At 41.4% G+C, this 55,007-nt stretch overlaps 3 protein-coding genes across 3 annotated transcripts; 2 read left to right on the top strand and 1 right to left on the bottom strand.

The window, feature by feature from the left end:
* Nucleotides 1–8,774: 8,774 nt before the first annotated feature.
* On the top strand, nt 8,775–19,898 carry CLUL1 (clusterin like 1; the record flags this gene model as incomplete). Its single annotated transcript, XM_082317256.1, has 7 exons — nt 8,775–8,877; nt 10,196–10,344; nt 12,936–13,103; nt 15,057–15,501; nt 16,754–16,891; nt 18,389–18,603; nt 19,731–19,898. The coding sequence occupies 7 exons, from the start codon at nt 8,775–8,777 to the stop codon at nt 19,896–19,898; spliced, it is 1,386 nt and encodes a 461-aa protein (XP_082173382.1).
* Nucleotides 19,899–23,451: 3,553 nt separating this feature from the next.
* On the top strand, nt 23,452–31,929 carry TYMS (thymidylate synthetase; the record flags this gene model as incomplete). The annotated part of the gene is made up of 7 exons (XM_082311350.1): nt 23,452–23,623; nt 24,345–24,418; nt 25,598–25,772; nt 27,624–27,725; nt 28,944–29,119; nt 30,563–30,634; nt 31,540–31,929. The coding sequence occupies 7 exons, from the start codon at nt 23,452–23,454 to the stop codon at nt 31,675–31,677; spliced, it is 909 nt and encodes a 302-aa protein (XP_082167476.1). The 3' UTR covers nt 31,678–31,929.
* Nucleotides 31,930–35,492: 3,563 nt separating this feature from the next.
* Nucleotides 35,493–47,436, bottom strand: ENOSF1 (enolase superfamily member 1; the record flags this gene model as incomplete). Its single annotated transcript, XM_082329005.1, is given in 12 exon segments — nt 35,493–35,720; nt 39,627–39,717; nt 39,719–39,771; nt 40,880–40,967; nt 41,074–41,126; nt 42,487–42,500; nt 42,503–42,568; nt 42,654–42,697; nt 43,017–43,047; nt 43,261–43,348; nt 46,903–46,980; nt 47,368–47,436. Coding segments are annotated over 12 exon segments (903 nt in total).
* Between the last annotated feature and the right edge of the window lie 7,571 nt (nt 47,437–55,007).

A 55,007-nucleotide genomic window follows, 5' to 3' on the forward strand; every position in this document is an offset into this window, starting at 1 on the left:
ATGTTGATGCAATTGCTGAGTCAGACAAGCAAAGCCATGAAAAAAACCTGTACCACTGAAAAACAGTGAAGTATCTCGCTTTAGCATTTTTATGAGAAAACAAATGCCTCCCAGGTAAATGCATAAATAAGAGCCTACCCCAAATATCCTTCTAGCAGGTAGAAGTTCACGGACTTCTTGATCTGGAGACAGCATTTTCTCTATTGTGCTAAATAACCACAATGAGCCTATCTTCCAAGATTTTTTTTTACATCCTTTATCTGTAGGAACAAAATAAAAACATCAGCATCAGGAATCCCTACAAGCTACTGTCCAGAGAGTAAGATGTGTGATACTGATGCTAATTTTAATGTAGCTAACCTGAAACCTAAGTGAAAATCTAGCAAGACTTTCGAATGTTAGAGTCTAATCCTAAGTAAATTATTGTGCTATATGGTGTTCTGTAGGAGTTTGCCTTCATCTTTTATGAGTTTAACATTTTGATTCAAGTTTTCAGAAAAATGATGATTTATATGCGGTAGCTGCCGTCTTGGCTGACTGCAGATTGTGCTAGGAAATGGTAGACAGGATTTTGTAAAGCTTGAAATAATTTCTAACTTGGTTGTGCTTTAAATGTGAATGCTCAGAATCTGTCAACTTCCATGTATGACAGACGTTGCAGATATCCATATTTAGCAGGCTATCTATGCATCCCATTTTGGCCTGTATCATATACATCATAGAACCATAGAATCACAGAATGGTTTGGGTTGGAAGGGACCTTCAAAGATCATCTAATCCAACTCCCCTGCCATGGGCAGGGGCATCTTCCACTAGGTCAGCTCAAAGCCCCATCCAACCTGACTTTGAACACTTCCAATAATGAGGCATCCACAACTTCTCCAGGCAACCTTTTCCAGTGTCTCACCACCCTCATCAGAAAAAAATTCTTCCTTATATCCAGTCTAAATCTACCCTCTCAGTTTAAAACAGTTATCCCTTGTTGTGTCACTACAGGCCCTGGTAAAAAGTCTCTCTCCATCTCCCTTAAAGCCCCCTTTAAGTATTGAAAGGCCACAATAATGTCTCCCCAGAGCCTTCTCTTCTCCGGGCTGAACAACCCCACATCTCTCAGCCTGTCCTCATAGGACAGGTGTTCCAGCCCTTTGACCATTTTTGTGGCCCTCCTCTGCACCTGCTCTAACACATCCATGTTTTTTTTGAACTGGGAGCCCCAGAGCTGAATAAACATGGAAATCACAGAACTGTTGTAGTTGGCAAAGACTTCTTAAGATCATCTAGTCAAAACCCCCTGCTCAAGCAGGGCCACCCAGAGCTGGTTGGCCAGGACCATGTCCAGTCAAGTTTTGAATACCTCCACAGATGGAGACTCCACAACCTCTCTGGTCAACCTGTTCCAGTGTCTGACCATCCTCACAGTAAAAAAGTGTCTTCTTGTGTTCAGATGGAATCTGAATGTTATACTTTGTGCCCATTGCCTCTTGTCCTGTTACTGGGCACCACTGAAAAGAGCCTGGCTACCTTGCCTTCATTCCTTCCCATCAGGTATATATACACATTGATAAGAGATCTCTCAGCCTTCTCTTCTCCAGGCTAAAGAGTCCCAGCTCTTTTGGCCTTTCGTCATATGAAAGATGCTCCAGTCCCTTAATTATCTTTATAGCCCTGCACTGGACTTGCTCCAGTGTGTCCATGTCTCTTTTACTGGGGAACCCAGAACTGGACCCAGCACTCCAGGTGCGGCCTCACCAGTGCTGAGTAGAAAGAAAGGATCACTTCGCTTGACCTGATGGCAATCTTCTTCTTAATGCAGCTCAGGATGCTGCTGGCAAACACAAACAAGCCAAGTCATACTGAAACTGCATGTCACCTCAATGAGATTCATTTGTCCCAGTTTTAGAGATCTACATTTAGGTTATTCTGCTGTGTTCACTTACTAGTCAGGGGAGAAAAACCGTGCCTTCCAAAGTGCAACTCATCTAACTCTGAGGTCAAGGTCTACAGTAGGTTGGTTAAATTGCAGCTTAGCCTAGACCTCTTCTTTGGCTACGAAGAAAACCTAGATCACTCACTAGCTGAGGTGCATACGCTGTGCACACTCAAAGCTGGACTGATAAATCCCATAATTCTTTTCTTAAGGCTTAGTATTTCACAGTGCCTGCAAACATATTAAGCAACTTGAAGTGTGGGCAAATCCCCCAGTCTTTGCCAGAATGGTTTCGTACCAGAGCAGAAGGAAACAGGAGGAATGAGAAAGGACTTCAAGGGTTATATAGTTGTTCTGTTCTGCCACATGTGCATCTTCATGGGCTTCCTACACTTCTGTTGTTTGCAAGAACTAATAAGCTGTTCGTAGAGGATAGAGAAGTGTATTTTACTTCATATACTTCCAATTGGAGAGACTATTCTCATCAGTGTCTCCCCTGACATTTTGGTACTTTGTGGTCTTTCCTATCTCACCTTCATTTCCCTTTTCTGCCTTTTTTGTCTCATTTCTAATTCTCATTTGCTCTGAACTCAGTTTTTCTTTTTTATTCTCCTCCCATTTGTCAGGTCTCCGTGATTAATGTTGTTTTTTCACAATGCTTTAAAAGCGTTGAGTACTGAGGCAGATGCATGGGGCAGTGTACTAGTTATATAAAAGGACAGCTGTAAAAACATGTGCGACAGCAATTAAGCAAGAACTCTAAGAAGCATGAAGTCATTAATTCTAATTGCAGTAAGGCTCTTCTTAGAAATTGTCCCTAATATTTGAAATGAAGAAAAAGTCAGCTTCAGGCAGCATTCCAGCTTTATTTCCTCCACTTATGTGCTACTGCAAGAAAGGGGACTGCATGTGTCTTATTATCGGCTGTATTGAGGAAGCTTTATCTTCAGACATCCCTCCTTGGGCTTGCTGTCCCACAGGCACTGGAGCAGGTTCCATTTAAATGCAGCAGAAGCAAGATGCCAAGTTACTAGCCAGAGGATTATTCCTCACCAAAGCAATTTCCAGTTTCTTCATCGAATATTATCAAGGCCCTATCCTGAATGCCTTCAATTACATTTCAAGAAAGCAGCAGATTAGGACAGTTAGCAGCATCTCCGAGTTGTTCAGCACCTCACAGACTGATAATTCAGTCATCTTAATTTCATTAAACTCCAGAGTTGTTTCCAATAAGCAGCCACTCTTTTAACTAGCTGATACAGAGCTGAATGACGAAGATATGCTTAAGCAAAGCAGATGAAAACACACAAGGAACCCTGTTCCTTTCAGTTGCAGGCTGAAAGCTGATATATTACATGTCTGCATGCAATAAAACTTTTTGTTTTAATGTTCCTAGGGAAGCTTGAAACTAAATCCTTGCAAAACATCTGGTTCGAACCTTCAGCATTTTAATATTAAATGCTTCCTGAAATCTGTTTGTGTAACTGTACCATGCAGGTTTGCTTCATAGCTTTACAATAAATTGTTTCTAACTCATTTTGTTATCCTTGCACTGACTTTGATATCTCCTGCTGATAACACAACATCAGTAATAGTGCTACTCCAAGTTCAATAGTTAGCTGATATCCCAAGCACAAATTCTGAAGACAACTGCATAATTTTTAGGTTTCAGCTTCGTATTGTCTTACATTCAACTTTAAGGTTTTAATTCTCTGTTCCTTAAAATTAATTATATTCTTTTACATTGTAGATTTGTCTTCCCAAATACAGTGTTCAGTGTCACTTACAGGCACAGTAAGTCCCTTCTGCAACGTCTCTGGATAAGGCATGAAGAAACTTTGCATGCCCCTGTGAACGGCAGTTGTCACGTTACTGCTGAGACTGGTATTTAGAACTTCGTGTCAAAGCCCTGGAGGGCTTGGAAAAAAATTCAGCAGTGAGGTGGAAGATTTTTTTCCACACTTAATAGTCATTCTGAGTGTCCATGGATAGACAAGCAAAAGCAAATCAGAAAAGGCTCATATATTTTAAAGCACGCTAAACCTTGTGAACATGGTCTTGCTGACCTCAAAAGCTATGCCTTCATAGTTCTAAATAAAGCCACGTTAAATCTTAGCGTGATGCTCTAAGTTATGCAGGCTGATTTCATGCCTTCAGCTGATTTCATGTTTGTGCTGAGCACAGTGCAGAGGCCTGACCTGGCATTGCCTGACCCTCCTCCAGACAGGGTAATTGTGTCGGCCTGACTCTGAGCTGCAGGGCTCGTGAACTTTGGGATCCTGTCATGCTAACGCAGCTGTGCTACTTTTGGGGCCTGAGCTGGTATTTTTGCAAGATGTGTAGCTTAGACTAACTCTAGCTGTCTAACTCAGGGTAGCCTCAGCTCCTTCGTCTGAGGCCTTCCAGCATGATTGAGAGCATCGCAGGAGCTTGCCTTTCTCTCTGGGCTAAAGAAGGAGCCTTCGTTCCTAACTTTGGCTGCTCAGATAGAGCTCAAAGACAGACTGAATACAAACTGAAGGAGGGTTACAAAACAAAACAAAAGCTTCACACAACAAAAGTTCAATTCTATAGCCTTAAAACCCATACTGACAGTTAGCAAAGCTTTGTGCATGCTTTATATTAGCCATGTAATTACACCATAAACCCCTGCTAGGATTTAATTTCAATGGAAAGCAGTGGAACGACTGGTGTGCTTACAAATAAAGCTAATTAAGATTTTGTAGAACTGGGGACTATTTCATAAAAGTATCAAGAGATTTAGCGTCAATATGTAGCACGTTGCATGACTCATAGAGTCTATAAACATGTACAGGTATTTTCAGCCTGACCATTATATGACTGGCCTAGCACAGAAAGAAATATGAAAATACATAGTAGGAAACAACTCTTCCAAACAGCAAATAATTGTGTAAATATATAACTGGCACAAAATCCTACAGCTGATGTATAACACAGGAAATTCCATTTCAACATATTTCTTGATGCTTAATCCTGCCAGGTGGAATGGATCAACAAAAAGGGAGAAGTCACAGTACATTGTGAAAAAATGTTATACATTTGTGGAGGTCATCCAACAGGACAGAAGGTAATGCCACAAAGCAGCTACAACTCTCATTGCTCAAGTTCAGCTAGGTTCAAGCTCAATGTCTATCATCTGTATCGTTACAATTATTTGTTTCAATTTATCAGTATCTTCCAAAAAGCCTGTTTTTACTGAAATCCTTTTCAAGCTATTTCCTTATTTTTTTCTGATATATACATATTAATTTCAATTAAAATATAGCAGTACTGGAATAACAGTTGGGGTGGGGAAAAAGACACTTTCTCAAACTTGCTCACAAGACCTTCTTCAGACTGTCTTCAGTGTGATTCAATATTAGAAGAGTACCTCTAAATTTGCAACAGCAACAGTGAGCACTGAATCATCTGCTTGTATTAGACGGTGAAAAAATGAACATGTCAGTACAATGTCATGACATGGCATACTATGGCTGATCGAAGCACTCAAATTCAGAGGAAACTGTTGAACATGGCAGCTGAGATAAGAATTGGAGCTCTCCACAACAGGTCACTGCAAATCAGATTTGGAATGTTAAAAGAAAAGAGAGTGGATATTTGATATGAAACCTGAAGGTACAATTGGTGAGATTTTTGTTTAATTAAATTCAAAACGGAAATGAGAGAGGAAAAGATTTCCAGAGTGAGCATGACTAATAACTGCCTTTCAAGAACAGAGTGTTGGGTTCCTAAGTGCACTTCAAAGGTTAAATTTAAGCCCAAGATTAACTCTAACAGGCATACTAGCTCTCGACAATTTTGTCCTCAGGTTCCTTAGACCTCCTCTTTCAGACATTAGATATATATGAAATAACATGAGAGCAAAGAACTAGGATTTGGTGGTTTTTGTAAAAAGAAATATATATATATATATATATATATAAAATAATGCCTATTTCCATGTGGTTACATAGTGGTTATAATAAAGTGTAAGGAATAACATCTAAGATAATGCAACACACTTTGCAATGCTCAAAATCAACTGAATTGAGAAAAGGAGCCCGACACCCACCAGGACTCCATGTCTCAGCATTAGCATCGGTACAGATTTCCCTTAAGGACTGACTTTGCAAGGTGCAAGAGTGTGTTTGACCGGAGACCCACAGAGACCTTCAGAAGATGGGCAATTCTGAAAATAAGTCGTGGGATCTGTACCAGAGGCAGCCTCCAGCCTCCCCACCCTGCAGCAGGGGTGCTGCTCTCCCTCCTTGCAGGGCTGAGACCGCCTGCTTTCTTGCAAATTCATGTGAACTATGTGTGATGTGTTGAAACTGCCCTTTTTACTCTGGATCAAGTAAAGCTTTCTCTATATCAAGTCAGGTCCAGAAAGGCCAGCAGCAACTTTTGCTAGTAAATTAATATTAGCAAAGATAAATGCCAAAAATGAGGGGGCAAACCCTTGCAGTGAAAGATTAAAGTCTTTGCTAGGATTCATTACACATGTAGGCTAATAACATGCATTTCACAAGTGTCTGTAATAATTACAGACTGACTTCCTTTGTGCAAATGTATTTTCCATTTACTCTCTATCCTGAGCCAAGCATGAAGCCCAGAGAGACAGACTGCCCCTATTACTTCAGCCCAAGCCCCAGGAGTGCTTAACAAACAGTCTGGCCAGGGGACTGTGAAGTCTGCAAGGGTGCCTTGCTTGGTATTGCCAAAAAAGAGAACTCAAAGGTTTTTGTGTAGTGATGAGTCTTGGTCAAGGAGTTAGCAGCATTTCAGTGAGCCAGCAATTCATATATATTAAACCAAAAAACACATTCCTCTCCCCTCCATCATTTTCAGAAAATGAGAGTGAAGCTATCTTAATTTGTAATGCAAATTGAGGACTTGCAGTTCTCATTAGAGCTAACGGGTTCTCCACTCTTCCTGATAACATGTTTAAAAATAAAACCCTCAAATCTCTTGCCTAAGCAGCATTAATCATGCTAGATCTTAACCATCAATCATCAATTGGCTTTTATGAACTATGAGGTAAACAAAAAAGAATGGGACGTTTTAAAAGTGTTGTTACAGACCATGAGCTACAGACATCTACTTTCCCCATCTCCTTTTTGACTTCAAGGGAGCATTATTGCTGAACATCACAAGGTGGGATATGACTTGCTAACAATACTTGTCCATATTTTATATCAAGCATCTGTTAGTATTTAAATACATCATTTCAAAGTATCCAAAACTTCATGCAGGTCAGATCCCAGACACATTTCGCACACATGGATTACCTGAAGAAAATCATTAAGACGGCAAACACCCAAAACATTAGCAAGTATAATGATGTCTAAAATGCCAAAATTCACTTATCTGAGAATCTACTCAGATGCCAGCCTGCATCTGGATTCCTGAATTTTTTTCGATTTCTGCATCTTCAGAAGATGTACGAAGAAGGCCATTACGTAATCCAGTGGTTTTTATAGCAAACTAAAACTACACTGAAGAGATTAAATGTTCGAAGCTATTTTTAGCCAAACAATTGTTACAGTTAGGTAACAATTTCACGAAGAACCTAACCTGCAGATGTCTCCTAAGGTAAAAAGCAAGATGATGGAAGAGCTAGTAAGACGAAAGGCTACCGACTACAGAAAAATAGCGGATCCAAATTACATCAAATTATGCAATTCTGCCCAACGCTCCCCCTAGTGGTTTTGCCCACAGAGATGAGCATGAAGTCCCATACACGCAAAATCCTCCAGCCTAATGACAAAACGTCCCGTTAATAGGATTAAGTACCTTCTCATCGGATAAGTAGAACACAGCAAAATCCCTGACACTCCCAGCAATTAGATCAGAACACAGCCCGACCCCTTCCTGACGCAGGGAGCAATTTTGCAGAGGAGGTGTTTCAGTATTAATGGTAAATATGTTGGGGGTTTTTTACTTTTCTTTGGTAATGGGTTTGTATTTCTTTGCGAAGTTAATTGGTCTTTTGCTATAAACGTAGAGGTACAATATGCAAGTAACTATAGAAGTAAATCCAGGCTATAAATAAATCCAGGCTCTTAATTTACATACGCACTTGCAGCTGATAACTGCATCTCCAAGAAGGTTATACTGGCTAACAAGAAGGCACTTAAATACTGTGTTTACTTAATCAGATGAGAACTATAAAGTGTAGCTGCATAGTTTCTAAAAAATAAACCTTTCTCCTCTAACCACTCTTGGGAGGGAAATAAAGCAAATGGCATCTTTCCCTTATTTTGTAGGAATTTCTTTCAATTGCTGATGTGTTTGTTTACAAAACTGATCTAATTGCCAATTTCTTGGCACACTTATTATTGTGTCTGCTATATTAAGCATTATTCTGAAGGACAATGAAAGGAATTGGATGTTTGGAGACAAGGAAGGGGACAACATTCTAGAAATTTCCCTTTTCAAATTTGGCAGTAATGTTTAGCATGGATGCATTTATAATATGAACTAAGAACATATAGTGTGAGATGATAGGTAATTACTGTGTTTCACAAGGTAGAAAAGGGACAGACTTAGCTGCATAAGCTTTCGGTTTTATATATATATGTCCTGATTCTGTTATACCACTGTGCAAACTCAGTGGAATTCATCTAGTTAGTCTGAATAGATAATTACAAATGAGGTCAAGCTCCTTACTCATGTGTTTTCACTAACAATAGCATTTAGGTGCATGTTATAGATCTCAGAAACCATAGTTAAAGTCAAAATTAATAGGAACTTCTATAATACTTAGTAAACATTATGCCTAGGCATTTGAGCATCATGAAGATGCTTACATTTAACTGCACCGACCTGCTTCTTTAACAGAAAGAACATGAAGTCCTCTTGGTTATTTATAATATATGTGCTATGGCTGAACGGTCATCAGTGTGCACCAACAAGGCAGGAAGAAATGAATCTCCAGGAAAACCTGAAGCGTATGTATGCTTTTCTTACCAGGGGTGTGCTGGAAGCCCCTGGGCCCAGGTCTCCAGTGTCCTGGCACATTTTGACTTCCACACTCACTGGCGTCAAGAGGATCCACTTTCATGTATGGCACTTAGAACGCATCATACAGCTGACCACATGCACCCCCCCACACACACAATGGGGAGATAAGAACAACCAGGATGAGAAAGTAAAGGGGGAGATAAGCATCCCCTTACAAAAAAGTATTTACAGCATTTTCATAGGTTATTTGGTCCCTCATAGATCATTAGAATATAAACTGAACCCAAAATTCAATTCGACAGACTTTGAATTATTTTGTTTGTTTAGATAATCTTTGAAAATGTTTATTCTACAGTTATATACTTTGCTGGAAAAGATGGTTATTACAAATAATTGACATAAAATGACTTAATTTAGAAAAAAGAAGCTGTTCTGCATATATTCACCTTTAAGCATGGCTTTATTTTGTGGATAGGAATCCCAAGAGGATCAGCAATGAAATATTCCTTTGCTTCAGTCTACGTTAATAACATTTCTGCAACAAATAAAAAGTTAGGGGAGGGAAAGAAACATATAAAGGAAGAAATGACTGACATGTGCTTTTGGTAGTCTCAGGGTGATGTGTTCTTTACTTGGTTTGTATAGCTCCAGTGATATTCAGGGTATTTCTGCAAAGGGAACAAATACAGCTAAAGGATAGGCAATCATGCAGAGCTTCAAGGTGCAACGTGTGGGCCAACCCAGGCTTTCACCAAAACTCTGTGGTCATTACTTCACAGGAAGTCTAGAGATTGTATTGTTATGAAAGCAGGTTGAAGGCACCTGTAATCTACATTTTCAAAATGGGGAAGGGGAAGATGTCACAGGTTTCTTTCAGATCAAAGATAAATATATAGGTTATGTCATTAGAAAACTGATGAGTAATCTTTGGAGATATCCAAAACCCAGGATGAGGTCCTGAGCAACCTGCTCTAGTTGACCCTGCTTTCAGCAGGGGAGTTGGACTCAGTGATCTCCAGAGCTGCCTTCCAGCCTCAACTGTTATGGGCTTCAGTGATTAGCAGTGGAACAGAAGAGTATATAGCTTGAGTTACACACAGCTGATCACCGGCAAAGGCTCTGGGCTAGATTCTTATCTGATGGAAATCGTCTTGGCTCTGTGTTATTCAGCATTCGCTATCTCAAGATTTGGCTCTGCAACTGTAGGGAAACAGAGCTGTTTCATTCTCCTTCGCCATCAGTGCATGACAATTTGTGATAGTGTTAAAATCTGATTAAGTCACTGTATAATTTGGCTTTTTTTAGTATTATCTGAAGTTGGAGAGAAGTATGTAGATGAAGAGGTAAAGAAAGCTTTGACTGGTATTAAGCAGATGAAAATTATGATGGAAAGAAATGAAGATAAGCACGTAGATCTGATGAAAACCTTGAAGAAGAGCAGTGAAGAAAAACAGGTAACTGAAGTGCATCTGGGTTTTTTTGTTTGTATTTTTGTTAAGTTGTGGCAATTTTTAATCAAAGATGAGGCAGGTGGTACATGGATTTAGCCTACCTCCTGGAAGTAGTACAGCATGCCATGGTGCTCAGGCCAATAAGCAACCCAGAAGGGATCCTTTGGTGTTTCCCCTTTTTTGGGAAGAATGTAAACCACATATTTTAAGTACACTCTAAGCAGCATACATCTCTTTATGTGGTCACCGGATTGATAGCAAATCTGCTTCTGCCCCTTTCTCTCACTAGTGGGAGAAACTCTCATGGCACCTCTACAGAAGTTCTCACTGCCTGTCTCCTGGAAGCAGAAGTTGGGCCAATAAATATCCTTTTCTAGCCTATCAGGAACCTGGATGTTCACATTTCAGAAGAAGTTAAAACATTAGTTTATATTTGCCAATTGCTTAAGAAAGAGCTTGCCTGCTGGCAGGACCCTGGCAGACTGAGGCTTCAACCCTGAGGGAAGCTTTCAGACCGTGCTGGAATAAAGCACTGAACAAAAGCACCGCCTGCCTCACTGGTGCCTCTTCCAGATTGCACAGTTCTTTTGAAAGCTAGAGGTGAAGAGTTTCCGTCTTTCCTCAGAAATACAGCTTCCTTACTGAGTGGCATACTGTTATTTTTGTCCTGCGGCTGAATGCCTAAGCTATTCTAAAATGAAACGGAAAGAGAGAGCACTAGACAAAATACAGCTGAGTTACCACTAGTTAGCAAGTTACCTTCTCTCAGCCCATCCTGGTTGCAAGGTAAAACATGTTATCTGACACAACCTTCCTTGAGATTTGAGCGCTCTCATTTTATTCCGCAGCTGGGAGGTAACCAGCAGCAGCCTAGGCGTAGTCGAGCTGATGGTGACCACCATGTGGAGATACAGAAGTTCTGCAGTAAAGGAGACATTAAATGCTGTATGTGGACTCAAACATTACTTTGGAGAGAGAAGCTGAGTTTTTTAACATCCAGAAGCTAGAGCTGCTGCAACAGCAATGTGTTGAATAAAGTATCGCATTTACTGCTTATTTCTAGAAATCCCCTGCTTCACTGAATTCACACCAAGGCAACTTGCAACCAACTGTATAAAGCTGTTTTGTGTGGAAGGTCCAGCAGCTCTGCCCTGCATGTCTTTACACACCTCAGGCCACAAGATGTTGCCCAGCTTTCTTTGCAAACTTCAGACCTTTGGAAAAATATCAAAGCGACAAATGATAATGTGCTCTAGAGAAAGTACGGGGTTCCGGGGAATTTCCAATGTCCTAGTGCAATGCCTAGGCTCAGAGCCATGTGCTCAGATGATCCTGAGAAATAGAGATTACTGTATATTTAAAAAAAAATACAAAGATCCTAACTATTGCTTGCAATGGAGTTGAAGGAAAATTCCCTCTTGGCTCAACATCTGGTAGTTAGTTTAAACTATTTGTATTAGCAAGCCAAAAAGTACCTGAAAGCTTTCTAACATCTTCAGGAACACCAGTACACTCCCATGGTCTACGCTGTTGTTAGCTCTTACTGGATGATTTCATTGACACAGAACTTTTACATCCACAGTGAGAGTTCATAAAACACTGAATAAATGTATTAGAAAGATCAGAAAATAAACATAGACTATGAAGACCACAGTTCCTGTCTCCGCCAACCACATTGTGACAGAGGTTTTCTTTTCTGTGAGCCTCTTCCCTATTGAAATGCTGCCAGAAAGGAATAAGACTGACCAATTAAAAGGTTTCTGTCATACTTAGGAACAACTTGGAATGTTGTCTGGAAACCTAAAGTATCAAAATATCTTGTACTTGCAGGAAGAAATTCATGATGTGCAACCTACTTCAATAGGAAGAACTCTTCTGTCTTTCCATTGCCAAGTCTATTCTAAAATGCTGCTTCTGATCTGCTCAGCTTTGTGCTCTACCTGATGAAGAATGATCCAGTAAACAGAGGCAGCATTGTAAAATGCATCGTTTCCCCTCAGCATGGAGGAAGTGCCTCACTTCCACAAGAGCAGGAAGAAACCCCCTCACTACAGTCTTTTGACTAGTAGAATTCCAAACAGAGGAAATGCTAGACTTTTTTACGTATTTCTGCATCAAAGAACGAATTATGTATGGCAAGGACCTAGCCTCATGAAATATCAGTCCCTTAAAGAATAGAGCAAAGCAACAAAAAAAGGGCTCTTTGTGGAACAGATGAATACTGCAGATATGATATGGAGAAAAAACTATACGAGTTGAGCACATGACCCTGTGAGACGCTGAATGCTTCGTGCACAGAAAGACATGTGGTTTTATTCATAACCTCAAAGATCCAGGTAGACTGTAGAGATCCATTTGGTTTTGTAGGCTGTTCTCTCTGAGAGAACGGCATCAGAAAAACCCTATAAGGAAAAGCTTTTCAATTTTCAGTTCCCTCCACATGTGACCGCACCTGAGAAGACAACCTACCCTAATGGTTAGGGATTAGCAAAAAAAGAAACAATAAATAGCCAAAATGAGTGGTCAACACTGGGATAAGTATTTAGAATATTAATCTGAAAACTGTCTTCAACTGAATCTTTTTTCTTACTTAGCAAGCCTTGCGACTTATGGATGAAGTAAAGGAAAGATTAGAAGAAGAAGAAAGACAATGTCAAGTATCCTTGAAAAATTTATGGGATGAATGTGAATCTTGTTTAGAAAGTACCTGCATGAGATATTACACAACTTGCAAACATGGTTTGCCAACATTTAGAAGAAAGGTAGGAAGAAATTTTATATCTGGGAAATACTCCTGAGTTCACCTAACAGTTAGAGAGAGCACATCTTATTTTCTCAATACCCAGATCTGCCAGTTATATCAAGTTACTAAAATTAATTTGATTTGGAGGGCCTGGAAATGTGAAATTATATGGCAGAGATTACATGCAATTATGTTCATTGAACACTGAGCCAAAATGAGTTCGGTTGCACCCTGGCGTGACTCCATGGACACTGATTATTCCCCTGACTCCAACAGTCACTCCAGATATACGGTGTTGTCTCTTACAGTAGGACTTGCATTAAGATGCTCAATAACTGCTTGTGAAAAATACCACATGGGTTCTTTATGGTCCATCTGAAAATCAGCAGAGTTAAAAGTGTAGATATAGTTAGCAAAATTCCATAGGAAAAAATCACCTACTTATACAATATCATTCTTTCCTATATTTATTTTATTTTAAATCTGCTCTTTAAGTAACAAAATAGCTTTAAAATGCTTAATTGTTTTTTAACAAAGGAAACTATCAGTAAAGAAGATTCCTCTAATTCTACCGGAAAGAAAATATGCTTTCCTGGCTGGCACGTTATTATTATTCTAAGATTTAACAAAATTGTAATCACATTTTTTATTTGGGCATATGCTTTAAGTGCAGCTTAACAACCAAAACTGTGCAATTACCAGTACTGAAATTTTAGCCAGATTACCTAGTTTTCACATTCTCAGGCACTGAAAAATAGGATAACTTAAAAATTAAATGCGGTGTGTTTCAGAAGCAACAAGCTTTAGAGCAAAGGTGTTTAACATTTCTGCATATTCTTATTCAGGTAAAAATGTGGGAGATATTAAATTTAAGACTATTGGTGATACTTTTGGCTTTTTAGATACCTCTCATGGATACCTCAAATGTATCTCTTTCAAGACTTTCAAGACTCTGTGGATGTCAGGTTGAAATTATTGCAGTAAAAGTTAAATACTGCACTGTCACTGTCTTTGACCCTCTTGGTAACTTCCTCAGTGAGCTATATGGTTTATATGAAGCATTCAAAGTAAGAAATGTGCTGTGACCTAAATAGTTTTAAAAAAAAAGAGGACAAAGACGATATCTGTGGCTGATGACACACAGGCAGCAGGGGCAATGCTGGCTTAGGCTGTTCCTGCAGTGCCGTTTCACAATTCACCCTCCCTCTGAGCTGCACTAGCGGTCAGATCAAGCAGCTGATCTGATTTTAAAAGAAAAAGGTATAGATATAGGTATAGGTATAGGCATAGGCATAGGCATAGGTATAGGTATGTGTTCAGCAGGGTGTTTCTTAGCCCTTACCAGTTTTCTAATGCCATGAAGTGCAGCTCCACAAAACATTGCATCTGCTCGGGTGGAAGGTAGTGCGTTCAAGCACGGAGGAGGGAACCAGTGGCTGAGACCCAGGGACTGGGAAATCCGCAAAGCAGAGCTGACACGCAGTCTCTTCCATCATCAAACCATGGACTCTGGGCCACTGCTTCATTGATTTTAATGGGTTTCAGTTTGCACAAGCACGTGAGGACCTGGCCATTGGTGAAAGAGGGTAGGGTGTTTACAGATCACAGCGAGAACAATTGCCTTCTGTTCCCTACACTGCACATAAGTACCACAGAAACGTTTCCAAGATAAAGTCCAAATTGTTTGTTGGAAGAAACCCAAACGCCAGTACTAACTTTGAGCCTCCACAGATTAAAGGCCAACTGGCAAACCTTTTACTCCAGATCTGATCTGGAGCTAATGATTGAGACTGAATGTACTTTCACTCCTTAGAGTCTACTTAAATTACTTCGGAAAATATGCTGTGTTTGCAGTTATTAAGAGGGCATTGTTTCTATGGGTACTTGAAAGAGAAAAATTAGAGCCACTTCCTTGAGAGATGAAAAACTGGTAACTCATCAGGCAGCTGACCTATCTCCTTCTTACACACAGGTTGAAGATTTTTTGAGGAAAATACCTCCACTCATTTTTACTTTTCACGAGGATCAAGGAAAAGACATCCAGTTTAATGAAAAGCCTGAGAAAGAGGATACTCAGCTAGTAAAAATGGAAGATTTATTTAGCCAACTATTATCAGACATGGGCTCAATATTTGACAGAAGTTTCATTTTTTTCAAGCAGATGCAAAAAGAATTTGACCAGTCTTTTCAGACGTATTTCATGTCTGATCTGGACATGAATGAGTCCCCCAGCATGCCAGCTTTACCTGAGGACATCACCAGGAACGACGGCTTACAGAAAGGCTGGGGTATACCTGGCTTCTTACAGATAGTTTTTGATTTCAGTAAGACGGTGTTTGAAGGTGTCAGTGAGGTGATTACCGAAGTATTTGATGAATACAGAGATAATAGAAGAGATGTGCCAGAACAAGCCAAAGGCAAGTGTTAGAAAATGAAAATCAACCGCACTGTCAATGATATCAAACCCCCCTGGGATTTCTAAACTATGGTTAATGATTCCGTTTGAGGTATGTTAGTGTGAGATACGGTGTGGAAGCTCTGGAGGCTTTCTTGGTTAAACACGCATGGCTCAAGGATAACTTCATCAGTTAAATTGAAAGGTACAAATCAGCTAGAAATCTCAACGAAATATCCCAGGGGAACTTATGGGTCCTACACAGCCTGATTTTCATGGCAATTCTCGAAGCATTTGCAGGAGTTCCTCAGGAGCACTTGAATTCCTGACGGATCCGGGTTTTCATAAGGCTGACTGACAGGTCTGAGCTCAGCATTTGTCAGGATATGATACGCATCATATCATATTGACATGTCACCAATTCTAAAAAAATCAGAGTAATTCTATGACATGTCAAGGCATATCCCTGCCCTTGTCAAAAGACATTAAGCTCACCCAGACAGCTGCAAGCCCTGTTCTAGGCTTCCACAGCAATGCAGTATGCCAATCAAACACAGACCAGCCATCAGGTTTTCCAGGGACCAGAAAAATTCTGGGCATAACGTTGGTTTCAGGTGATAAGTCTCAACAGAGGAAACAACCCTTGGTCTACTTTTAGAATACAAATAAGCCTTCTCCTTCGTATCTTACTAATGCAAGTAGAAAAACATTCAAATACATGCTGGTGCCTATTTATAAGGAGATCACAGTAAGCACATGCTGTAACTCTGAGTGGTAGGTGACATAACCACTATATGGTCATCACGAAATACAAAGTTAAGTGATTCTACAACAGTGTTTTTTAATTTTTCCTGTATCATGACCTCAGAAATAAGCTTTGGTACTGTGCTCTCATCTAGCTGTACATGATTATGAAACATCTTGACTTCTAAGGGTCAAAAAGATCTTACCAGAACTCACATGTTTTAGAAATAATGTGTAATAATATTAGCAATTGTTTGGCTATTAGTGGGGAATACACTACTGTGCCTTTATAAGGGAATATAGTATAGTGGCATGAATTCCTTGAAAGAAAACATGATTTGTATCTTCTCCTGACTTCTACTTTTTAATATTTTATTCCTTTTTTCGGAGGGGGGAGGGAGGGATTTATGCCGGATATTTTGGATTAAGGGCAAGAAATTATATTCTAGCACACAGAGTAGGTAACAAATGTATATTTATCAAGACCTTAAGCTTAATGGCAGTCTAAAAATACTGTGACTTCATTCTAGATCCTGACAGAAGTGGCATGTTCTCAAAAATTGTGCCAGGGCGCCGGAGGCCTCTGTGCAGGGAGCTTCGGGAGAACTCCTCTGGATGCCCCCAGTTTCATGAGAGATGTCAGAAATGCCAAGGCAATCTTTTGCACGGTAAATAGCTATTTTTTTCTGTAATGCGTTGATCACTGGTTTGTACATTTTGAGGCTGTCATTTTCTACTGTGCTGTTCCCATATTTTTGAAATTAACATTCCATCACTGAGTTTTTACCTGTAACCACGGATACAAACACTGTTCCTCATTCCAGATGATTTCAATTACCTTTCCCCACTGTCTCCACAGAGTGTCAGTATAACTCAGTTGTTAACATACCGCTGGGGGTCCAAAGAGAAGTTCTACGCTCCATAACAAAATACCTGTGTATTTTGTTAGAGTTGCCATCCTGCAGAGAATCAAGAGGTCAGGCAGTAATCGATCCTGCCTGGGTGCAGAAGGGCTGAGCAGAAAGCGAGGATAAGCTCAAACTCCTGACACTCGCTTCTCCTGCAGACAACCAGACGTAACATCAGGTAGCATTCAGCTCCTCACAAGGAAAGCAAGCGCTGAAGAGCCTGCAATTACTCTTCGTCAAACCACGTCAGGAAACAGGGCTGACATGAAGGACGCAAAGGGGACTGCTTGTCAGTACGGAAGGAGATGGCAAAGCTGTGCCATGCACTCTCCATGGGCACCTGGAAAAAATTCAGACTGCATCACCTAGAACTGCTCTCAGGACTCCTGCTGCAGAATAACACATCTGTGTTTCCAGAATTATTTAGGTCTTAAAAGCCACAGAATATGCTTAAACCCATATGTCTTCAGAATATCTCCAGTGCGGCAAATATTAATGATCCAATGACACATTTTGAAAAGAATATTGGGCCACTTCCATCTCACTAAAAATATCTTTTTGTCTACAACTGTGTACTACAGATACCAATTTGTATCTGTGGTTACTGTACTATCAGCCTGAAGGTGTCCCTTGACAGTCCTATTTGACAGAGAATAAATTTAATTTTTCCATAGTAATTTTTGTATAGGTTTAATATAATGTTTAAAATCCATATTTTAGTAAAGAAAACACCAGCAATCTTCAGTTCTGAATTCATGGCAGATGATACTAGTCAGATAATGTCTAGCTATTGTTAGATAAATATTAGGCCTTAGCACTCAACAGGAATACTAACATACATTACAGGCTTTCTCTTAATAACCTATATACTTGGAAGGCTTGATAATGGAATATGAGCAATTAAAACAAAAGATAATGTATAAGGAGATTATGAAGTTGCTATATGTAAAATCTACCAGTTCTTATTTAGCATAACAGAAAATCTATTGCCATGAAATAAACCTTAAAGTACTTGGTAAGTCATTGTAATACAGCAAATGGGATAATTAATCCATTTAGTCATTATGAGCCTAAACTAAATCTATCAAAATAGGTCAGCAAGAATTACTCTTTTTTTTCCAGCATTATTTAAGCACCAACCCAAAACACGCCCCCTTGCTAAACTTTTTTACAGTTTTCTGTACTTCAGATAGAAAAGACGAAGTAGAAAGCATACTACTTTCCTATAGGCTTCATGCTGGCTGTCTTTTCCAACAGATTGCCCAAATGTTCCTGAACTGCACATCAAGTTTGATGAAGCCTTTAAGCTGGTTAATCTCTCAGGGGAGCAGTATGAGCAGATTCTCCAGGTGGTTCAGCGTCATACAGAAGACACTTCCTACTTGTTGAACAAAATGAAAGAAAGATTTGGGTGGGTGTCTGAATTATCCAATATGACCATCGGACCAGAAAACATTTTCAATATAGTTAAGGTAAGGGTTATCTTCCAAAGGCAACTACTGCACAGTGCTGTCTTTGACCTACGCTTTGCTCATAACTTATGCTCTTGGGGATTGTGGATGTTTGTACACGTGTAATGTTTGGTTTTTACAACACAAAGTTCCTACTCATCTTAAATTTATGCATGCTTGATAATCCCTCAATGAGCTGAAACTCCAGAGATTAGAAATCCTAAATCCTTTTAGTCTGATGGATGGCTGACAGGCTAACCTGAATCACTGTCTGATAAGAGTAAATTGACACTAGCAGCTTTAACTGGCCTCAGATTACCTTCCCAGATAAATTTCACTGTACCAGTCAGTAACACATCCTTACTGGACCACTGAATATCTAGCTATATGTCTATGTCTGTACCTATATATCCCAAAGCTCAAAGAAGGCAAATGTTATGCAGGTTATTGCATTGGAAGCTGCGTATCTTTAAGAGTAACTGTCAATATTCCAATAAATACATCACGATTGACAGTATCTCGCACGCAAGAATATATCCAAGGTAAATTCAACCCATTTTCCTGGGTGAAGGACAAATCCTATTCTCCCTTCCAACTCAGAAATCCAATGTACTACTATTACTACAAAACTTTATATGAAATGATTATGCAATCCACCAAAAATCACAAAATCAGGAACGAGGGGACAGGCAATATTTAAGCACGCTTTCCCAACCTAGTCTGAGCTATCTGCTCTAGAAAAATAAAGCTACAGAACTAAGTCTGGCTTAGAAAAACATATAGGAATTCATAACTTCAATCACACAACTTTTGTCTTGAAATTAGTGGGACGACTCACACACAAGTTTTCATCAGGGGATCAGAAACCCGTTATAGATATAGTACATGGTATAAATATTAATATGCTGTTCTTTAATATGGTCCTGTAGTGCCATGTCAGCTCTTCCTACCGCCTACAATAAGCTTTGGCATAAATTCAGACACCCACTGTCTTTTCAGAAGAAAACAATTCAAAGAAAGTAGACAAGTCTAAAACATTCCTCTATTTAATTTCCCCCTATTAAAGACAGTAGGCACAGTAGGTATAAACAAAACTGAAAGTACGCAGTAGTTTGTAGTGTCTAAAGTACTGATTTGTTCTCTTCTAGGTGGTACCTGGGGATCCCTCTGGCAAAAATGAAACCATGGTAGACGTGAATATTCTGACTTCACCTACTTTCACCATTAAAGTTCCTCCCAACTTAGACCCAAAGAGTGCTGAATTCATTGAATACATAGCTGGGAAAGCACTGCAACTATACAAGCAGAATTTTTAAGCGGTAAGTTTGTTCTTTCTCCTTCCGTACAGAACGCAATTCTTTATAAGAGGTGTTTACACTGCAATAACTTTAGCTGGAACAGGATTCAGCCATGGTATATTCAAGACCGTCTCCTCAGAAATGACACATTGATTGAGAGACAAACACAAGCATTACGGAAAACAAAAACAAATGATCAGTGTTCTAGCCTGCAAAACACAGACATGATGATATTAAGACTTGACTTACTTAACTGTGAAACCCTCAATCTTTAAGTAACATCTGGGATGAGGTAATGTGATGATAAATGTTCCTTCAGAAAAGAATTGCCTCACAACCATAGTCTAGAGCCTTGGCATTGGAAACCATGTGTTTGTGTTCATTAATCACGAATGAACTGGAATTACCACTATTCATTACGTTTTTTATTTTAGGTGGTGTTTAAGAGCATGCTCCTTACTATTTTTTATGATAAAGGAGTGCAAAGTTAGAATCAGCACCAAGACTTGAAAGAGCTGTCTTACGGTAAATTTTCCCATTAGCAGCACTCTGCTCAGATTAAATGTTAACAGTGTCTGCAGTTTGACTCGTAGGAACGTGCACAAAAAGATCCTTCTCATGGACTTGTAACCATTTTTGTGGAGAGGGCTCACAGAGGCCTCTCTCCATGCTGGAACTCTCCGAGATTTCCAGATGGGGAGGGAAGAACCAGGCGGAGAGGCAGGGGAAAATGATGCTTCATATTCTCTAACCCCATGGGGAATCTTCAGGAAAGATGGGGTGGTTTCAGGTGGCATCATGCTGCTGTGGGGCTAGCCAGCCATCCAGGGAAACCCAAGGGGCTCCGGGGTGCACAGCTCTGGTGGCCTCTGACGCTCACAGCTGGCCCTCCCAGGGGCCAGAGCCACAAGAGGCGCAAGCCCTACGGGCAAATCACCGCAGCGTCCCCCCCGTCTTCTGAGGAGGCACTACGTTTGGACACGGCTCCTCTTTAGGTCGTGGGTGCCCGGTACCTCAGCAAATAGAGCGTGACCTGAATGCACACAGAAAGTCTCAGGAGGCACGTAAAAGGATTCAACATTAACAAAGCAGATGAAGAAAAGAAAATTTCAGCGTTTTATATTGACTATGGTTATTCTTTTCAGGTCAGACTCACGGTTTTTAAAAAGATGAAAGAAATCACTTCCACGAGAGAGGCTGAGAATTTAGACAGAATATAATAAGCCTCACCATGAACTTTAATTAGATAAATATTGGTGAAATTATGTGTATATTATATTTAAAACAGAAACTCTTAAAAAGTATTTATAAACTTGTAAAATAATATGTTCAGCACAGTTTCTCTACAGTTTTCCTTCAAAATTCTCTGTAATTTATATGCAGTTATTGATGATATATACTATTTCAGATCATGTAAGACTAATCTTCCAGGCCTAACGTGACAATATTAATTTCCTTAGTCTGATTATGATTTTTAGCCTGAATCTTAGTCAGATTCTTCTGTTCAACATATCTTGTGCAGCCATTTCATACCCAAGACAAGTAAGTGGCATTAATTTCCAAATCACAATACCATTTTATGTTCAGTTTGCACAACAGATTCAGGGTACATGAAAGTGTGACAAAAGCAAAGAGTTAAAACTCGGAAAGATTTACAAGAAGGGAAAAAGAGAAAAAAACATGATATGTGTATGCTTCTACAGCAGGGCGCTGATACATTGCCCACACACTTATTTTTCTAACATCTTTTTCTCAGTCCAAAACCAAAATGTTTAATCAGTTTTTTTTTTTTTCTCCTAGGAAAGAAGATGAGTGAAATCCTTCTTCCTGAAATCCAGTAGATACTCCTTAGGTGAAATACCTCTAAGCTCAACATACAGCTAACTGTTAAATGACTACGGTTAAAATATTTGCATATAAATAAAATTTTGCTTAGTAAATACTGTGACATATGACCTAGCAACTGAAGACTGTAGAAATCTTTTAATTCAAAACCAAATTCAAATCCATCTTAATATTCATTTATTTAAAGAAAATGATATTTATGTTGTAAATTAGGTAATCTTTGATAACCAGCTATGGCCCTGGTTATGCAAAGATTTAAGGAAATAATCAGCTGTAAGCACACAAATAATTCCTATTTGCATACTTAAATTCAAGCACATTCTTAAGCCTTTTAAAGATTGGTCCCTACAGATGTTGCACATTCAGCTAAGTCTGAATCAACCAGATTTCCATATGCATGTAGCATATTATTTTCCAATGAAAATGTTCCATTTCTTCTTCTAGTTGCTTTTGATGTTTATCATGTACATTAAATGACTTGTCTGAATATGCAGTAATGAGTAAGTCTTCTGCCTTTGGCATTTCTTGCTTGTAGTTCGCCTCTGGAGTCATAATTAACAGGGAATCCTTTCTCAGAAAATATGTTTGTTTTTTCCTAAATTATACCCATTAGCTTGCAATGGTATTTGCAAATTATAATAAAGGTTAAGAACTGATATATCTCTCAGTTAGAAGCAGAGCTCTAGGTGATTTGGTTCCATGTGCCGTGGCTGGCATTTCTAAGCATTTTTTGCACACTGTTACATTCGCCATTTCCAACTGTATCTCTGCTACAGACATTGCACTCATTTCAAAGTGTACAAAACCATCTATATCAGATATGAGTATAGAAAAACAACTGTACCCTAATTAAACCATACCTTTTCCTTCTATACATGCAAGTAAGTATACACATTTATAGAAGAAAAAGGCCATTTCATTGTTTTAATTAGTGGGAAAGATAGGTTTTGCTGCCTGCTGTAAGAAGTAGCATTTTCTAGTCCAGTCTTCTGTTCCATTCAGCCTCCATTATATATGCCTGTCCTACAGGCTCCTAACGGTGAGAGATGAGCAGCCCTAACTCCTGTAGTCACACCAGCTGTCAGAAAGTTGGGCTTTATCTGACAGATAAGTGACTGTTACAAAATGCTTGACTAATAAGATATGGTAACGAAGAAACAGTCAGAGAAGAGTCTGTTTTGACTAACAGGGAGAGTATACCTAGAAAATTCTCAGAGGACACCAGGCTGGGAGCAGAGTGAGGAAAGCCAGGCGTGGTTTGGCGCTGAGAGGTGGGGTCGGTGCTCGGGCCAGCCCTCCCTCCCGGGGAGAAGCCCTGCGGGGCCGGGGCGGGCGGCTGTGGAGGACTCCCAGCCGAAGGCCAGGGCGTTTACAGCGGACCGAGGCCGCCCGCCTCAGCGCGGCCGCGGGCCCTTCTGGCGCCCGCTGACCCCTCCAGCTCCCCTCCCCGCGACGGAGGCAGGAGGCGGCGGCGCTGAGGGACCCCCGGGGGAGGGGAGAGCGGTGGCCGGGCGGGGAGGGAAAAGGAAGGGGAAGGGGAAGGGGAAGGAAGGAAGGGAGGGAGGAGGCGGTGGCGCCCCGCTCCGCCCGCCCCTCGACGCCGCTTGGCGGGAAAGGCCGGGTTTTGGCGGGCTCGGAGGAGAGGCAGCCGGCGGGAGGGGGACAGCCGGGCAGCCGCAGCCCACCCCGGCCCGCAGAGAGCCGGCCCGGGCGCCTCTCGCCCGCCATGCCCGCCGAGGGGGAGCTGCCGAGCGCGGCGGCCGCCGGCCCGGAGTCCGGCGAGCCGCAGTATCTGTGGCAGGTCCGGCACATCCTGCAGCACGGCCACCGAAAGGAGGATCGCACCGGCACCGGCACCATCTCCGTCTTCGGCATGCAGGCGCGGTACAGCCTGAGAGGTCGGCACCACCGCGGCCCCCGCCCCGGCCCCCTGCCCCTGCCCCTGCCCGCCGCGGCTCCAGCGGTCGCCGCCCTGCGCCGGGGGGGAGGGACGCCATTTCTTCCCCGGCGCTGTCCCGCTGCCGCCCGCTGAGAGGGAGGCCTCCCCCCGCTCAGGGCCGCGGCTCGGGCCCGCTGCGGGGGCCTGTGGAGGCGTTTCGGTCTGTGCTGTCGGCTCCTTCGCCCTCTCCCTGCCTGCGGCGGCTCGGAGCCCTCCTCTCCCTCGGCCCAACGGCCAGGCCTGGCCCGCCCCCATGGCTGTCACCTGGTGAAAAAACGGATAAGATCTTGAGATAGCCCGTCTTGGTCCTTCCTACCGTTCACGCATAGTAGGAAGGATGGTTTGTGAAATAGTTTTGCCAAGAATTTTATCTTAAGCCTCCACTTTCTGTTGCGAATGCCTGCACATACATCCGTATGCTGCACCGCGGCGTCCTCGTGGCGGAGTTTGTCAGAGTCCCCACAGATAATTCACCTTCCCCCTCTGTCCAGGAAAAGAAACGTCAGGTTCTTGTCTTCCTTCATATGAATATGAGAATTACACGTCCTTTACCAACTTCTTCCTTCGTATCCAAACCTCTGAATGCCAGATGGTGGCATTACCCTCTATGTGCAGAAAAACCTAAGCGGGCTCACCCTGACAAATCGCTGGTCACCTCTCACGCTCTGAAACTCTTTCAGATCAGTTTCCGCTGCTGACAACGAAGAGGGTGTTCTGGAAAGGAGTGCTGGAGGAGCTGCTGTGGTTCATCAAGGTTTGGTATTTGGATGTCTCTGTGGGTGGTGTGCCTGAGAGTGGGATCAACAGAACGAACCAGCATGGAGTGGATTAAGGAATTTGGGGTAACTGCAGATGCTTCTGTTCGTACGACAGAAGAAGTGCAACCACCGAATGTTTTGACTCCACGCAGAAGGCCATTATCTTCAAGACATTCTGTGCATTTTAGTGGAGACTATTGCATTGTTACCAATCAGAAGAGTTCTTCTGTTTCTTTTTTAGGGAAATAGTCTGAAATAGTGAGGGCTTTTGATGATTTTCCTATACCCCACAGTTGTAAAGCTTAGTACATTCTCTTTTATCAGTGTTTAAATAAGAAATAATAATATGAAGTGGATTGTAGGCAATTTAATAATCTGCTTTTTAATATTGAGATAGCTTGTGTTGATTTGAACAGAAACAAGCAGTGCAGAACCACAGGTGAAGTAAGACTGATGTAAACACTAGGCTTTTTAGTAGCAAAAACTTGAGATCTAATAGAGATAATAGCTGTAGTTAGAGTATTAAAATTCAGCTAGATAATACACTGCGATGTAACTGTTCCTTTATATGTTGTGACATTGTGCAGGTATGGGAAAGTAATTTTTTTAAAGTATCTTTTTTCAAATATAAAAGACTAGACACTCCCCAAAACATAACACTTTCTATGTTGGATTTTTGAGTGTGCTGATTTGGACATGTTGCAGAACTCAGTGAGATTTCTCTGGGTCATTTTGTCATATTTGTCATTTTAACAAAAGGATTTTTAAGACTTTAAGCTCATTATAGGTGGCTTGGCAAAGACAATGACTAGGCTGTACATTTTTTGTTTGTCTACTTTTATCTATCTGTGAAGTAAAACCTTGTTCTCTGCAAATGTGCGTATCAAATGATATACCACAGTTGACCTTGAGACTGTACTGTGTGTGCATTCACAAAGTCAGAAGAATGCTGCATTAAATAACAGCAGCATGGCACTTCAAAATTCATCCTAGTATGTTGCTCATAAGTTTTAGTCTGTCCATGTGCAAGAACCTCATCCAGTACATTAATCACATTGTTCATCCTTTATAAGTGGAGAAATACTGTAGACTAGCAAAGCTTAATACAGCTGTTTCAAAACATGTCTTCTGTGTTGGGTTTAGGATGTAGACGACTTACTGTCTGTGTTTTGTAGGGTTCTACAAATGCCAAAGAACTCTCTGCAAAGGGTGTGAAGATTTGGGATGCTAATGGATCACGTGAATTCCTGGATAAGCAGGGTTTCAGCACGAGAGAGGAGGGGGATTTGGGACCAGTTTATGGTTTCCAGTGGAGGCACTTTGGAGCAGAATACAAAGATATGCACACAGGTAACCACATGCAAATACAATCTTGATTGCTTAGTGAGATGACACCTCACTTCCAGAATACCAATGCAGGGTCTTGATTTCCATGATACAGTTGTGCTGGCAAGAACTGATGTTAGTGCACTACATTCATTGGAGACTGTGGAAGAGAAAGATATTTCCATTCTGCAGCTGGAACAAAGTAGGATGTATCCATAGCTGATGATGATGTGGACAGAATAGCTGTAACAAGTTATGATGTGATTTAGTACCTGTTGGTATTATTTACAGTGGAACTGGTTCATTAAACTTACTCTGAAGTGCCTTGATGGCTCTTTTCTAAGTCAGTGAAGGAGAGGATATACAAAATGTTTAGAGGACTGCCATTAAAAAAAAGACTCAAAACAAGATTGTCCCCATCTGGTTGTTGTGATTTTTAACTCAGAATAACAACATGGTTAATTATATTTTTTCCTCTTGTTTTTTTTTTTGTCAATACAGTCTCAAAGTTCACATTAGTTACAGATAGTAGACTTAGTATTGGCGTGTTGACTGCTGGCAGAAAACAGTTTTATGCTAACACAAATGATGCAAATTGTGAACTGACACATCTAAAAACTTACTAAAATGTTTTAGCGTTCCTGAACTTAAAAGGTCTGAGGCATAACATAGTTTGGAAAAAATGAAGAAGATAAATCCCCATAGGTTTCATTACTAATAGATTTCCTTAAGTTGCATTACTAATGGATAGGTAATTAGCTTCAGGAAATAACCATTTGAAAAGGCTTCTGGCACAGTATTGCTGGCAGAAGAATTCCCTGAGATGCTAATTATGTATTACTACCTTGTTTGCCAGCTTGGGTCTCCCTGTAACCATAATTTGGTATTGCTTTGCAATAAGAGTTATTAGAAAACGTTAGTTACCAGCCATGCTGATTCACTGGCATGAGTCAGAACAATGAGTAACAACTAGTGACTCTTTTATTCTGGAATCCATTCTAACGTTCAGTTAATTCTAGTGAATTTCTTATATAACTGGTATTGAGCCTAAAAATCAACCTGCGAGTGTCATTGGGTGAAATGTAATACCCTGTGCTATACATGATTAAAGTTCCCTTCTGGCACTGAATGCTAAGGAAATTTTGGTTTCATACATGACCTTGTGAGTGCTAGATGGATGCGTCTGTTCATCTGTCGAAAACTTTCTCCTTTTGAGCATGCAAAGAATGCCGGCACCCTATGTTACTGGTCTGGGCATAATTTTTTTTTTTTTTTAAGAAGGAGCGCTGTAGCATGCAAGTTTAACATCTAGAAAGGCATCTTAATCCAGAAATGCAGTGAGCAAATTAGTTTAAATACCATGAATGACTAGGTGGTAATATCTTGCCCATTCCAGTACAGCTTTTCTCCTATTTAGGTAACAAGTCATTATGAATGATAAAGTAATATGCTTTGTCCAACTATTTTTTTTGCATTGCAACTTTTGTTTTCTGGGATGTAGTGTTTATGCAGGCTTCTTATTTGGTCTTAAAAAATGTCTAGTTGTTGAGGCTTGGAATAAAATGTTCTAAATTGGGATGGTCCTGTTTCAGTGGGTGCTAAAGTACTCAAAGCACACAAAAGAGGTGGGGAGGACATATGAAAATACCATCATGAGAATTCCACAAGCCTTAGAGCACCCTAAGGAAGATCAAGAACAGCCTATATTTGGAGGGTGCCAACTGATAAATTTAACCACTTTCAAAGTTACAATAAAATCTTCAGAGGTTGTCATTTGGGTATCACTGTTCAGTGGGATGTGGGCTGCGCTTTAAAAAAATACCATGACTTGAATCTATCTATCTGGCTTAGATCTTATTTGGTATCTTTCTTCAGATTACTCCAACCAAGGAGTTGACCAGTTGCAAAAAGTGATTGAAACGATCAAAACCAATCCAGATGACAGAAGAATCATTATGTGTGCTTGGAATCCCAAAGGTATCGAACAGCAGCCTTTAAGTGAACACAGTTGCGCATTATCTTGCTGTATGCTAAACTATGTTCTAATGCTGTGTCAAGAGTCAGTTCCATTTGGCGTCCGTGCTTATCCTTAATAAAACTACCAGGAAAGCAGTAAAAATGGCCAAAGGGTTATAAAAAGGGTTATAAGCTTGGTTCTCCTTCTACTTAATTCTCATGTTCGGACCTCAAAAATTTTGAACCATTACTTAAAAGTTTTTCTCCCCAGGTTAAAGTGAGGGATATACCTGGCTACCAGTGTCTTTGACATACAGTCTCTGTTCAAAGACAGCTATTCTTATTTTAAAAAGGTAAAAAAAACCAAAACCAACAAAGAGTATACCGAAGCAGTGTGACTGGTTTTTAGCCATATAATAAATCATAAACTTACAAAAAAACTTAGAAGTAGAGAACAAAAATATTATTTGTGTTGTAGCCACCTCCTTGAGCATAGGTTGTCTGGATATCCGTTCACTCTGTAGGGCTACGTCTAAATAAGAGCTAGTGCCAGAGAATGTTTAACTTCAGCAGCAGTAGATCTGTGCACAAAAAAAATCACGCAGCATTTTCCACTCGTGTCTCTGAAAGGGGATGCCACATGCAGTTGCTGTTATTTTTAAGGTTAAACGTTCTCAGATATCAGGAGATACCTGGTTAAAGTTTTCCTTACCTAGCTGTAAATGCACTATCTGCACTTTTAAGTGTAGATAACACTCAAAAGATCTTTTGTTTTCTGATTATTATTTTTTTATTGATCATTACTTTTATATCTCAACAAGCAGTAGAGGCACGTTGCGATGGGAAGAGAGTAAGATGAAGCAGTTGGAAGTTGCTTTAGGGTACATGCTTAATTTTATTCTTAATGTCTTCCTTTAGGGAAATCAACTGTCTCACTGAGGTGAGTAAAACTAAACTGCTGTGCAGCATTATGGCTTAAATCTGTTCTGTGGAATATCTGTTTATGACTTTTCTGGTCATACAGCCCAGGAGACAGCTTGTCATGACCCAGACTTAATTGCTTAGGCAGCAGGTGCTTTTAAACAAGAGAAAAAGCAACAGAATGATAGTGCAGTTGGATTTTTGCTCTCTACTGTGTCTTGTTAAATGCGTGTTCAGGTTTTGCATCTTCTACATTTATAACACACTAATGCTGTTATGATTTTTTTCCCCCCCTCCTTCCTGTACTGCAATTCCTAGATATTTCTCTGATGGCTTTGCCTCCATGCCATGCCCTTTGCCAGTTCTATGTTCTAAACGGTGAATTGTCTTGCCAACTCTATCAGAGGTCTGGAGATATGGGACTAGGAGTGCCTTTCAATATTGCCAGCTATTCACTGCTCACATACATGATTGCCCATGTCACAGGGCTAAAGGTAGGCTACTTAATCATTTTACTTAATCTTGTCTGAGAATTGAGGGTCTAAAAGATAAGACTGTTGATGTCATGTCCAAGAAAAACCAGAATGATCATACTGTTCAAAATCTTGTTGGAAGTATGCGTAAGAAAGGGCCCCATGAATTTAATGTGAATTGTTTCTGGTCTGTATGGCCAGTTAGGACCAGCAATGTAAGAATTTTTAAATTCAGGTCAAACAGACAGAAGATCCTCCAGGTATTTTTAACTGAACAGGTAAAAACTGACCTGTTCTACTAGTCTACTTCTTAGAAATCTGAACTGAACACTTGTCCTTATGGGATAATTATATACAAGTGATTAAATTTTGTAGCATGTGTTTTTTATTGGAAGCGAACAGTAGCTCAGCGGTTGCTGTCGAGGTTCCAATTTGGATATTCTGCCCACCTAACTTGCAGCTATAATTTCAGCCGGGTATTTTTTTCATTTCCTACAGTAGATGATTATGTAGAGTGGTAGTATGTGCTCAAATAGCTACTGCCCTGAATCCAGAACTGTATTTTGTAATTTGGCAGAGTAATTTAAATTCACCACAATCTTGTACAAGTGAAACCCCCTTTTCTTTAGAGCATGTAAAAAATTATACTAGCAAGGCCATTTGGGTCTGATGCTCCTGCTACCAGCAACATGAAGGGGAACTTAAAATAGAGAAGTAGGGAACAATGGGACTTCACAGCAATTGCAGACATACTTAAGAAATTAGGCCAAGGCACTAGAAAAAGTGAAGTTTAACATTATGTCCGTAAAGCAGCTGTTGCCTTTCAGCCACTTCCTCTCACAGCTTAGGTGGTTTTTAGCATGATATATCCGAGGGCTGCTGATCTACTTTGGTCAGAGGCCAGTAAAATAGCGGATAAAACTTACCTAAGTTAGATTAGATTGCTCAGGGGCTGCTAAGTCACAGAACTTGCGAGTTTGCAAAACCCATCTGGATGCTTGGCAAGTGCTTTGGGGTTTAGCCTGTGACTGACACCTCGACTGCCACAGACTACATTGTTTAGTAGTGGCTAAGGCAACTAGTTTGAAACCAACTTTGGCAAGTGCTACTTATTAGAAGTAGAGTAGAAAAGCTGGATGTCACTGCCCCATCTGTTTCCATCTTGGTGAGCAGATCAGTAGTGCTCCACTCATTTACTGAAGCTACTATTCTAGCAGGATTTCAAAGATAAATTTTTTGGTAAGCTAGTGAAATTTCACTATATTTTTCATTAATTATGCATTAGTCTGGGAAGATAGTGTCCTTTGAAGCTTGCGAGGACGTCTTGATAATCCAATCCAGTACAGAAGCTGCAATTCCACACTAGATGTAAGATGCTAAGAATTAATACTGTAAGCATTGTACTGTTTTGCTTCCTTGAAACCTGACTATTTGAAGACCACATGTATTCTCCTTTCTCTTCAGCCTGGAGAGTTCATACACACATTAGGAGATGCTCATATATATCTGAATCATGTGGAACCTCTAAAAGTTCAAGTAAGTACTTACTCTGAATTCTTGTATCCTTTTATCTTCCACAGTGCTTATCCAATACAAAGTTATCTTGGTATTATAAATATCATTTTGCAAATATTAATTTGTGTGGCTTTTCTTCTCATTTCTACCCTAATAATTGTAGTACCTTAGCCTGTGTTCAACTCAGGTCGCAAACAGAAATACAATACAAACAGGATTGAAAGGTACATCAGTGTACTATTCTAGAACCAAGTTAGAGATCCGGAACCTGTACCCCTACTTTTTACTTCATCATTCTAAAACCTTAGAAAACCATTCCACCTAATACAGATAAACACAAAATAAAATGTCTTTGTAGTATATCAGAAAAGGATAACTTGTCAGTTCACAGGTTAATCAGTTTTACTATATGGCTGAATAAGGCTGTATTTTCTTCAGGAAGTAATTTGTTGCAGTAGGAGCAAATCAGAATTTTATTTCATTAGACTTAGCTCAGACTGAATGTCCTCACCATTCATATGGTTCAAAACCATCCAGAGAACTAGTTACTGGTTTGGACCCGGATGTTCCTGTGAGAAACTGCAGCATATTTGATGCACATCAGGGTCAAAATTTCCAATTTAGTTTCCTCTGGAAGGAATCTAATCTGTAACCTCTGGAATTGCTCTGCAAACTGAAAATGCTTGCGGTGCATTTGGATGATCAAGGAATCCACTTTAAAATTATGCTGCTGCTCCCTATGAAAATACTAAAGTAGATTCCACCTAACTGCATTATAATGTTTTTTTTTTGAGTATAAGTCTTCTTTGGGAGCAGGGAAAATCTACGTAGTGTAATCTGAATTGAGATTAATGAGATCTAATTTATAACACAAAATCTCTGCCTTCAAGTATTAGCTTTATACAATAAGCTTGCTTTTATTTCAGCTTCAGAGGGAGCCAAGACCTTTCCCCAAACTCAGAATTCTTCGTAAGGTTGAAGACATCAGTGACTTTAAGGCGGAAGACTTTCAGATTGAAGATTATAATCCTCATCCACCTATTAAAATGGAGATGGCTGTTTAATGCTATAAACCAGCTTCTATTAATGTGGAAATGTACCCAAGCTACTTAGCTTTCTCTGTACTTCAAGTTTTTATATACTTCAAAAGATGTATACTTTATTATTGAAAACGAAACAGGTACTAGTAGACCCGTACTGCCTTCAGTACTAAACTGCAGTCGTACAGAACAGGTGATTATTTATTTCTGCCGTACTAGGCAGATGCTAACCCAGTTTTAAGTTCTTAGTGAGGTAGTTTTCCACACGTTGTTTCAGTTACCAGTGGCCACTTCTGTTACCATTCAGTTACTATGCGCAAGTAGCACTTGCTTACATGCTTTATTTAGTACTGAAAATAAGAACTTCTATGTATGATAGAGGATTCCTTCAAGGTTGTAGAAGTCTTTAATTATGTTCTAAGGAGTATATGTTTAATAAAGCTTTTTAAAAAAAATCTTCTGGAAAGGATGATGCATATTTAATTTTAGTATGTTTGTTTATAGTTAGTAGTAGATAAGAGTTGGAAAACAAAGGTAAATTCTGTTTTACTTTAGGATCTTGGAGGATGAGTTCTAGCAAGGAAAAACAAACTCAAACTTCCCATGGTCTTCATAGATGAACCAGCAGGAAGACAAAAGAGCTTAATGGAGCCTTGTCTGAAATGCAATCTCTGCATAACATCTCTGTATCACCTTTTTTTTTTTTTATTCCCCAACCCTACAGGAATGATGAATTTGATATAAATCAAACAGAACTGCAGTTAAACAGAGGTTACCAGATAGTATTAGTAATAATCTGTCTGTCATCATTTAAAACCAGATCCCACAAACATACGGACTCATTTTGCAGCCTGGAGCAGTAAAAGTTGGCGATAGTAGTATTTGTAGGATTGGAGTTTATTAATTAAATCTTAGCAGAATTCAGCTTTCATTTCTCCTTATCCTTGCAACTTCTGCAGTAACTTCAGTCCCTATAAAATTCCTCTTCAGGACTTCAGTTGTGAATAGATCTACGGTTAATATTCAGACATAGCATATTCAATACATATTTGAACACATGGAGAAATGCATAGTAATTTTTTGATTAATTTTTAGAGTCAGTGAACTGGTAAATATCATTGTAAAATTATACAATTTGGGATAATTCTAAGAATTTGAAAAACTGTGCTTTGATTCCATTGATTCAGGGGCCTGCATAAGAGGACCGTTGCATCTTTCTTAAACCAAACTGATCATAACTTTCAAAAGCATATTTTACACCAAAATCATTTGCAAATCCCATTATACTTATCTTCATTATACTGATCACTGATCTTGAGACTATAAACTTTTTGTAGCGCCATGTCATGTGCTCCAAAAATAAGTGGTTGTTCTCTTCCTGACATTTAGCCCAACACAACAAAATGGCAGAAAAAGGATGTCATTACCTTTTTTAAAGTGCATCGAATGTAAATAGGCCGCCGTTTATTAGAAACGTTCTCCTCTCTCTTCTGTAGTCCATCTTTCTTGAACAGAGATGATCAGACTATGTGCTATTTCAGCCGAGATCATATGAGAAACTCAATACATGGAAGGATCAAACCTATCTTTCTGAGGCTGCGTTAAACGGACACTCAGTGGCCAACCTGTAGTTAAACACACTTGGGTTTTACCTTCTTTCAAATTACTGAACTCACAGATAGCAGCAGTATTCTTGTTACTAGACCTGAAAGCCACGTCACGTGCTCCTTCTACTAAATTTCATCTCAGCTCTACTACTCTTATATTTTAAAGCCACCAATATGGATATTCCAGGTGTCATCTGCAGCCTCCCAGCTGGAGGTTGTCAGCAACTTCCTACCACGTGCCGACTTTCATAAGTTAAAAGTTCTTGAGTGTATTTACGGTCCTCTAACGTACAAGAAAACAGTTTAAGATGCAATTTCACTTAACAGTTCTGCCTACACTTAGCAAGTTAAGTTCCTTTTGCTGGAAACCACTTTATGTGACAGGTCAGATAAGATGGAATCTGCAGGGCATTTTAGCAAGTGTAGCCAGAGAAGATGTGAAAAGAAATGTTGGCCTCGGGGCCCGACCAGTGGCAATTAGCAGTCTCAGTGAAGTTAACCAGGACAGGAATACCCAGCCAAGAGAAGAATTTAGAATGGGAATCATTTACTTCCTTTCATAAATGAAAGAGGAGTTAGTCCCGTCATAAGGAAGATTTAAAAAACCCTTTTAAGTATTGCCTTCATGAAACATGACAAATGGTCTGTTCTCACATAGGTATATGGACATACACAGCGTGCTTCAACAGACCAATATATATAGCTCTGGAAGAGCTACTGCTTTTCAGTATAAGAATTAACTACAACTTCACTGTTCCCCTTTATCAGCACAATTTACTACCAATACAAGTTGTTGAAATGAATCTTGTACCTTGAAGTCCAAGAAGGTTTATGCTGCTCAAAAGATCACAAAGATGTAAAAAGCAGACTTTACACAGCAGACTTTAATGTGAATAAAAGTGAAAATACACATTTTAAATTAATAGGTATGAGACTTCTATGATTTCAAGCAAAAAATATGCATATTCAAAGCATTTGAATATATAGACTTAAACAGGAGGTACTCGAGGAATTTTGATTTTCGGAATATGAAGACTGTTCACTGCTGCGAAGATGACTAGTATGACTGCAGGCTATATTCAGCTATATTCAGAGCAGTATTTTAGATAAAACACGGGACATCCTTAGATCCTTTTGGGAAGCTATGAAAGAAACCCATCAGCCTACCGAGAGAAGGGGGCGTTCCTGGACTGACTTCCTGATGAATAAGCTGTCCCAGCAGCTCCCTGTCCCTCGCACTCCCCAGCTGATGACTTAAAAGAGCTGCACAAGTGGCATCAGAAGTCAGTTCCCTACCAGCTCTGCATATCCATACCGTTTCCGAGTCCTTGCCACTTGCCCTGCTGACGGCTGCACTCATCCTGCCTCACGATTTGGCCTTAAAGAGTTTCCTCTCTTCTGTCATTCCTCCTCCGGACGCATCCTTTTATCATTTCCCAACTTTCCAAGGGCAATTCAATCAACTTGGAGACAGCAAAGAAATTTCTTACCGCTTTGCTCCAATACCAACTCCCTGTATGTTCTACCTTCTTAGACAAGCTTTTGTAACCCACGTTATTTCTGACATGTTATGATACGTTGCAAAATTGGCCTTACTGCAATACCAGAAAGAATATTGGTTATCTGATCGTGATAGATGAGAGGTCAGAAAAGAAGGATCTGTTTCTGAATTTTGAGACAGACCCCTACCTGATCAGCCATCAAAATCAATAAATAGTCTGTTAAGTAGTCTGACTTGGTGAGTTTGCCACCATAGTGACTGGGATCTGTGAAGTGTCTGAAGACACAACAGCCCAGGTTTCAAGTACCTTTATCAAAACCACAAACTGTTCACTTTCACCTGCTTGAAGTTTAATCCACGCTTCTAACATCCCTTTGAGGCCTACTAGGGTAACAAGACATATGCATGCTGGGACCACCATGTAACAACATATTTTTTAAGTAAAAAAAAAAAAGAATGATCACCATAGTCAATTGCTACTGGAGTATTTTGTATAAATAACCTGCTTTCAATGTTTCCAGATACTGGGATATAATAAAATATTATCAAGTGCTGGACAAATTCACAGAGACCCCCAAGTCTGTACCGGAGAAAGACTGTGCCCAGTACCAAGACATCAAAAGCCCTTTGGTGCAGCCCTATAGCATGAGATGAAACAAAGATAATTACAGCAGCGCATGCAAGCTCATGCTCAGAATTCGCAAGCATGACAGCTGAAGAAACTAATCAGACTAGCTTGGAGGGTGGGGAGAGAAAGATTTTCTCATTCCTGCTGCATTTTGCAGAGCCTTAGTCTGGAACTTTTTGGCCATCAGCAACACAGACAAGTTTTCATTCACACTTCCCAGCCTGCAGCTGTCAATTTGGAGATAACTCAAGGCCTTAGCTTGTAGAAGGTGTTTAAGTATCACTCTGTTGTGGTATTGTAAGGGAAAAAATGAAAAGTTAAGACCTGAAGTCTCCCAAATTAGCGTATTACAAGAGCTGCTGGCAATTCATAGTAAAACATTTGTACAGTGTCCCTCCTGTTTGTCTCAATAAATCCAAATTCTTTTAATTACTCCATTTGAATGAGGGATCACATGAGAATTTGGATGAATTGAAGTTCAAGGATGTTGCCAATATTAAAAATAATCATCTTATACTTGTAATGTTAAGAGCACTACATCTGACCGAAGGAACTGAGGTACACTGAAAAAAAATCACTGTGTGCCAAAAGGCATAGTCGTACTGGAATGAGTTTGGAATTTACTGCCCCTTATGTGGATGCTGAACTGCATAAATGAAAGTGAAGCGAAAATACCAAGTGAAAATGGCTCTTCCATTCCAGGTCAAGGACAGGGGCTTAACCTACGCAAAGGCGGCCAAGTTTGTAGTGAAACCAGTATGTAATGATCACACAAACTGATCAGGCAGCTCTGCTAGATAATTGCCTCACAGACTGCCTCAAAATCTTTTTAGGATTTAGACTCCTTTAGGAGCCAACTCACTCACTTCTGGTCACCCAACCGTGTCCCCAGGCAGGAACTTGGGGTACACTGGGGACTGGACTGTCTTGGCCCCACTTCAGCACGCTCAGGACTGCACAGCTTTGGGATGTGCTTGCCTATATAATGAGGAGCTATTCCCATTTTGAGACAGCTGAAGTGAATATAGCAGTGATTCTGCTGTAGGAAATCATTCCTTCTTCTGGAGGCCAGTCCAGCCAGATGAGAGATGGCCTTGCAGACAAGATACACTTGGATGAGAGTCGGGATTCAATTTCTAGCTGTGCTACAGATTTCCTGTCTGGAGCTTGGCTAAGTTGTTCAGTCAGTTCAGGCCTCTCATTAATTTCCCGTGTGTGTAGTAAAGATAATAGTACTCCCCTTATTCGCAGGGGAACCCTGTGGATAAATACATTAAATGACTATGTCGTTCTCAGATGTTATGGTGAAAAGAAGAAGGTTATACAAACCATCAAGTAAAGCCAATATTCAAGATTGGCCTTTACTTTGTAAGGCAAGACTATACTAATGGGTAATTCAATCCTGTCCTAATAGATGTTCATTATAAAACACCCCCTTCCCAAATTAAGTGTCCTATCTACTGGTAGACAACAGCTGAGAGCGAGAAGCACAATGAAATATGTTGATAGCAGGGCTTGGCATGAGAAACTGGCAGCAGAGAAGCTATGCTAATGCAGTCACTGTTGTCTCCAATTGCTGCAGAGAACTGAGAATTTGTTAATTCACATTGTTTGGCTCTGTAGATTTGGTGTTAAGACTTGGCAAAAAGATGGGTGCAATAAAAAACAATTTACATTAGGTTGGAGACTGGTATTCTAAAAGGTACCAGCCTGTCTATTGACACCTCGCTATTTATGATATATGTGGGAATTAGTTCTGGTCTTTGGACTCATTAAAAGTATTTCATGTGAGAAATATTTAAATATAGCTGATGGCAGCAACTTACTACTAATGCTAGCATCGAGTTTCCTTGGGGGAAAGGAAAGGTTTAAACCTTATAAAATAGCTGCATATATACTGGCCAAATTCCTCCTAAGGCCAGGCAGGGCACTGAGGGCACTGAGAGGCCTCACCCTGACCGGTCTCACCTGCGGCCCACACTCTCTGCCCATGGGCCTTAGTTTCTGCCTGGGCTGCGTTGCAGGTGTACCTGCTTCCAGCTGCGGTACAGCTGTGGATGTGTCTGGCCACGGACCAACACCCCGGCCTGGCCTCCTGACCACGGCCCTGCTCTGCCATGGCCCTGCCCGGAGACACCCTGGGCTGTGCCTGCCCTTCCCCTCAAACCTGGCCTGCCTCTGGGCTCTCACCCTCCCACAGCACCGACCCCTGCCTAAACCCAAGTGTCTGAGTGAACCCCTCACAGGGGGGCTTCGGGGCTCTTCAGGGGCCATCTGAGAATCCCCCCTTCGCCCCCCCATAAGCCTGCCAAGCCTTTGGGGCTACTCAGGGTCTGCCTGAGCCCTCCACCTGGCTCCAATCCCCCCCGCCATGTCCCTTTCCCATTTCCCTGTCCCTGCCCTGGCTCTGTGTCCCCTGAAATGGCCCCTTCACCCCACAGCCATTAAATCACTCTTCAGCAAGTCCCATCTGAGCCCAGATCTCTGTCGGGTGGGAGAACACATTCCTCTGGGGGGGAGCTGCCGTCAGGGCACCGAGGGCAGGAGTGGCCTTGCTGGCCCTGTCCAGCCTCACTGAGGCCTCCCCGCCTGATGCCTGCCCTCGGGACCCATCTCAGCTCAGGCCGTGGCCCCCAGTCCCTGCTTGAGCCACCCCCAGGTGTGACCGTCTCCCATCGCACTGCAGCTGTGCCAAGCCATGGACCTCACTGATCCGGACCCCGAACCGCGGGCTGACAGCGCAGCTCGACCTGGGCCCGACTTCATCACCATGGACAGGCTGGCAGCCCCTGGGCTGTGTCTGACCCTGGTCCCGGTGACTGAGCCAGACCCTGCCCTCAGAGCTGTCTCCTCACCATGACCTCATCTGGCAACCTTCTCGGCTGAGCCTGGCTGCTGCCCCCAGACCTGCCCTGCCAGCCATGCTATCGGCTCCTGGCTCCTCAGCCCTCCCTGCGCCCCCGGCGGTGCCCCTGGTGCCACTGAGAGGGTGAACTACAGCTTGCTAACAGCATGATTTTCTGGGATTTTGATCTTTACAGTTGAGTTAGTGCAGCGCAAATAGAGTTGATACAAGAAGAGGAGCCAGGAACCTCTCCACTCTAAAAAACACTCCGTATAGCCACAGCAAGGTCATGTCTACACATGCACTGCAGTGCTGAGCGAAACACTCGGTTAAGCACCAAACCCACAGAGCAAAATGGGAGCTGTGGTAATTATCCTTGGGCTACAGGGGATATCAGCTTCAGCAGCCCTGCAGCTCTCTACAGACGGCATTGTCCAGCCTACACTGTTCTGCACAGATGTTATCCAAGTTGCCTCACGGAGCTGCAGTGTGCTCCACGGAGCAGCATGGGCTTACTCTTTGTGCCTTGCTTCTCTACCTTTCATATGTGCAATAATGACCACAGATGCATTGTTTCATATTTCTCACTGCGGTGACAATATGAAATTTTAGTAGTTACTCTCATAATAATAATTTAAAAAATCAGATATTTCCAGGTGGTTCACAGAAATTGTGTGTGGGAAGAATGAACCAGGGAGATAAGGTGAGGGGAGGCAACCTTGGCAGGGAATAGCTGAAATAGATACCATGTAATTTTCAGCTGTAGGCCTGCAAGGAAATAACAAACATTCAAGAATTGCTTCTGTTTTTTAATTCCTAATGGAGTTACTCAGTAGCATAAAGGATGGAATAACAGTTGATTCAGCATACTGTTTTCTACTCATTTTATAGAAAATGTAACACACATTATAAAACTTTTTATTGATTTTTTTCTGCTTTCTCTGCTGCACAGGCAATGTAAAGAATTATATAGCAGGGTGTGCGGAGCAGTAAAGAAATGCACACACTATACATCTGGGGTTTTAACAGTGCTGCTAAGTATAGTGTGTTGGGAGCACAAATTCTGAACCGAAATTCCAGTTTCACTGGAAACCACACATTTTAAAAAAAAAGTCCATTCACATTTCATCCTAAATGTTGGCTGCCTTCCTCATGCAGGCATTACAGTCCTTTTATGTATTTTTTTTTTTAGAAACAAACTATTTCTTTAAACTTAAGGGAATACAGGTGCAGAATGTGAGTCAAGGTCTCGTAGCAAATACATTTAATGGTACTCTGAATAACTAGTTCAGCCTGAACTCTGAATATGTGAAGGAACAGTATCAATATTACACTACAGTACTGGCTGGAGTCACTGTATTATTACTGAAATAAAAAAATTAACTCTCCAACTGTTGGAATGGTTGCATCTCCCATCTGGACATGCATATCCTCATCTGGAAAAGTTGGCTCCTTAATCCACGAGGGTTTAAACTCAGCTAGTTAGTGACCCATCTATTGCTTCCTTTATTTCCCATTGTTGGTTTGCATTCAGCATCTGGGGATAAGGAAAATAAGAATTAAATACACTGAAGGATTCTATTGACTTTTTTCTGTCAAACTCTCATAAAAAGAGCTGCAAAATTGATATGAAGTGGTAGAAATTCAGGAAATATAGAAAGGAAATGAAAAGCTGGAATTGCCATTCTGTCCATATTGTACTTTTGGCCACACTTAGACTGAGTTACAATGACTATAGCAATATCCAGACTAGGTTTGAACCAAGCAGATTAGGAGCTGTAGGAAGTAGAGCAGAGTATTCTGTGGGAATGAGTGTATCTTGGCAGCATATACTTGAGTAAAGCATCTTAAAACATGGACATGGCTGCCTAAAATTTTCAGCAGAAAACCTTCTTGACAAAAAAATGCACTAGTTTTAATAAGATGAGTTTCTCAGGCAGCACTTCTCTCCCACACAAGGGAGAATTTTTCTCCCTACAAAAACTGAAACATCTGACAATGACACCACAGTTCCTCTGCAGGCTCTTCATTTCTTTGCCATCCTGTATTCACAGGGTTCCTGGTTCAGCATTTCATGATATATGGCATCTCATGAAAGCCTCGTGCTGCACTGCAGCACCAAGAGTAGGCTGGCGGCTGTGGCGTGTCAGGGAACACATGGGGCAAAGAACCAGCCCATAGCAGTCAACAGAGTAACACTTCCAAATCAAAATGTGTGACTTCCATCTAATTATTCCTTTTCATTCAAATATTTTAGTTTGAAAAACTTCTTTTCCAGTTTATTTTTGGCTAAACAGAGGTGAAAAAATATTAACAGGCTTTCCTCTGGAAGCCTCCCTTGATATAAAAGGCACTTTAAATCTTCTAGAAGACACTCTAGAAGTGTCTAGAAGTGGGGTTCCCCCGCAGACTTGAATGGAAGTTCTGGCACAGACATACAGGATAAAATTCTTAGTAATACACCTACTTTGGTCACATCCAATACTGCTCTTTGTTGATATATATCAACATTTGTTGCCATCATTATTTAAGATTTGAAGAAGGAAGAAAAAATATTTGTCAAGAAATGTATATAAGGAGAGATATTTCATCTAATGGTTTTAAATAGAAAATAACATAGTATAGTAGCAAAAAGAGATATTCACCATTGTTTTGTCTGGAGCAATCATTTCTCGTATAAATCTGCATCTGCAAATACCATCCTGCAGATCTGCACCCACCTTTACTTTGAACCTAGATGCATATTTGGAACAAGATATGGATCACTTCTGAATGATTAATGCAGCAGTAAACTGGAATCCATAAACTAGAATTTACAATTTCAGCATCACTGTCTTACAGAAAGAACTTTCTTATTGCTTCTCCTCCCTTGTGAGTAAGCTTCATCCTACTCTGAAAATAAAACAACACTGTTTTTTTTCATAAATCAATGGAAATACGTTTATCTTCGTTTGTGATCAGCCCTCAGCTTTGCCATACCATTGCTGTTTTCCTGCAATGCAGCATTATGCAGTAGTAAAAGGGGGAAGTGTCTGAGAGAGATACAGAAGCAAAGTCATCACTGCCTGTATCATAGACCTGGAAGAGTTAGACTAGGCCTAGTCCATCTGCTCAAAGCATAAAGCACAGAAGAAGAATACTCAATACAAGTGTTTACTATACGTTGTCCAGCCTTCTCCTGAGGCCTATGTGCGCACCTGCAAGCAAAGTTACATCAATTCTACATCTCCAAATAACTCTACCACACTGCATCTGGAATAATATTAATTTTCACATTTTTAGAATAAGAATAAGCCTTTTATTTCTTCCTAGGAGGTAGCAGAAAACCATCAGAAAATGAGATCAGATATATGAATAACATCCAGCTGAACCAAACTCCTCAACCCAGCCAACTGTAACATATGATAAATTTTTCTTGTCCAGGTACGAAGATCCCATGACTCGGCAACACTATTTCTAGATATACCAAGGTGTATATTTCCCAGAAGAGAAATCCTAGCTGTATTAACTAAATCTGACACCAACAAACTGTCCAAAGCTTTCACAGTATTTCACAGAAAGCCGAGCACTTGCAGCTCTCTCTGGCAATAAGGGTGCTGCTTTACAAAGGGAGGTAAGGGCCCTCTGCTGCTGACAGTTTCAGAGTATCCCCCGAAGCCAAGGCAACCAGAAGTTCTAGAAGAAACCAGCAATTATAAAACTTTTGAGGTTCATGTTGTCTCTGAAGGAGACATCCCCATTTCTCATCTATGAAGTTACTGCATGTTAAGGGCACTGTGCTTCTGAACATAGCCATCCAAGCACAGATTTTATGTGTTTTCATTTACACTCTTAATGATCACACTTTTGGTTAATTCATATCACTCTCCTGAGTATCCCTATGTGCATAAGCTTCTTGCTTAAACCAACACAGCTGCCCCCGTGCAAACTCACTGTTATATACAATATACCAACATAAAGAGACTTCTGTTTCTACCTTAATATCTTGTTCTCAATACTCGTATTCCTTGGGTATATCCTTGATCATAGATGGGACTGTAACACTATGCCTTACTGAGAAAATTACTTAAATGGCATTGGGCCTGCTTTTTACCTCCCAAAGTGTATGTAGTGCAATGTTACATTTTTACTGTGTCCAGCAAAACTTTTAAGTGTTTAGAAGCAAACAGTGAGAATTAATCATCATCTGTTAGCATTTCCCCACTTCACATGCCATTTAAGATCTTACTATTATAAGACCGAACATTCAAACCTGTTTTAACTGCTGTCTGAGGAGCCCAGACAGGCACAGGATCTTGTATAAGCCAGATATCCATGCTTCAACATTTGCTCTTCTGAAGGAGATGAGGATAGTTTCAAGTAAGGCTGCGTTTTATTCAAGAGAGGATTATTTTGTGAAATAGTCCCTCAAAGACTGACCTTTGAGGAAACTGAAGAGTGGAGGTGTTTTGACTTCTTTTCTCCTTGAAACCCATAATTTTAATCAAATAGATCAATTTTGCTGAATAAGCCCTTCCTTCTTCTCCCTAGCTATTTCTTTGCAAGAGAACTGCAAATCAGATAAATCCTTGGAAGAAGCAGAGAACAGCACAATCTTGCTAACCCAACACAAAGATTTATATGGCAAAAAGTCACCAATGTAGCACAAACCAAATGGCTGACTTAGCACTCCTGGGACACATGAGAAGATGCTAGCAAACAACATAGTCCCCTAGCTGTTCTCTAAGAGATGCAGAGCATTGTTTTCATCGGGTACAGATCTGTTTAAGCTCACCCCTTTACTTTTTCCCAAGCAGGCCATTTTGGAGTATTTCTGGAGGGGAACAAGCATAAATATCAAATTATACTGAAGAACAACTTCTCCTCACCCTCCAGATTTCATCGTTATGGTTGTTCCTCCAGCCTGTCTTAGTCTCACAGGCTGGTGGTGTACTCCTGAGCTACTCCCATCAAAACTGATGAGGCAACTCAAGGATTAGGAAGAAGGAGTGTTCCAAAGTCCAGCTTTGAAGGAAAGATGACTTACCATAAGCTTCTTCATCTGTTAGCACATCAGTAGTATATCTGAAATCCATGCAGAATGGCGATTGTTTGGCATCCGGATTCAAGGATGACATAAAATAAAAAGCATAGCATAAAAAAACAGTATGATGAAAAAAAGATTAAGTAATGCTAATCACTTGAGGAATGGCTGTCAATCTTTTCCCTATGTGTCTTAAGCAAGTAGGGAGTTGAGACAGCAGATATTCTAAACCTTCCCCCCCCAACCACCTCATCAGCCTGTGTTGCACTGTCAAACGTGTGTGTGCCTAACTTCATGGCTGTGAGTAGTTCATAATAAGCCCTTTTCAGCTTCCTTTTAAACTCTGTCCAAGCAGGAGTGAAAAATTAAACAGGAAAGCCAAGTCACACTTTCCAGCTGTCAAATTAACACAGAGAAGCAAGCCTGTTGTCACACCTCTTGCTCTCAGGTAAAAAAAAAAAACAAACAAAACAGGTTCTTTTAGAACAGACTCTTTTAGATCTTAAAACTGAGGAGAATTTCCCCCAAATGACTAAGCGCTTCAGCAAACAGATCAACACACTAGGCACAAATATTTGCTAGCAGGCAATGGTAGCATATACAGTTCAATTACTGAGTTTTTAGTTCTCAGTAAGGAGTTATTTTGGGGAAAAAGCCTCCAGCAATTAAAAAAAATAAAACAAGCCCCCAACTATCCAGACTTAAAGAAAAGCAGCTCCTTGGCCAAATCATGAAAAAGACCTAGAGATTAAAGCACAATCTTTACATACACAGCTTCTTATTAGCAGTAGACATCAGTTCCCACTGCCAGCTATGATGCCAGAGCCGGACAAGACAAAGTGTACAGCTTCCCAGAAGAGGGGCTAGTTTGCATCTCTGCATGAGGGTAGACACATGAAGAGGGCATGGTGGGAGGGAAGGACATCTCTGAGCAGAAAGTAACGCCCACCACCAGGGAAACAGCTTCTGTCTGAAATGAGCTGTAAGACCATTTTAGTTTGGACACCAACTAACAAAACATGTACTCTTCCAGTACAGTTAAAAACAATAGGGCCCAATTGCCTTTAGACTGGAAATACAACAAGATTTCTTTACTATGTTCAATTAGTAACTTCCACAGAAACTAGAAAAAAAAACAAATTAAATAATTGGAACCACATGGATGCCATAAAAGAGATAGATAACACACATGCTTTTTTCTTTATGAGGAAGTGTCATGAAGTGCAAGCATGTTTACATTTGGCACACAAAATTAATTACTGACACCAAAGCAATGTGGTTCTCGACCCCAAGCAAGAACATTTGACACTTTCCCCTGAAAATCATTAACGATTGAGCATCCTTCTTAACCTGGTTTCGTTATGGAAGCAATATTGGTGGGATGATTATTAAAAAAGGAAAAAAAAAGAAGTGCCTCATACCAGCTATATCTGACATGGTGACCTTCCCTCCAGCCCCCTCCCTTGCTGGAAATAATCGTCATACAAACTACCCTTTTGACATATAAGATGTCTCTTTGCGAATTTTTTTATGAGCCTGTTTTCAGGGCTGTATTATGCTCTTGGACTTTGGCAAGCTGAAGGTTGCTGACTGCTTTCACAAGCAATGATAGGTGAAGGCTCAATCCAGCAGAGCAGAAATGAAGAAAAGAGTGGATGCTGGCAGACCTGAACCGGTGGGACTCAAGCCAACTCTCCCCTGCAAGCTCTACAGTCAGGGTAGTGCGGTGGCATGTCCTGAGACACATGGTACATGAACACGCACAGCAGTGACTCCAGTCAGTGCTAGCTACAGCTTTTTGCTCTTTCTGTCCTCTTAAATCAGAAGGACTGCCAACAGCAAGCATGTCCAACTGTGCCTGTCAAGATATGGCCACAGCAACATTGTACCAGGTATTATTTGTCCTCCTGCAAGGGTCTGAAGTGCTAGTTCTGGACTAGGACTCTACCATAACAAGGGTTTTTAAGCTCACAGAGCAAAGGCCAATTTCTGCCTGTCATGACCCAAAGGGGTTACCTGGCCTACAGGCGTGTAGAGATTGCGACTGTGGGTTGATAGGATTCCATAATACACAAGGACATGGAGGCTTTATCCCCTAAATTTCTTTATTTTATTACAGATTATACCACAAATACCAGAAAAGTCACCACTAGCAAACATATCTATGATTAATAAAGCGAATGTGAATGGATGTATATCAAGCTATTACAAATGACTATCACTAATCAATAATATAGTATCAATCAATGGTATGGTATCAATCAATAATAGCATCAATCAGCATTGTACTGATTGATAAGTACCAACTGATAAGTACCAACCAAGTACTTACATACTATTATTACTATAATACTGTATTACTGTATACTATTATAGATTACAGGTTATCATTAGTAAAGCAAACTTATCAACAATATAACAGCAGATATACTTATGATCGATTACTTATATAAATATATACAATAACAATATGAAGCAAATGAGATTTCAGAAGGAGTCAAACCATCCCAAAAGGGGGGAACAAACTGATCCCAGAGGGGGACCCAACCATCCCCAAAAGAGGGGAGGACAGACCTAGCCAATAAGACAACAGGCAGAGTCCCACTTCCAAAATGATCCACGTCACAGAGCCTGGTTTCAGCCAGGCATCCCAGGGGAGAGCCCAAGACCTCACAGAAAGTTCGTGTGGGATTCAACCGGGAAGTTCTCAGAAAGAGAGAGGCTCCATTTTTGATAAAAATGAAGTCTTTTTTATATCACATAGACATAAGAGGGAGTAGGACATTGAGCAGCCAATAGATGCTGTTAATTTCTATTTTTCACCTGTAACAGCCAATAGATGATACTGTTTTCTGTTCCTTCAGAGCAATTTTATTTTTTCACACTGTTCTCCACCTTCTCAGACGATAAATTGCCGTTACAGTCCCTTGTTCTGCGCTTATCGGTGGTATCTGTGGATGTCTCTGGTTTCTAGATACCCCGGCTGCACTTCAAAGAGGCCAGCTGCACTTTTCAAGGATGTTTTTTTACGGTTCACAGAGCTAGTCCCCAGGCTCGCACTTTCAGGCTGGCAGCCCTTTCTCTGTCAATATTTTTGAGCAGACAATATCTTTTGTTCAGTAATTTCCCCTTCTAACCACACTGCCTTTATGGCTGCTCACATCAATGCCTAAATAGGTTATTGTTAATATCCAGTAACATGCTAAGTATATAAGATTTGGATCCCAGATCAACAGCATAGTCAGTAGGGAAGTGGCTAAAAGATTAAAATCTCAGATTAAAACCTCTAAGTAAGAAAGATGAAATTAAGAGACGGGCATACAGAGAAACATCTGATAAGCCAGGCTAGGCAAAAACCTTTTCTTTCAGAAATGCCAGAGCTCCAAAAAAATGACTCTGAAGTGTTCTCACCAATTCCACCACTAAGCACTATGCAGTTGCTACAATTTTCCATCCTGCAAAAATTAAGCATGTGCGGAGTCTCCAAGAACTCGGCGATGCCTGTACTTTATTTGATATTTGAAAGCTAAACATATGTATAAATTACTGCAAAATCAAGACCAGATGTGCAAATGAGGGCAACCAGGAGCAGGGAATCTCTCTGAATTAATGAGTATTCTTAGATTGAGATCCCATGAGCATTACCTTTCCCTCTTGCTTGGCCCACAGAGCATTCAGGACAGCAGCTATGGCCAAGTGCACAGCACCCTTCTCTGGTCCAGTCTGTTGAGCAGACAAATGTACATCCACCAGTGTCATCCACAGTGGTTTGATACGCGCCGATGTCTCAGTTTCTGTTAAATGGTATTTTGTTCACCGGAGGTTAAAAGACAGCACTGTTGATAACACAGCAAGGGGAAAAGTCACTGATACTGGAAAAAAGAAGGAATCTATATTGGTTAAAAATTACAAAAGAAGTTGATGCTGAAATGTGCAACTTGCATCAAATACCCACCTGGAACTCTCTGAGTGGTTGCTTTCACACTGGCTTGCCTTAGCACCAGATATGTTCCCAATTGCCAAGAATAAAAATGGAAATACTATGTGAAAATGCACACCTTACATGTTTGTTACTATCCTTTTCACAACAGCACCCCCAATGCGTCTTACCCAGCAGAGCTGCCTGTCGCTGGCGAGCTCTCTGTGGAAGCCTCCAAAGTTGCTGACAGTTTCTCCCATGTCTCTGTTGACCACGTGACTAAAGAAAGCCTTGACAGCACATATGACTGCAAAGCATAGCAGAATTTACTGCCTCATTACAGCCAAATGCCTGTAACAGAATGACTGCGGGCCCTTTCCTCAGCTGATACTTCAAGAAGTAATCTTTTCCGACAGTCTATGAATTTGAAGTATCAGCATGGAACCATTCACTTTGCACCCAGATCTGGGTGGCCACAGTCAATTTAGTTGCATGGCCATGTTTCATCTTATACTTGCCTGTTTCCAGATGCTGATCCCCTCCTCAAAACAATTAATAATTACAAAGGGCTTTCAAGATGAAGAGTTGCTCCTGTATCACCTCCCACCCCACAGAGGAAGAAAACAGCCACCCTAGACCAACAACAGCCCAAATGCTGTTAAAGAGACAGAGACCATCAAATCACATCTCCTCTGAGGAAAACAGTGTTTCTATAAATGAGAGAGCCTTTACATACCATCCCTTTCAAGCAACTGCTGCATCTCCCAGAGCTGTTTTGGTACTTGCAGTCACGTTCCAGTTCTCATTTCCTCATAAGGCATTCTGTTTCTGGCAGTGAGATAATGGCAGTTGTGGTCCAGCTGTTTCAAGTCCCCGAGACTCAGGGCTGAGGCTGAATTCTGTTTTTTTCCAGTCCCACATACGACTACTCAGTGTCAACATATATTCCCAATGAGGGTTTTTGTTAGGGTAAACCACACGCAAATCATGTCTAGCAAACTGCAGAGTGTCAGAGAAAGGACAGACACAGCATGAAGCCTTGTGCCAACCATCATTTTCTTTAGCAGCATGGAATAAAGAGAGTCTTCAGAAATATGAGACCATGAGTCCAATTCTGTGAGGTCTCCCCTGTTCAGGGTATTTGCTTGAGATCTGAGAAACCAGTATCTGAACCTCAGTTCTGTAACAACCTTTTTATGTGATTCTGGCTAAGACACTTTACTTGCCTGTCTCTCAGTTCCTCTGCTGTTCCTGCCTGCACCGTGGGAAGAACATCCCATCCCACTTTCCTTGGATGTAAGGAATCACGCACTACAGGGGCTGAAACCATTTATGTATCTAGGCAGGTTGTACCAAGCACATTTCACTCATGATGACAGAAGGGTGTTCATCATCTTATAACAGGCCAGGGGATACACAAACTCCAGTCTTAGGCTGACTAAAGATAATCGTTTATCCTTAAAGAAACTTAAAATAACTGATTATGTACTTGCCAGATTGCTAAGTGATTTAAAAAAAAATGTAGACTTTTCTGTAAGAAACAATTGGAAAGGTAGATTGAAGGAGGAAAAGGCATGATATCATCAAGTCACAGGTTTTGTGGGTGTTCGGCTGATTGCTTGGAGGGTTTCGACATATTCAGCAGTGTCAGTGAAACATCACACTTGAGTGGCAAAGAAGGAATTGCTCGTTCTATGATCTAGGGAACCGACTGGCTGAAAAGGCACTAGAAAGCCCTTCTAAAGCACTGTGGCAAACCAGTTACGTATGGAAGTTAGATTTGATATGAGAGAGGAGCAACGAGAACCGCAGAGGAACTCGCGCACGTGCTCACTGGGCACTGCTCACTGGGCACTGCTCGTTGAACACTGTCACAGCCACGTCCTGTCGCAACAAACCGCTTTGCCTAACGAAAGGCTCCTGCCCGCCTGGCCGTGCGTACCATGGCGTCCGACATGCGGCAGCCCAACAAGCTGGGAAGGTGGATGCTGCTGGCAGTCGCGGCCGTCCTCAGAGGCTGAGGTCAAGCGCTTACCCACACGTGGGATGTCTGTGTGGTGGCTAGCTGCACCCCAGGGCCACCTGGGCTAGCCCCAGGCTGAGCATGCCAGGGGCTGGCAGGGTTTCCCAGCTGAAGCTCCATGCCGTCTGCACATAATGATTGATACACCGGCTTTGTGGCAGGCAAATTGCTGTGCAGGGCCCATGGGCTTTATCCAGGTTTCTCCACTTTTTTGGAGTAGCTCGGGTGTCCATTGTGGGGCATAATGGGAAATTACTGCAGGCTTTTCTTAGGAAATCACCTTTGCAAGCTCCAGACCAGGAGTCGAGGTTCATAGGCGATGCTAAGAGCTGCCCATCTGAAAGGAAAAAGGTCCTAGTAGACCCAGCGCTAGATTCTGGCTGCTGCTTGGTCACGGTCTTCAACTTGATCCTGGATGAGTCAAAATACCTCTTCTCCCCTTGCCTTAATTTGCCATCCAGAGATAATGAAACTGATCTCATTTGTGAAGTGTTTAAGAGTGAGAAATGCTATACAGTAGGTAATATGGGTAAGATAGCAGATGCCTTGGAAACCCCGAAGAGAGATGCTGTGTATCAGTAGATTTCTGCCTATTGCCTGGCATAAGAGTGTCTGTCTTGGGATGAAGAACAAATGAGGATTGTGCTATTTTGTTGGTAAATAAAGAGCATTTGCACAAGGCAGGCTGGCCTGTCAAAGTAGATGCGTATCCCACTATCTTCCTGAATGCCATTGGTCATCCCCAAGCTGCAGGGAGGGTTATTCCTTCTTACCTTAATGATCAGTTGAACTCAGGGGGCATATCTATGGCTAAGTATACACACACTTGCTCTTCAAAACACTTAGTAGCAGTCTGAAAAGGCTGGTGCCATTCTAATGACAGTGGCGCCAGAGATTATATTTAGCCTATTAGTAATCTACTTATTATAACCTTAAACCCACTGAAGTTATTGATTGAACTTCAGTTTCATATGGAAAAAAATCTCCCCTTGCAAATGGTAGTCGTTTGATAAAGGTAGCAAGAAGATTAAATATACAGGTTTTGATGCAGTGACTTTAACAAATAACACTGAGTTAAAATGTAAATTTGGGAACTATTTCTATTGTACCTGCAGTCTTTTAGCACAAAGGAAAGAATATATTTTTACGCTAGTCATCATAAGCTAATTTGAAAGACAGAGCCATTCCAGAAGTGAAGAGGGTAATACAGAACGAAATCAAAACTCCAGTGAAAGTGATACGGATCTGACCTTGCTCTAATAAGGCTGCTCAACTTGCCAGGCACCTTCCACTTAAAAAAGAAAAAAGAAGAAGATGGTACATAAGGCTGCCAAAGACTTCTAATCTTTAATTCTGTGAATTCTCGTATGTGTTCATGCTCTTACTGCACAGCCACATGATGGAGAAATAAAGGCCATTCAGTTGTGGTGAAGAGCGAGCACCTAGGGTAGAGCTGAGAGGAGAGGAAGGTGGGTAGAGGGATGTAAGGGACGTAAGTCATCTAGTCGCCGGCTTCCACTCTTAGAAATGTGAGCCAACACTCCTGTCTTTTCTTGGGAACTCTTCAGAAGGACAGAACCCCAGACTTGGCCTCCTTGCCAGGACTGAACCGGGGCTGCAATCTAGCACGGCCATTCACTGTTTGACAACACATGCTGAGCATCTCCGTGAGCGGGGTATTCCACAGTTGCTGGAGGAGCAAGGGCCATCCTCACTGTTTTCATGATGAAGCAGTCAAATGATTAGATATTCTCCTTATTTGTGGCACTTTTATCCTAGGAGTCATGCTGAACTGAGATTTATCCTTTTTTGGTTTTGAAAGAGCAGAAATGCTTTCTTACCCAGCAAATACAACCCTGGCGCTTCCAACCACTGAAGCCGAGAGAAGGACCATCAGCCACAGAGCCCCTGGAAGGCTGCCCCAAAAGTGAATAACTGTGGGGGTATTGAATGAATTTATTTATTGAATGAATTATTGAATGCAGCAGCTGGCACCTGTTGAGGTCCAGGAAAAAAGTGAGTTTTTAGCATGCATGGGATGGATTTTCAGGGCCAAATACAAGATGCACAGATCTATCCATTTTCCCAGTATGTGCTTATCGGTAGCCACAGCTAGAGACTCAATAACCTAGCAGCAGGGCACAAAGGAGAGGGGTAAAGTGCTCCTACGGGGAGTAGCTTTTTGATAAAAAAAGGAATGCTCTCACAGCAGTCAGCTTCAGCGTTGGTACATGAACTGATTCATCAAGAGTGCTTGTATTCAGGTTTCCCTTTTAAATGTCCAGTCTGTTCCTCAGACCCTGCTGAGTTTAACTAGGTAACTGACCTCTCTCCTTTAAGAAGAACAAATCAAAAGCAACACGATAGCCAACACATGTTTCTACTCACTTAAAGTAAACGAAATACTAAGAGGAGATGGACAATGTTCTGTAAAAGTACACAGTGCTATGAATACTTTGATCCCTCAACAACAGTGGTTATTATAATTTGACAAAAAATACGCCTTTAAATTAAAAGAGACTGTTAAAAAAAAAACACCAATGTGTTACCTACAAGAAGCACGTATTTGCATGCAGAACTAACAAGGAAAATAAGCTCAAAGAGTAGGACCAGTAAAGAACATGGGTCCCATGGGTAATGCCTGAACTCTGTTAAGTTCCCAGGCACACCGTACCCACATGGAGAGGAGGGAAACCTAACACAAAATCCTACATCCACTAGGAAAGAAATGCTAAGCTACCTGCCAGTGTCTGAAATGCCATCACTCTGGGGCTGAGCTCCAGAGGCAAGCATTGCTGTCAATTCTGAATCCAGGGACCAGTATCTCTCGGGTTAGGTTCTCTGTATAATTTTTTTTTCCTAAGAGCTGATCAAGGTTCACTCTTAAAAATGACAGCAGAACGATGCTTGGGACTCCCCAACTAATATGAATGGGCTCTGCTAGGAATGAGTCAGGGTGAGCTGACCAGAACCACCACAGAGAACAGAAGCAGCACTTGGCATTAGCCTTGCTCCATTTCCACTGCGCGCAAGGGAACAGATGCTCCTCGGCTCCCCTGCGTTTCTACCTCCTTTTCAAAATAGGAGAACAGATGACACCTGCTGTGCCGCACCCCTCACCCCGCTTCCCTCTGCCCTGTGAAGGAGTGCACAACTTGGTACCTCAGCTGCTCACCTCCAGCCTTCTGTCTTGCTCTCTCCCTTTCCCTGCCCTGTGCTAAGGGAGAAGCAGGGAAGCTGTTGATGTTTCTCCAGCTAACACTCTCCCTGTAAGCATCAGTAGGGAAGAGTGCAGAGAAAAAAAGGAACCTGGCCCTTGAGCAAATGCTTAAGCCTGTGGCTGTGGGTGAAGTCCTGTGGTGGGTTTTGCTCCCCACTAGCAACCTCTTAACAACCTCTCACACCTAACAACCGCCTGTATAAGATAAGACAGCAATCCAAGAGTCTAGATCAGAGCCCAGGTTTTCCGCTCAAGGCCATTATATCAAAAATAGATACAACCGTCCCATTCCCATCTAGCATCTCTTCCCACCCTGTCTTGAAAAGGTGTCTGCCAGAGATGCACACGATGAGGGTCCCCGGCCCTGCACTGACTGCCAGCCTCCTGCAGTGCCTGGAAGGTCGATGGCAGTCTTGCTCCTCGTTAGGATCAGGCTGAGGTAGGAGCAAGATGTGCTCCTGTGAAGGCACCTGCACTTCTAGGCATTGGCACAAATAGAGTCCAAGTACCTACCGCACAAGGCAATAGCTATTGGATGAATCACAGTTCTGGACTTTAGCAGTTATCCGCCCAGACCTGCTTATGGTGCCCAAATCAATTATTCAAATTTAGCCCTAAAGCCCTTAGCAAGCTGTGAGAACTTGACTCTCCTGTTTGCAATGCACTGCTTAGCTTAACTGAATGCTCCTGTGGTTTAAACCCAACATGACTGCATAGCTCTAAGCGAAGTCTTGTGTGTTGGGGGGAAAATTGGCACCAATACAAACATCTACAGCATCTTCACAAAAAACTTAAAAACTGAGTTTATTGGATTGAACAGATCAAAATAAATAACGAAAGTGGGGGCCCATTAATTTTAGTTGTTTATATTCACTTATACTCATTCCAGCTGTGGATAATGTGTTTTACAATAAACAGTATTGTAGATGACTACGGCTAAGATAGCATTCCAGCTTGTTTCTACCTATCAGCAAGACCCTTCCAAGGCTACTCTTCAGTGGTAAGAGCTACTCACAAGCCTAGTGAAATGACAATTCAGTGGTTGCAAGGAGAAGAACACATAAGGTTCTTTTCATAATGCTTTATGCTAAAATTGGGATGTATTTTATCTAAATAGTAGGACTGTACACATTTTTATGTTTGGAATTTTACTCAAAAATAGTATGAAAATATTCTTAAAATACTACAGCTCGAAACAACACACAACAGAAACAATCTGCAGGCCTAGCATGCAGAATGGGCATCACAAGGTTCTGATGGACAACGGGGAGAGTACGGATTACCAGAAATTACATGATTGTTGTCATTAAAAATAATTACATTACAGGAATTACATTAATTACATTACAGGAAATACTAAACATACAGTAAACTTTGCAGTTTGTAGGTTGACAAGACCAAGTTGGGAAGGAGTATTGATCTGCTGGAGGGTAGGAAGGCCCTGCAGAGGGACCTGGACAGGCTGGATCGATGGGCTGAGGCCAACTGCATGAGATCCAACAAGGCTGAGTGCCGGGTCCTGCACTTGGGTCACAACAACCCCATGCAACGCTACAGGCTTGGGGAGGAGTGGCTGGAGAGCTGCCTGGAGGAAAAGGACCTGGGGGTGTTGGTTGACAGCTGCCTGAACATGAGCCAGCAGTGTGCCCAGGTGGCCAAGAAGGCCAATAGCATCCTGGCTTGTATCAGGAATAGTGTGGCCAGCAGGACCAGGGAGGTGATGGTGCCCCTGTACTCGGCACTGGTGAGGCCGCACCTCAAGTGCTGTGTTCAGTTTTGGGCCCCTCACTCCAAGAAGGACATCGAGGTGCTGGAGCGTGTCCAGAGGAGGGCAACAAAGCTGGTGAAGGGTCTAGAGCACAAGTCTTATGAGGAGCGGCTGAGGGAGCTGGGGTTGTTTAGTTTGGAGAAGAGGAGGCTGAGGGGAGACCTTATTGCTCTCTACAACTACCTGAAAGGAGGCTGTAGCGAGGTGGGGGTCGGCCTCTTCTCCCTAGTAACAAGCGATAGGACGAGAGGAAATGGCCTCAAGCTGCACCAGGGGAGGTTTAGACTGGGTATTAGGAAAAACTTCTTCACCGAAAGGGTAGTCAGGCATTGGAACAGGCTGCCCAGGGAAGTGGTTGAGTCCCCATCCCTGGAGGTATTTAAAAGACAGGTAGATGGGGTGCTCAGGAACATGGTTTAGTGGTGGACTTGGCAGTGCTAAGTTAGTGGTTAGGCTTGATGATCTTAAAGGTCTTTTCCAACCTAAAGGATTCTATGATTCTATAAGAAGAATGGTTTTAGTGCTGTATTAATTATTAAGGAGCTAGTACTGTTTGAGTTTCAATAATCTACAGTGGCACTATATATACACGTCAGGATTCGCGGTTTAAGTTGTATTGGTCATTGAGACAGGTAACATTCAATGAAGTTGAGATAAAACATCAGCTATCACAAGAACAAATGTACAAAATTCCCTGAAAAATTGCACAGAAGTCAGTAGTGGCTGCTAATACCAGATAAAGCAAGAGAGGAAATGTGTTTGCCCTACAGCATGGCAGTGACTACCAGCTGAGAGTCTATGTTGGACTTGCTCTCACAAG

The sequence above is a fragment of the Platalea leucorodia genome, assembly GCF_965183815.1.
Source record: "Platalea leucorodia genome assembly, chromosome: 1".
NCBI lineage: Eukaryota > Metazoa > Chordata > Aves > Pelecaniformes > Threskiornithidae > Platalea > Platalea leucorodia.